Below are 72,089 nucleotides of genomic sequence, written 5' to 3'. Positions count from 1 at the left end.
TCGAATCTCCCTTTTCTGTCCAAGACACTAGAAAAAGTAGTATCCTCACAATTATATTCCTTCTTAGAGAAAAATGGTACCTGTGAGGATTTTCAGTCATGGTTTAGACCGTATCATAGTACTGAGACTGCTCTCCTTAAAGTTACAAATGACCTGCTCTTATCATCTGATCGTGGTTGTATCTCTCTTAGTTCTATTGGATCTTAGTGCTGCATTTGACACTATTGACCACAACATTATTTTCCTTGAACTTGAACACTTTGTTGACATTAATGGAAGTGCTTTAGCACGGTTTAAATCGTAATAATGACTTCTGGAAGCACCTCTTTCAGGAGCTTAGATGGTACATGGTCTACATGGTACAAGGCTGAATGGTTACAATTGTATATCTAATAGTATCGATTTTAGAAGTAAAGTAGTTCATAAAGTCATTACTGCTGTGGAAAATGTCAACACTTGTTGAGGCTTTATTTTCCTTAATTTAGCAAATGTATTGAATACATACCTGGGGTTATGTTTGTTTTCTTCTAAATTCTAGCAGTTTTCAATGCTTTTCTGTAGGATAGGTTACTTTCCCTCCAAGCAATAGGAAATACCTCTAGTTTTGTTTTCCTCCAGCTGCACTCCATTTTTCGGGCTGCTCTCTTTAGGTAGATAATGCTCATTATACCATGGTGTCAGACTGGTTTCCTTAACCTTCCTTAAGCGTAAAGGAGCAACTGTATTTAAAATGCTAGAAAAGAGAGAGTCCATTGTTTTTGTTACATCATCAAGTTGTTCTGAGGTTTTGGATATGCTAAGGAATTTGGATACATCAGGAAGATAACTTACAAAGTATTTTGTGGTAGAAGTGATGGTTCTACCATACTTGTAACAAGAAGTAGAATTTACAATTTTGGCTATATGAAGTTTGCACAAAACTAAATAATGATCTGAGATATCATCACTTGGCTGCATAATTTCAACACCATCAACATCAATTCCATGTGAAAGTATTAAATCTAGAGTATGATTTTGACAATGAGTAGGTCCTGAAAAGTGTTGTCTAACCCCAATAGAGTTCAGAAAGTCTATAAATGCTGATCCCAATGCATCTTTTTCATTATCAACATGGAAATTAAAATCACCAACTATTAAAACTTTATCTGCAGCCAGAACTAACTCAGATGTAAAATCAGCAAACTCTTTAATAAAGTCTGTATGGTGCCCTGTTGGCCTGTATACAGTAGCCAGTACAAACATCACAGGGGATTTATCATTAACATTTGTTTCTCTGGATAATGTTATATGAAGCACCATTACTTCAATCGAGTTATACTTGAAGCCTACCCTCTGAGAAATCCTGAAAACGTTGTTATAAATTGAAGCAACACCTCCCCCTTCGTCTTTTGGATACGGCTCATGTTTATAACAGTAATCTTGGGGGGTGGACTCATTTAAAATAATGTAATTATCAGGTTTTAGCCAGGTTTCTGTCAAACAGAGCACATCTAGATTATGATCAGTGATCATATTATTTACAAAAAGTGTTTTCGTAGAAAGGGATCTGATATTCAATAAGCCAAGCTTTATCATGTGTTTATCCGTATTGCATCTGTTTTTTGTTTGTTGAACCTCAATTAAATTGTCAATCTTAAATTCGTTTGGACGTTTTTTTTTTTGTTTTGTTTTTTTTCTAGTTCGGGGAACAGACACAGTCTCTATAGTGTGATATCTAGGTGGAAGAGTCTCTATGTGCTGAGAATTAACTGACCTCTGTGGCGTGAGGCAGCTAGCAGATATAAATATAGGACAACTTTGAAGAAAGGTTTTGATCCACTTCAAATGTTGACTACTGTATATCGCAATATAGTTTATTAGTTATTATAACTTAATTTCAAAGGAAGTTGTCTTAACTCAAAAAAAAAATAAAAATAAAAAAATAAATAAATAATAAAATAATGCAAACTGTTGCATCAGTTTTATTTTGTTTCGTCTAAACAATATTTTTTAGACTATTAAATATAAATTCTCACATAATGTAGCCTATTAATTACCAATATACTGAACAACCTCTTTATGCTTTTCTAATTCCCAAACAGAGTTCAGACATCAGTAAACTATCCGTCTATGAACATGTTTTATAGGCTGTTTTAGATTTGGGAAATACACAATGCGCTACAGAAATGATAAAAAACACCACAGTTTTTGGAGACATTATAACAATTTTTTTTTGTTTTGCCTATTTACAATGCACACACCAGAAGCAACAAACAGACAGAAATTACTTGTAACATTATAGCATTAAGTGTACAATAAATGTATTTGTTCATCCGCAGGACAGATCACCTATTGACCCTAAGAAAAATTATTTAAAAATAATCTTACTACTAATAAATTGCTCCCATTACATAACTGGAACGTTAACATGACCTCGTCCTGTCAGCAGCAGAGTTGAGGCGGCTGGTTAGAGAGGTTGGACCCGAAGGTCGCAGGTTCGAATCTTGGTGCTAGCAAGAGTCGTAGGTGGGGGAGGGAGTTAATGAACATCACCCTCTTCCACTCTCAATACCCATGGCTGAAGTGCTCTTGAGCAAGTCCCTGAACCCCCAGTTGCTCCCTGGGCGCTGGATATATAGCTGCCCACTGCTCCAGGTGTGTGTTCACTTCTCCCATTGGATGGGATAAATGCAGAGCATCAATTCTGAGTATGGGTTACCATACTTAGCAAATGTCCCTACTTTCACTTTCACAGCAAACACAGACAACCAACCCAGCCGGCATTTCAACGTTGAAACAACGTCAGGTACCATGGTTGAATCAACGTTGAAAAACCTTTCGATTTTGCAAATTGGATCAACGTTGAAATCACGACGTTGATTCACCGTTGAAATCGTGACGTTGATGTACGGTTGAAATCCCGACGTTGAATCAACGTTGAATAACCTTTCGATTTTGCAAATTGGATCAACGTTGAAATCACGACGTGGATTCACCGTTGAAATCGCGACGCTGTTTCACCGTCTTACCTGCATTATGGGTGAATTAGGGTCGTGCTGCAGCCCTGGGATGAAAGCTGAATGAGGTGTTGATTTTGAAAAGTTAATCAGCGTTGATAACACGACGTTGTTTCCCCGTCGTACCTCGTATATAAATACACCTAGATCCTAGTTGGCATTTAGATCAACATGGTACAGGCAAGGCTAAAAATCTAATGACTGGCAGCAATGGCTTTACAAACAACTTCAATAAACTACCACATGCTCAAAATTGTCAAACAGCAGTTAAATTTTGGAAACATACTGTATAAAACAGATGAAAATAATCCCACACTTTATTATGCAGAGTATGCATGGAGGTAATGCTAAAAACATGTAGTAGAACAATCCAAATACAATAATATTTAAAGGTTTTTGTAAAATAATTCGGCACAAAAATGCATATTTTTTTCAGCACTTACAAGACAAACCCTTGTACCTTTATGACTGAAACCAGTGGATCTTTTATTTTGGTGGAAACCTACAGTTTCTGTCAAAAACATGTTTTAGTAATGTGTCTCATTACAAGAGTTGTGTACATTTGTGCAGTGAAAATGTGTTGAACAGTTCGAGAAGGGAACCTTCCACCAGTTGATTTCTAATGGGAACCCCCCCGGACTGTGTCTTCTTTACCGTGGGGAATGCAGAATGAGATTTCTACCGCAGGGCACTCTAAAATGTTAGAACCAGCAGCCTTAGTGTATACAGTGTGGTTGTGCTTCGGGTGATCCTTGAAAGTGTCCCAGCGCTAGGTCCTTTCTGACGCCGTCCCCTCCACTCTCTCCCACTTGTGCACTTTCTGTACCGTCCTGTATAAACATTTACATTTAATCATTTAACAGACGCTTTTATCCAAAGCGACTTACAAATGAGAAGAACAGAAGCAGTCAGGTGTACAAGCGAACAACAACAGTATACAAGTGCCATGACAAGTCTCAGTTAGTCTAGTACAGAACGCATAGCCAGGTTTTTTTTTTTTTTTTTTTTTAATATGAAAGACAAGAAAAGAAGGAAAAGTGCTAGCATTAGTTGGTTAAGTTCCGGAGAAAAAGATGAGTCTTAAGATGTTTCTTGAAAATGAGTAAAGACTCAGCAGTTCGGATTGAGATTGGGAGGTGATTCCACCAGCTGGACACAGTCCAGGAAAAGGTTCTTGAGAGTGATTTTGAACCTCTTTGGGATGGCACCACAAGGCGTCGTTCACTTGCAGAGGGCAAACTTCTGGAGGGAACATAAGATTTAACCAGTTTGTTTAGGTATGTCCACAATGTTTCACAATAACTTTGATATTGTGAAATATATTTAACTGAAAACTGAATGCAAAATAAATCACACAATATTTTCACTTTACAGTTCAGTAACAGTGAGGTTGGAAACAAAGTGGACAACACTATTCATTAAACACTTATTTAATGTATTCAGATGAAAATTTACAATATTAACAAATTATTCACAAGCAGTGTTTTCAGAGCCCCCAGTTACACTGTTTTAATCAAAACACTAGTAATACAGTGTAGTAAAACAAATAAAATCTAATTCAGTAAATTTTTAATAAACTAAGTACAATCAAAACCTATCACAAAAGCTCAAAGCATCTCTAGCAGAAGTGACAGTGCAATGTAGCAGATGAAAAATTTCTTACCAATGTTTCAAGAACAAGCTGGATCCTGGATGACTCTACAAGGGGAAAGAAGAAATGGTTTACTGAAAAGTTCTTAAAAAGCAGGATTTCATATTATACCATTTCTTTAAACCACTGGTTCTCAAACTTTTTACACCAAGTACCACTTCAGAAAATATTTGTTATTAAATATTAAGTTGCACCATAATGACCAACATTACATTTCAGCAGCGTAGTAGACCAAACTATTCAGCTACAGGTCTACAGTTAAAAAATGAGGCAGTTTTATTCTAATAAGAATATTTATTGTTGTCAGACACTTTACCATGTTTGAACATTAACACTACAACTGTGCTTACATACACAGGTAAATAAAAAAAAAAGTTTAAATTAAAATGTAATTTTAAATGTAATTATGTAACAAAAGTTACAAAACTGTACTGTACTTTAACTGTAACATACTTAAATGTGCAAAAAAAAAAAACTTACTCAAAGATTAAGTTAAAATGTATTAACATTAATTAGTTTAATTTAGTGATTCACCTGCATAACAACTAGAGGGGGCCTGACACTTTGAGAACCATGGCTTTAAACAATCCTTTTATTTATTTATTCATTTTCATTATATTATATTATTTAAATACCGACATTTGCACTTATATGTTTCAGAAAACACTTTGAAACTATTATAAGAATACAAACATATATAACACACCTAATGCATGGGATTCATATCAGGAAAATATGGGAAAATCTCTAAACCAGTGGTTTTCAACCTGTGGTCCGCGGCCCCCTAGTGGGCCTCGGTGGTATTGCAGGTGGGCCGCCAATTATTTTCTGTTCATTTCCAGTCCATTCTAGGGCTGTGCGATTAAAAGAAAAACGTCCTAAAATCACGATTTGAGCGTGCGCATATGCCTAACTCCAGGTTCACACACTGTCTGTGATGCGCCTTTTTTCTGAGCCAATGTTGACGGATCAGAGCGTTCTCACTGCGGTAAAAGGCTAGAAATAAAAACGTGCGAAAATAATTCATGTCTAACACATGAGCATAGAGTGAATTTGTTAGTGAACAGGATGCAGTTTAAGTGAGAGGAGACACGTTTTAAGTGTGCACACTCTCTCCTCGCAAAGCAGCGTGTATCTGAGCAAGCACCGGTTTTGTGACAGAGCAAAGGAAATCTGCTGCGAACAGAGAGATTCGCACTCGTGCATTATTTTAATGTGCTTTCGCGTTATATTTATGCTCTCACTGCTGACCGCATACACATACTGTATACACACTGCAAACACCTGAGGCACCGCTACAATTAATGAGCTCTATGAACAATGCATGGCAAAAGAGAAAAAAAAGTCCCTATATACAGGATTTTTTTTTTTTTTTTTTTTTTTGCCAAAAGTCTATAAATTTTTTTACATCTTCACTATAGTGATAATTTTGACTTATGTCTGTTCTAGAGATGTTACAACTTTTTGATAAAGCTCTGATTGGTTTTCTTTTGGAAATATGTTTCAAGTTTATCCTGAATGCATTTATGACTGTAAAAGCACAATTGCAAAATTGATCAAAAAAATCGCGATAGTTTTTTTTTTTTTTGTCCATATCGCACAGCCCTAGTTTATTCAATAAATATAGTTTCAAATCTAGCTTCTGAGTACTAAGTTATTAACCCAACAATAGCGGGGTCAGTTAATTTTTTTGAAGTGGGCCGCGCAAACATATGTGTTTGGTTGTGTGGGCCGCGAGTTGAAAAAGGTTGGGAACCACTGCTCTAAACCATCTCTAAATCTCTCTTACCAGCAACACATTAGGTGAGCACCTAACTTGATCAGCTGTGATAAAGCAATGCAAAAATAGACACACGGGTATTTATTTATCTGCAGGTTACATGTCTTTTAAACTACCCATTTGTAAACTCTGGTAATACTTTACTATTTTCAAAAGATAATAAAGATAACGTTAGCGATTTTCTTACCTCATTTTGCCAGGATGTTTTCAGGACCTCGCAGAACACCTGACCCTTCTTGTGTTCACAGTTTTTGTTCTCCATTGACATGTCACGACTCAAATTCGCTCAAAATAAATAAAAAATGTACAGGCAAATATGAAAAAATTCGGGACCGATAGAGCAGTCAGTTATAACAGCAGCAGCTCACAGTTAGCCGCCTCACTCACAGAAAGACGACAATAACGGTCATATTTTTAAATGTAGAAAGGCGCGAACCGATTCATTGTCCAGTTTCCTGAATGACAGCCAGATTAACCAATCATGATAGAAGTAATAAAATACAACTACCAATGGGAGTTGTTTCAGTGTGATAAAGCAGCGAAATGTATATCGTTTTATTGTTGTTAATGATGATAATATTTAACATATACCTTTAGATTTTAGAATAGGTATCATGACTAAAATATTTTAAAATGCTATTAAAATAATTAATTAATTTAAATAATTTAATATAAATAATTTAAAAGCTTGTTAACCTTTAACTACCATTTAGCATTAAACATTTTTAACGTTGTTTCATTAAAACAACTGACCTTATTTCAGCCATATTTCAATGTTGAAAGTTGGTCATGTGCTGGAAGTTTTTCAACAGTTCATCTTTAAACGTTGAATCAACGTTGTTTCAATGTTGAAACCACAACTGACCTTATTTCAACCATATTTCAACATTGAAAGTTGGTCATGTGCTGGATGTTTTTCAACCATTCAGCTTTAAACGTTGAATCAACGTTGTTTCAACGTTGAAACCACAACTGACCTTATTTCAACCATATTTCAACATTGAAAGTTGGTCATGTGCTGGATGTTTTTTAACCATTCAGCTTTAAACGTTGAATCAACGTTGTTTCAACGTTGAAACCACAACTGACCTTATTTCAACCATATTTCAACGTTGAAGGTCGGTCATGTGCCGGCTGGGAAGTGTGAATACATATGGATATTTATAAAACTACACTACAGGGGAGCATACAACATCTTACTATACACAAACATACACACATTAAACATAGATGCCAATGTAAGGAAGGCATGGAGAGAGAGGTAGCGCTTGCACGCACAACCTGTTAAGAAACATCAAAGAATCACATCACCTTAATTAAAGGGGGCAAAGCGTAGAAGCACATATAAATAGTTAACAAGCGGTTACTTGCATTTGTTTTGTAGGTGCTGAGTGAAGTGTCCTGACGTAATTTCCTGTTGAATCCTGTTAGGATTAAAAGGTTCGTCATCTCAACCATGGGTTGACTGCTACGAAGTGAATAAAAAAAGTTGCTGAAAACTGCCAGAAGATTTGGAAGGGGAGTCGCGAGGTTTCCAAGGTGATGGGTGTCTTTAGGTAATCTCAAGTTAAGAGCAGCCTCACTTTTTGGATGAGGGGAAGATTTTATCTAGTTTCCCTGTAACACCTATTTGGTTAGATTGACCAGTAACAAAGTGTATAGTTTCAGCGGGAAAGTGCTTCTTTGTCCCAGTGACACCTCATTTGCATGTTTTATGATGGTCCTGGAGTAGTTTTACCCAAAATATGGTACAAATAATATGATGGATTTCACGATCACATAGAGAACATCATGGTTTTAGGAATAAAGAGCAGATCATTTTGATACCAAGAATAAGACATCTAGAAAATATTAAACCAGATATACATTCATACTCCTGAATATTAGCATTTAGAGATTAACTAATACAAACCCGATTCCAAAAAAAGTTGAGACACTGTACACATTGTGAGTAAAAAAGGAATGGAATAATTTACAAATCTCATAAACTTTTATTTTATTCACAATAGAATATAGAACAGCTTGGGGACCAATTTGCAACTTATTAGTTCAATTGGCAACATGACTGGGTATAAAAAGAGCCTCTCAAAGTGGCAGTGTCTCTCAGAAGTCAAGATGAGCAGAGGATCACCAATTCCCCCATAGCTGGGGCGAAAATAGTGGAGCAAAATCAGAAAGGAGTTTCTCAGAGAAAAATTGCAAAGAGTTTGAAGTTATCATCATCTACAGTGCATAATATCATCCAAAGATTAAGAGATTATGGAACAATCTCTCTGTGTAAGGGTCAAGGCCGGAAAACCATACTGGTCTTCGGGCCCTTAAACGGCACTGCATCACATACAGGAATGCTACTGTAATGGAAATCACAACATGGGCTCAGGAATATTTCCAGAAAACATTGTCAATGAACACAATCCACCATGCCATCCACCGTTTCCGGCTAAAACTCTATAGGTCAAAAAAGAAGCCATATCTAAACATGTTCCAAAAGTGCAGGCATTTTCTCTGGGCCAAGGCTCATTTAAAATGGACTGTGGCAAAGTGGAAAACTGTTCTGTGGTCAGATAAATCAAAATTTGAAGTTCTTTTTGGAAAACTGGGTCATGTCATTGCATGTCATCCAGCCTAAAGAGGAAAGAACAACCCAAGGTGTTATCAGCGCTCAGTTCGGAAGCATGCATCTCTGATTGTATGGGGTTGCATGAGTGCGTGTGGCATGGGAGGCTTACACATCTGGAAAGGCACCATCAATGGTGAAAGGTATATCCAAGTTCTAGAACAACATTTGCTCCCATCCAGACATCGTTCTTTTAGGGAAGACCTTGCATTTTCCAACAGGACATTGCCATACCACATACTGCATTAATTACAACATCATGGCTGCGTAGAAGAAGGATCCGGGTACTGAAATGGCCAGCCTCCGGTCCAGATCTTTCACCCATAGAAAACGTTTGGCGCATCAAAAAGAGGAAGATGCGACAAAGACCTAAGACAGTTGAACAGCTAGAAGCCTGTATTAGACAAGAATGGGACAACATTCCTATTCCTAAACTTAAACACCTTGTCTCCTCAGTCCCCAGATGTTTGCAGACTGTTATAAAAAGAAGAGGGGATGCCACACAGTGGTAAACATGGCCTAGTCCCAACTTTTTTGAGAAGTGTTGATGCTATGAAATTTAAAATCAACTTATTTTCCCTTAAAATGCTACATTTTCTCAGTTTAAACATTTGATATGTTATCTATGTTGTATTCTGAATAGTATATTGACCTTTGAAACTTCCACATCATTGCATTCTGTTTTTATTAACAATTTGAACTTTTTGGAATCGGGTTTGTACAAATAAACAGTGGTAACTAGACTAATGTTATAGGGAAACATACAGACAACATGCATATATCAGATACATTTGTAATTGATTAATTATAAGCTAAACAAACTAAAGTTTTAATGTGTGTGTGTGTGTGGTGTATTGTGAAAATGTGAGTTTGCTGGTCAGCCAGGCCCTTGGTCAATAATCAAGGCCTATCTAATTATCTTGGAATTTATATGTTCAGCATCTTCCAGATAATGGGGTAAACATTGGCCATTTAACACCCATATAACTTTAGACTATGGGGCCAGATTCTGTAATTTATATGCAAATGTAAAAAGGCTCAAATAAATTTCTTAGACATAAAGCCCAAACGTTCGTACATGATCCTAAGCACGTTCTACATTTAATGCTGTACCATGTGCGTGAGTTTGTGCTTTCAGTTTTAAGTTCTCTCACTAAAAAACATAAATTTCATCACGTTTGTGGGTCAGTGTGATTACTCGAATTGTGCTACATTTTAATTCCTACAAAAACGGCTGGTAAGAGACTTCTACAAGCTTCTTTCCAGGTCTTTTACATCAAAAACCCTATGTAACCCTAGTTCCTCAAGGGAACGAGACGCTGCGTCGAAAAAAGGCTTCAGCTTCGAGTACCAGCAAACGCCGGCAGGGGTGCCGGGGGTATGGCCTCGAGACACAGTGTCGAAACTCTTTGGGGAACGAGTACCAACGCTGCCAGACTACCAAACCCCTGCCTAGTGTGTATCCAAAGAGCACAGCTTAGGACAAGGGGAATGAAGTGCCTGGAGTGACTGGCATGTCTAAGCCATAAAATATTGCAAAAGTAGAAGACTTGGACCACCCCACAGCATTGCAGATGTCCAGCATGGACGCACCTGCTAGAAAGGCCTTGGAGGCCGCCATACCCCATGTAGAGTGAGCCTTGGCTCCCGACAGCGGGGGACAACCAGAGGACTCAAAGTGGCGTAGATAGTCTCAACTATCCAATGACTATTAGTCTGCTTAGAAGCAGGAAAACCCCTCTTGGGGGGGACCGCAGCAGGGCAGCTCTGTGGGCGTATGCATCCAGCGCTCGAGCTGGACACACACAATTTAGCTTCTCTTGGTCGGGCTCCTGAAAGGGAGGAGGACAGAAGGCCTGCAGCACTACAGGTTGTGGTGTGATAGAGGGCACCTTAAGAACATATCCCGCTCAAGGGTATATGCACACTTTGGTCATGACAGGTGCAAAATCAAGATAGGTAGGGGCCACTGTGAGGGCCTGTAAATCTCCTACTCTCCTCAGAGAGGTAATGGCCAACAGAAAGGCGGTTTTAAGAGTCAGATGTCTGTCTGAGATATCTTGAATCGGTTGAATGGAGATTTGCAAAGAGCCTCTAACACCACACCCAAGTCCCAGGGGGGAACACAGGACCGTACTGGAGGTCTCAGCCTCAGCACACCGCGGAGGAAACATGTAACTAAGGGGTGTCTTCCCAAAGACCGGCCATCGAGAAGGGCGTGGTAGGCCGCAATGGCCGCCACGTAAACCTTCAGCGTGGAGTGGGTCAACACTGCAGAGAGCCTGGCCTGTAGAAACTCCAGAACTGTACCAAATGGGCAGTTTGATGGGTCTAGCTGGCAGTCTCTGCACCATGAGGTGAAGAGTTTCCACCTCAGGGCGTACAGTTTCCTCGTTGAGGGAGCTCTGGATTGGAGGAGGGTCTCAACAACCTCAGTTGAGAGACCAGCTGCTAACAGTTGTGCCCCCTCAGGGGCCAACATCCACAGCTTCCACAACTCCGGGCGAGGGTGAATTATCGTACCCTGCGCCTGTGAGAGTAGGTCTGTCCTGATCGGTATCTCCCATGGAGAGCCGTCGAGGAGCGAGACCAGATCTGGCAACCATACTCGGCCCGGCCAGAACGGGGCTACTAATAACAGACGGAACCCGTCCCGGCGTACTCTCGCCAAACTCCCGGGAGCAATAGGGGAAAGGCGTACAGACGAAGCCTCGGCCAGGTCTGTACCATAGCGTCCAGTCCAGTCCAGTCGGAAGAGCTGGATGAACTAGAGAGAACCAAAGGGGACATTGTGATGTCTCTTGAGTTGCAAATAGTTCTACTTGAGCCCTGCCAAATACTCTCCATATCTGCTTCCCCACCTCTGGGTGAAGTCTCCATTCCCCGGGCCTCGGCCCCTGCCTCGACAGTATGTCTGCTCCCATATTTAGTTTCCCAGGAATATATACTGCTCTTAATGAGAGGAGTTTGCTCTGGGACCACACCAGGATCTGGTGCGCCAGCTTGTACAAAGGGCGCAAACGCAGACCGCCCTGGTGGTTGATGTAAGAGACCACCAATGTGTTGTCGGTGCGCACCAACACATGGTGACCCCTTAGGTCTGGGAGGAAGTGCTTCAGTGCACGATAAATTGCTAGCATTTCTAGACAATTGATATGCCATGTTAGAGGGCGACCACTCCACAGACCACGGGCAGGGTAGCCACACATGACTGCATCCCAGCCAGTGAGAGATGCGTCCGTCGCTAGTATTACACGGTGACAAGGAGCTCCCAGCACCGAGCCCTGATTCAAGAACCAAGGTTTCTTCCACATGTCTAAGGGACGGACGCAGCTCCGCGTGACCTTGATAGTGCAAAGTAGATTGCCCCTTGGGGAAAATCCCTTGGTCTTGAGCCACCACTCTAGGGGTCTCATATACAGCAGGCCAAGAGGTATCAGGTTGGACGCAGATGCCATCAGACCAAACAATCTCTGAAATTGTTTGACAGTAAGTGACTGGCCTTCTTTGACTCTCTCGACTGAGATGAGGATTGACTCGATACGAGCAGGGGACAATCGTGCCTGCATCGTGGTCGAATCCCATACTATGCCTAGATAGGTGGTTCTCTGAACCGGAGAAAGTACACTCTTCTTGGCGTTCAGTCTCAAACCCAGCTCCCCCATATGTGCGAGAACGACATCTAGATGCCGAGCCGCAAACCTGCTCTTGACTGAGCTAAAATCAACCAATCGTCGATGTGGTTGAAAATGCGGATGCCTTGCATGTGCAGAGGAACCAGAGCCGCGTCTACACATTTTGTGAACGTGCAGGATGAGAGTGCAAGGCCGAAGGGAAGTACTCGATATTGGTAGGCTTTGCCCCGAAAGTGAACCTCAAAAGGAAGGATAGAAATGTGGAAGTATGCATCTTTGAGATATATTGTGACAGACCAGTCCTCGGACCTGATCTGACCTACAACATGCTTGATCGTGAGCATTTTGAACTTCAATCTCATAATTGAACGATTTAAGACCCTCAAGTCTATAATCGGACGCAACCCCCCATCCTTTTTTGGAACTGTGGAATACCGGCTGTAGAACCTGGACTCCCTGTCTTGAGGAGGGACCACCTCAATGGCCTCCTTCTCTAATAGGGTTTCACTTCCTGTTCCATAACCAGACCCTGCCCGGGGCCGCCCATCGTCGGAATGACCCCGTTGAATATCGGCGGTACAGAGCCGAACTGAATACGGTAGCTTTTTCTACTGTGTGCAGGACCCATTGTGATACATTTGGCAGTAGTTTTCACGCTGCTAAATAATATACTAAGGGAATCAGTCTCTCGAGACTGACCTCTGGTGTAAGATGCCCCAGCACAGGCAGCGAGCGTCTCAGCCCCGCTAAGCACACAGGCGGAAAATACTGGGAATGATGCTCGCTGGGGACCGCTGCGCCCTGGAACACTGGCAGGGTTGGCAGACCGGCCCCCAGAGGGCGCTAAGGCGAGACGGGCACCATGTAATGCGGTGTACGCCGCTCCACCCCAGTAGGGGCAGCCCTCTGCAGTCGTGACCGAAACGTGTCAGGACTTCTTAACCGAGGGGCTCACAGCCTGAAGTACGGCCCTCAGATCCACCTTAGGCTGGGAAAACCCTGGTTCAGAGCGTTGCTTCAGCCTCCGGTCCCGACGCAGGGGGAGCGCGGGCGGCAACGCTCTGACTATAGACTGAGAGGGCTGCTCCCGCCAAGCAGCCCCTCCAGTATATATCATTTCTCAGAGTGAGATAACTGTCATTATATTCCTCAGAATTTAATGCAAACAAACAATCAGACGAGTAAACACGGTCTGCCTTGTTAGTATAATTCATATCTAACTTCTCATAGTCAGATAGATACTGAATTTAATTCTTCAGAATTAATGCAGTTAACCAATCAGACAAGTAAGGACGGTCTGGTTTTGGTAAGATTTACATCAAAACTGAAAATGATGTAGTACAACACGCGATTTAGTCTCAGCAACACGCGAGCAGCTTAGTCACACAAACAATATTAATCTCCTCGGAGATAAGTAGCTGCAGCTGTGAGTTCACAGAGGGGGAAGGAACCGCTTTGTGTGCTTCCGAACCTCGAGAATGAACTTTAAATCTAGGGAATACGGGTGGAGATAGGCAGGGCCATCTTCTCCCCGTCCTTAGATATGCGAGAAGCACAGTCAGCCCACTTATTTTCATTTTTTTTCTGAGAGCTGACTGTGTGAGCTGCGCTCCTCATTAATGCTGCTCATTATACAGTTAGGCATAATATGTTTGTGAAACTGATGCTTGTGTAACTGTTTGTCTGTGCAACTGATGTTTATGCGGCTTATGTTTGTGCAACTGCGAGCTCATCGACGCCCTCCGTTTCAATCTCCTCGGAGAAAAAAAGGCGGTGCGTCATGGCACATTTGTAAGAATTAATGTCACTCAAACATTGGTAATCTTATTTCTCGAGTGTGATCCAGGTCAGCCTTTTTAAGACATGGATATTTTTATATTTTATACTTTTATATCTCCTCCTTTTCTGCTTTATAATTCTTAACTGCTACCTCCCAGTTCGGTTCTTCGATTACTTGGAAAATAGCTGCCCCAATTGACAGATAGAAAATGATAGCCGAAGTCAGAAGGCAATATTGATATAATTAATCTATTAATATGTTAAAATGAAAACAAAAAAGAGGCAATAGTGATATAATATTTTGTTTAATTGTAATTTAGGCTATATACACATCCCTGAACTACATTTTTGTGGCTATTAAAATGTTTAAATGAAATCGAAAGGAAGCAGTGGTGTTGTGATATCATATTTCGTCTTATTGTTACTATACAGTGAGGAAAATGACAGTAGCCAAGGTGAGCTGACTGACAATTATCAAGTACACTGCTCTATGGAGAATTACCTAACTTGCGTCATCCCATCTGCGGAAGATCACACTTCAGAGTCGACCTCCTAAAGTCTGAACTACTGTGGATGAAAGTCCAAAATTTTCGAACTTTGTATTGAGAGACGAGCGCAGACCTACGTCACCAGACTATTTGCCTAATCGTCATGGTACTTTAGACCATGGTGGAAACGCAGAAAGCAAGTGGGATTGTTCCTGGGGGAAAAAATTCCTGGTACAATCTCAGCCCATCTTCGTATTAAGAGGAAATAATTGAGGCGTTTGTTAGAGAAGGGACAGATCATTGTGGATTAATAATAAAGGTAATTGTGTGAAAAATAGTGTTTTTTTTTGTTTTTTGTTTTTTTTACGAAGCATGACTGCGCTCCATAAACACAAGCAAGCCTAGAAAAAAAAAAAAACAGTCAACTACCCACAGTTTCATGTATCTTGTATAAAATGTTCTCTCCTCACATAAAATTATTAAAACTCAAAATAAATGTTTCATGTCCATTTATTTATGTATTTGGTATGTACACAGAACCAGTTTTCAAAACTGTCGATATGAAAGGTATGAAATGACTTTGAAAGGTAACGCAATACATAATCAGTATGCATGACATTCTTAAAACGTAATTTACAGGATGTCAAATTGTCATTGCTGGAATGTTAGCAAACACTGGTGAGCAACTATATGTTTCGGGTATTTGCTATTTTTTTACTAATGTATTACTACTAATGTAGGCCTACCCAAATTAGATTTGAGAATTCCATAAGTGGTGACCAGGTCACATACAAATAAGACAAAATAAAAAATGTAAACATATCATACAGCTGTCTGATTCTGTCTTCATCAGCAGTTTTAAATTGAGTAAAAAAAAAAAGTGATTAAATAATGTGACTACTAAATCCTGTATCAGTTTAATTTAATTTAATTTAATTTTTATTAATTAACTTATTAATTATTTAATTAACTCTCATACTTAAAAGACACTCCACAAAAAAGGAGAACATTAGGGGTGAGCCAAGGAGAACTTGGTTTCTGATATTTGATGATGGAGAGAAACATGTTAGAAAGAAATATTCTTTCATTCCAAATTAGTTTTAGTCCACAAAAGAACTTATGCAAAGGCATGCATATATGTTTGTGGTTTTAAACATTATACAGTACGGTAGTCTCAGTTAGTTAGTAAGTTAACTAGTTAGTTTAGTTCATTGAAAAAATGTAAATAGTTTAGTTCATTGAAATAAACATTGGGGGGAAAATGTGGAAAGAAAATGTGAAATTGAAACAAAACAATTGTTACGAAAGACTGTGAGAGAGGGTTGACCATAGTGGGTGGATCTTGGCCAACTTCCTTCTCTTGTGGCATGTTGAACTACCAGATTAGTCAAGAGTTTCTTCAGAGCGCTAGACTAGCAAATTCGAGTGGTGTACATGGACAAACTCTCTCGGCGACTAAAAAAATAAAAATAATAATTTAAATACCTTTGATGGATATACAGTTTCACAAAGTTTAAAGTTATGTTTAGTTAGTCTTGTGTCTATTCCAAAGAAGAAACTCCATCATATATTCAATAATATATCTGTAATTTTGAACTGAAAAAAAAAAAAAAAAAAAAACACTTTGCTAAATTTATTTATAGTGAGAATGTGGGCACTTTCAGAGTAATGTTTTTTAAGTGACTCCACATTATTTGAGCTCATTATGGTGGACAAAGGTCCCCTTCTGACTTCGGCTATCATTTTTTATTTATCAATTGGGGCAGCAATTTTCCAAGTCATCGAGGAACCGAACTGGGAGGTTGCAGTAAATAATTATAAAGCAGAAAAGGAGGAGATATTAAAAAAATATCCATGTCTTAAAAAGGCTGACCTGGACCACATTCTAGAGGTAGGATTACCAATGTTTGAGTGACATTAGTTCTAATAAATGTGCAAAATTACTTGTTGCAACTGGTCTTCATGCTGGTGTGTAAACAGAAAGTATTATTGTTGTTTTAATACATTTAAGTTGTAACCATCTGTCAGAAGTTTGTGCATTCAATTAGGTTGAAGTATAGTAGCTAATTGTTTATAGAGAGGATATACAAAATGTGCACACATATTCTACTTGCAGTGGATGGTGTTAGGTTTTTGCTCTCCTGTTTTATACACCTGCTCTTGTAATAATAATAATAGTAATAATAATAATAACCACCTCTTTTAACCAATTAGATTTATTTAATATTTGAATTTGTAGACATACTATCCATATCTCCTACAAATGTAGAGTTTATCAAGAGTGTTTTTATATGCCTAACCCCTTTTTTAAACTCTTTGAGGAAGCACTTATGGCCTCTGGTAAGTTTTTGGAACATTGATGTGCATGTTGTACTGTGTAGGGAACAAAGCCCTGCTAATGTTAGATGATGATGGCAATTGCTTACATGATGGCAATATTAAATATGTCAGCTTAAATTTTAGTATTTTAGAACTGGACAAAATATGTAGGAATGTAAGGAGATGGCACACATCATTTATTTGTCTTAAACCAGAATAAAATGCATGTAAAAACAAGTATAGTCTCCTGTCCCCTCCCCCTAGTGTAAATGATATTTTAATGGATTAGGTATGTGTGGGTCCCAGTGCTCTTTGTTATCTTTTGTTAAGAAGCGTGTGGGACAGAGTGGGAAACTTTGTCAGCTGGGGAAGCTGTCTGCCAAATGATTCTTAAACACGACCAGTGCAGCATTTGCAACCTCAGGGCAAGATTGTTACATCAGTAGCACCTTCTGAATGTATAACTTAGAACAATGAATATTAAATAAGCAACATAATTATAATGAAGTACCCAAAATGATTATAGGTTGTGCAGTGGCTTACTGATTTCTTACATCAGTACAGCTCCAGCTTTTCACATTTCTTTAATTTTGTATTCCATTTTTTTTTTTTTTCATGATTGTGGTTTTATTATTTATGAAGCAACTAGCTTAATGTTTAAACCTGAAGATGATGTGTTTGAGTTGAATACAATCGCTTCTTGGTATATGCACGTTGCACTCTATTTGAAACGCTTCCGTTCACAGCAAAGAACCATTATGGAAACATTCTGTGGTCAAATGAAGGTCAAAGGCAAGCAACTGGGGGATTATAATGGGTACTAATATCAAATCTGTGGAGTTTCAGTCAAATGTCAACCTTGACAACGCTTGTTGTAGTAAAAGCTAAGGTTGTGTTGTAAGATTGTGCTTTTGTTGTTTATAGGTTTTGTTGTTACTGAGTATGGCTTTTAAATTCATGGTTTCTATGAACTGCATTGTCTTATCCATAAAGATAGGACTGTATAACCCTAAAATTGTTCATTTGTGAAATACCTGTTTGCTAAATAATTAACTTTCATCTGCCCTTTGGGTTAACAACATTCTTGTCTGGATTGTCATCCTTTTATGATTCTATGTCATGCAATGAACTTAGATTCATTTAAAGCAATAACTGACAAGTATGCAATAAACAGGCAGCACTACAGAAATGAGAAATGTTATGTGATAAAGTCACCTTACCAAAATGTTTTTGGTAACACTTTCTATGAAGCCTGTATTTATAATACATTATAAGGGTATTTCTAAGGCATTATAATGAATGCATTATGCATTATAAAAAACTTTCATAAGATTTATAAGATTCATACTATTGATAAGAACAGCTTTAATATATTATTGACTTTATTTGTGGTTTAGCTTTTAAGAGTACGATTATTTATAACACAATGAACACGTTGCATCCACTTTAACAATGGATTATACTTCTCATAGTTATAATAAGTCTCATATCTTGCCATTTGTCTGATGCTACTTTACTTAAAGCGGTAAAAGACCACTTATAAGTAGTAATAATAATATTAATATTAGCATTTTTTCTCTCAAACAGCCATAAGATTGAATATCAGATACGTTGAATGTGTAATACACATTTGCTTTGAACTATTTTTATTGTAATATCAGTTTGATTATTGTGATGGTACCATGGTAGACAGCTGATGATAAGTAACTCTGCAACTACATATCAACCAGTGGTCATCTGAGTATTAGTATGTCTGATACTGTAATGTGTATGCTAACACTTTATTTTGATGGTGAACCAACAGATAAACTGAAGTGTCTTTGCATGTACATTAGCTTATTCTACCATACTATATTTTACCATTCTTGAGCACACTGATACTCTAATGAGAGTTAGTTGGCATGTAGTTGAAAAGTTGCTTATAGTCAATTGAATAAGGGGACAATCAAAATAAAATGTAACCATATAAAACATTGAATTTTTTCAGTTGGAGTATTAATTTCACATCAAATAATTAACATTAGCTCCACAGAAACACTAAAATAACACTCAACATCTAACCACTCACAAGCAGTAGTAAGATACTTTATAGATCTTAAATAAACAAAGTCCAGATATGATACAGTCCATTATACTGTAAATGAAGTAGATTTAATATAGTTCATTGTGTGTTATAAATAATCATACTCTTAAACGTACAACCACAAATACGTAGGTATTATGATGCATTATAATTGTTGTCATGATTATTCATGAGTTGATATAACATATTATAAGGTTTTTTATAATGCATTATGCATTCATTAAAATGCCTTAAAGGGTTAGTTTACCCAAATATTAAAATTCCTTCGCATCCAGGCCTGTTGTGAGTGCAACTGCTATGACTGTTGATGTACGATGCTGCTGACGTGTTTTCTGGTGCGCCCAATAACAAAGATAACATGTCAGCAGCATCATACTTCAGCAGCGCCACTACAGTGTAATGAATGCATTCACAACAGACTACTTTGATGATGTTTTTATTACCTTTCTGGACATGGACAGTATACCGTACATACATTTTCAATGGAAGGTCAGAAAGCTCCCAGACTAAATCTAAAATCTAAAACTTTGTTCCAAAGATTAAGGGAGGACTTACGGGTTTGGAACCACATGAAGGTGAGTCATTAATGACATAATTTTAATATTTGTGTGAAATAACCCTTTAAGAATAAACTCATAATATATTATAAATACGGGCTTCATAGAAAGTGTTACCAAAGTTTTTCATAAATGTGGAAAGATCCATCCATTTGAAACTGAGGTCAATCCTTCCTCAAGCCTTACAAGACTTTTGGGTTTATAAAGGTGTTGGCATTATGGGTGCATTTACATGTCATTTTATAGATGTAATTGACATAGCTGTGCAGTTTAGGTTAAGCCTGTTGTCTTTTATTTTGTATTTTTATTTATTTATTTGTTGCATATGACGTAGTATTTCATCAGAAAGAGAAGAAAGAAACTGGGCATGATAACTTGATTAAAGTTATTTAGAGCAGCAAAACTGTGCTGCTTTTGCTTATTTTATTTTTTTATTATTTTTTTTTTTTACATAAAATATGGTCCTACCTATGGTTAAATTAATATTTATTTTTTACATTAATTAGTTAATTACCTTATATATTTATGATCACTGAGATTGTTTTTGGTGGCAATTATTTAACACTGTTGACTTTGTTTATTTTATTTGAAATTGTAACATGTCATTCAATTCTGGTTGACTTGACTTTAGATGTGAATGCAATTTCTGTTGTAAGGGAAACAGGTCAATTTAGCTCAAAGGGAATCATTTAAGATTTTAAAGGGAATTTGAACAGAATCACTGTTTCACGGCTGTTCACGGAGACGCGCCTGCGGTTCAGTGAACGAGCCGTTTAACATCAAATCTGCGCTGGATACTAATATCCAAACTATAGTGAAAACACTATCAATTAGCACAGTAACAAGATCGACAGTTTAAGACATTAACTTGTAAGCACAAAACACAAGATACTTCTCTTTTCAATATGAATAAGGCTTTATTAGATAAATCTAAGACATATAAACTAATCTAACATATAAACGCACGCACGCACACATTCACACAAGTTGCAGGAAGGTCGAAAGTTAGGGAAAGATGAGTTTAAGAGAATGGAAATATGGAATCCCAAGTTAACAGCAATACGTTAAATTGCATAGACATGAACAACCATCAATCACGTAATTAGCGCTCGCATTGAGTTCCTCAATGGGGTTAAAATTATATTAGATACACCAGCACAACAAATATCTGGGAGTACGTTGCCTTTGTTTGCTGTGAAAGGGACTCCAGTTGGAAGGGGTATCCCGGTGTCGCTGATTGGCTGGAAGTTCAGTAGTGAAGTGACGTCTTGGGAAGCCCGTGGTTGTTCGAGTCGTGTTCGCTGGTTGAAGTTGAATGGACGTTACAAAACTTAACTCAGAACACGAAACTCTCAAACGGAAAAGAAAAGAAATAAAGTTTGACGAGACTAGGTTGTGTTCCTTTTCATCGTGGTATCGTAGCAGCAGGCAGGCACGCTGGAACCGCGCTCAAAGAACCATGATGACTAACCGCATGGCTAGATGCTACAAGCTAAAGCTAGGTAGCAAAGCTAAAAGCTAAGAGCAGGCATGACTGATAGCACGAGCAAGGCTGGAACTAAAAGCCGACATGGCTAATAGCAGCAGCTAGACTAGAACTAAAAGCAGACATTTAATCGTGTCCAAAGTATTTAAACTTTCTTGTTGGCCACCCCTCAAATGTTGCCTTGACCAATCAGATATGTTCTTGGGGTGGGTATCATAAATCATTTGTTTATCTTACCAAGCATGTGGTTCTTGCCTCACAGGGTCTAATTTTGGACATGATTCCTATAACATGATTATGATATATTTTACAAATAAATGATTGTCAGGACAATATCAAGCAAGAAAATGCGATTATTTCAATACTAGACATGACTAGGTATCCTATAGTTATCAAAAGACATACACAATAAGTGATTATACATGATAGTCAAATGTGTGGGTTACACGTAAATGAATATGGAGTTAAGCAATGGAATGATTCATTCATAAGTCTTTTTTGAGTTCATTCTGGTCCATATATAATGTATAAAAAGGGTTTCTTTGCCATTCTCTGGCAAAGGACTTTTCTGTGAAGACAAAGGTTTAAAGCCCTTCCCCCTTAGGAATTTCAGTCTGGTTTCACTGGCTGGGGGGGGAAGTCAATGCAAGTATTTAACTTGATCTCCTGGGTTTACATGTGATGTCCAGCGTTGCATTCCAATCACGAACAATAAATTTGACAATCTCTTCTTCGAATTAAAATTGTCAATAATTGTTCTATTGGTGTTAATGTTGAAAGCTGTTGTGTGAACAAGTTGGTTGGTTGGTTATCTTGCTTGGTTCTTGTGGCACTAGAACTGATTTATGACTTCCTGAGGAATTCAGCTCATGTTTCAATGCACACAGCTCTGATAGACTCTTTGATTTGTCTGATTTGACTCATTTCTGCTACACTGTAATTGATGCCATTCTTCATAATCCATATGACTGCACAGTGAAGAACAGAATCACAGACTTTTTAAAATACAAAAAGTTATTTATTTATTTATTTATTGAGAGAAGCCAAGTACAAGGAGACTATTCATGAAAATAAGGGAAGGGAAGGGAAGGGAAGGGAAGGGAAGGGAAGGGAAGGGAAGGGAAGGGAAAGGAAAGGAAAGGAAAGGAAAGGAAAGGAAAGGAAAGGAAAGGAAAGGAAAGGAAAGGAAAGGAAAGGAAAGGAAAGGAAAGGAAAGGAAAGGAAAGGAAAGGAAAGGACATGTAGCCAAGAATGATGATCCATACTCAGAATGTGTGCTCAGAATGTGTGCTCAGAATGTGTGCCCCAAAGCAGTGGGCAGCCATTTTTGCTGTGATGCTCGGGGAGCAGTTGGAGATTTGGTGCCTTGCTCAAGGTTCTCACCTCACTTGTGGTATTCAATTCAGTTAAATTCTAGTTTATTTGAATAGCGCTTTTTACAATACAAATCATTGCAAAGCAAGTTTTCAGAAAAATAAGTCTCTACAATATTTAGTAATAGCTTATTAGTGTTTATTGTCAGTTTCTGTGCATATGAAAGGAATTTTCAGAATACAAAATTAATACAAGACATAGTCAACCAGACGATGAACACTATTAACAGCAATTATTATATGATGCAATCACACTTGTTGCAATATTTGTTAGTTCTGTATGTTGTTTCAAGGTTATGATCATCTGAGGTCCTCTGAGGGGTTTACATCATCTCTTCTCAGGTGTTCTGGATCTTGACCTTGTGTAGATTCATGTAAATCCTGTGGCAAAACAAAGAAACAAATTGAGACATAATTAGCATAGCTGCTGTTCCAACCAAGTAAAATTCATTAATGTAACCCAAGCTAAAGAACAATAATGTGCATTTGATCAGATACAACTGCAGTCACAAATTATGAGTTGCATTGTTCAAATGAGAAAAGAGATCTAGATTTAAACAGAGAGAGTGTGTCTGAACACTGAACACTATCAGGAAGGCTATTCCAGAGTTTGGAAGCCAAATGCAAAAAAGCTCTACCTCCTTTAGTGGACTTTGCTATCCTAGGAACTACCAAAAGTCCAGTACTTTGTGACGTTAGGGAGCAAGATGTGTTGTAGCGTGGTATAAGGCTAGTTAGGTATGCAAGAGTTAACCATTTAGGGCCTTATAGGTAAGTAATAATAATTTTTTACTGATATAGAACTTAATAGGTAGCCAGTGCAGAGACTGTAAAATTGGGGTAATATGATCATATTTTCTTGACATGGTAAGGACTCTAGCCACTGCATTTTGGACTACCTGTAGCTTGTTTATTGAAGATGCAGGACAACCACCTAGCAGTGCATTACAATGGTCCAGTCTAGAGGTCATGAATGCATGAACTAGCTTTTCTGCATCAGAAACAGGTAACATGTTTCATAGCTTGGCAATGTTTTAAGATGGAAGAAGTTGCTGTCTAATATAACACCCAGATTTTTTACTGTAGAGGAAGTAACAGTACATCCGTCTAGTTGCAAACTGTAGACTACTAGATGCTGTGTACTGTTTTTTGGTCCAATAAGTAATATCTCGGTCTTGTCCGAATTTAATAGGAGAAAATTATTGGTCATCCAGTTTTTATTTTTATTTTTAACACACTCTGTTAGCTTATATAATCTAAAAGTTTCATCTGGTCTTGTTGAGATATATAGGAGTATCATCTGCAAAACAGTGGAAACTAATCACATATTTTCTAATAATATTACCAAGGGGCAATATGTATATTGAAAATAGCAGAGGACCTAGGACAGATCATTGTGCCACTCCATATTTTACTGGGGATAAATGAGATGACTACCCATTTAAATAACCAAATGTTAGAGATCGGACATGTAGGATCTAAACCATCTTAGAGTCTGCCCTTGAATACCTGTATAGTTTTGTCAATAGTTAATCGATCTATGAGTATGTCATTATCTATGGTGTCGAACGCAGCACTAAGATCAAGTCAAACTAGCAATGAGGGTGTATTGAGGGTAGTGAGAGTGGAAGTGAGCACTTTTCATTCAACATTTCAATATTTACTCTCCTTGCAAAGTCTGAAGGAAAGCTTGATGGGACTAAATAAATCTGCTGAAACTGATTTAGTTCTGCTTAGTACAATCATCTGTTAAGTGCAATGAACTTTTAGTATAAAGATTTATTTTTTTTATCTGCCATTAGTCATGTCTTATTTCTAAGTAACACAACTGGAAAGTGTCACCACCACCTATATTTATGGATTTTACATCAGGTCAAGTGATTTTATGCTATGACAATATTTCTGCACTGTCAGCTCTGTGATCTGTCACATGTCAAGCCTAACAGGATGGCTGATAGCTACAAAATGGTGCAGGTAGAAAACTACCTGCAGTGAAGATCACAGGGCCACATAAACTGCTGTCTGATAACAGTTGGAGTTTGTCATTGTGGTTAGGCCAGTAATGTTATCAAAGCCTAGCAGTGGTCTGGAGTTGAATGCATTATTGAACTTTCATACCTGAACGATTATTTTTTTAATTATTATTATTTTTTTATTCAAATTCTTCTTTTTTTGTGATAATATTGATTGATTTGATTGATTTGATTGAGAGGCAAATATTTGTATGACAATGAATGATTAAGTAATCAACCATTTTACCATAGACAGCCTTGAAGAAAATGCATGTGAGCATTGGGATAGGACACTTGGACCCACTTTATATTAAGTGGCCTTAACTACTATGTACTTACATTTTAATTAATAATTTAGTACAATGTACTTATTGTGTAAATACATGTTTTTACATTGTACTTATATATAAAAAAACTACATGTAATTACATCTGTATTTAATTTCTGTAATTACATTTATAATTACACTGTTGACCCATACTTTATACCTTAACCCACCCTTAAACTTACCCATACCTCCAACCCTCTCCCTAACCTTACCCCTATCCCACCTCAATAGCAGCAAAAGTGTTTTAAAATACAATATGAACACAAAAGTACATTGTACTTATTTTTTTATATAAAGTAGTTAAGGCCACCTAATATAAAGTGGGACCGGACATTTCATATATCAAATATTGATAATGTTTCAAAGTAGAAGTCCTACTAACACATATATTAAGATTCAATTTCCTGTGATTTTGATGTTGAAATATACAAGATCATAATCTTACTGGAGCTGGGTGAAGCTGAAAGAGGCATCGTGGTTGTACTGCACTGAAAAAAAGGCTCTAATAGCTATAATTTTTGCTCAGAAATTGCCTGTAAATTTCACAATAACTATAAAAAGTTAATTTTACAATAACTACAAAATAACTATAAACCACAAATGATGTGTCTCGTGTGAGTGAATATTTCCTAAATAATTCCCTAAATAATTTTTTTCGGAAGCATTCATGTGAGCGCTGCTGCAATCTTAGGAATAAACTGTCAAGGCAAGACTATGAATAAACTGGGAAAGGGAAAATCAAACTGCCCTGTTTTGAGGAGAAGAAATGCTGCCTATGACCCTAAGAACACCACTGTCAAACATGGCGGTGGAAACATTATGCTTTGGGGGTGTTTTTCTGTTAAGGGTACAGGACAACTGAACCACATCAAAGGGACGACGAATAGGGTCTAGCCAGTCTTCAGAGGGATAGTTTACCCCAAAATGAAAATTCTGTCATCATTTACTGACCCTCATGTCATTCCAAATATATATTAGTTCCCTGCCCCCTTTTCCAGAATAGAGTTGCGCCATTACAGCTTGGACCTGCTAAAAAAAAAACATCTGTTTTGGTTCTGATTATGACATTTATCATTTGTTTATATTTAATTTGTATCTCTGTATTTTTATCCTCTACTGTTAGTGTAATCTGTATGCACCAGAGTATGTGAGCAGAGCGGAGCGGAGCGCAGAGTGGAGCGGTGTGATTTTGACAGGAGCGAGGAGCGGTTTATTAAAAGTCAGAGCATCCACCACGAGTACAATTCATGACAACGACCCATTATATAACTGCATATTTAACAAGAATTCACATTTAACATATTTAGCTAGCTTGATAGAGAAGGATCACTCAAATCAGAAAGAATGTGAAGGCTATGATGAAGGAAATGTACATAAGCAGGAAGTTCTAGTTCTCAAGGAATTAGTATGTTTCTTCTAGATTCAACAAGAATTACAACACTTAATCACATACAATAGCTCTCTCAATAATGCATTCAAACAAATGTAGCCTATGACAGTGCTCATTCATCTGTATCCGATTTCGAATGAGCAGAAACCTTTAAGAAAAGCATCAATCCATAGGTAAAATAACTGACGGAACCGAAACAAAATTTGCACCGCAAAAGGGCCAATTATACCTTTTTAATGCTGACAACATAATGAGGTAGGGAAAAACGTTTGCATACTATTGTTCCAATAAGCCACTTTAAAACTTACATTTACATTTTTAAATATACATTATAAACAGAATTGTGCTATTTTAATCACTGAAATACTTCAGACACGGAGTGAAGGTGGATCGGTGTTTCTGATCAGTATAGCATGGAGTGGGAAATGGTGAACCTGGAGCGGAGCTGGAGCGGAGTGATTATGAAATATTCAGGGCACAGAGGGGAAATTGTTGACGCTCAACAGATTTGGAATGCACGAAGGGTCTGAGAGTAACCCAATTTAAATTCTCTGTATGTATGTGCTGTACATGTGGAATAATTGACAATAAATCAGACTTTTTTTATTTTTTTCTTTAACTTAGAAAAAAGTTTGGAGCACTCAGATCACTCAAATCACAGTGCACACACACACTAGCTCTCACACCGACTAATGTCAGTGAAAAGCACGACACACAGTGAAGGTTGACACCACCCAAAGAAGGTCACTCATCTGTCCCCGGGTACCCAGATCCTGCCAACAACAAGAGAGCAATGGACATTTAGATAAGATGGATATATGCAAAAGTAAAACAATAATTTGACAATACAAAATATAAATGAACTGTATTTCCATGCAGGAACTAACTTTTCAGTCCCGCCCGGAGTCCCACATTTGACAAGAAAACACAAAGCATAAACTCCAACTTCATAAACCACTACAATCAAATAATTAAATTTGGCAGTATAGCTCAACCATAATAATGTTAGATTAAGTCAATGTATTCAATCACAATAATGAATTGAAACAAAAATACAAAATTCAGAGATACTAAGCCATTTGAAACCAATTAAAGAAAAAAAAAAAAAAAAAAGAAACTTAAAACATATCAGTGAGACACACTTTCACACAGAGCTTAGGGAGCCCATAAAGTTCACTTAAAAACATGAAGCTTGTTGGAAGCATATCAGTTCCATGCTAAACACGGAATAACCCAATGGAAACTGAACAACAACTTTGAGGAGACACAGAGCCATCGCACTTGATCAGAATGCCGTCATTGCCTTTAATCACGCGCCTAAAAACAAAAAGAAAATATAACACTGCAATTTATTATCTCACAACTTCTCGCTGAAGGAAGTGTAGCAGAAATGAGTCGAACCAGACAAATCAAAGAGTCTATCAGAGCTGTGTGCATTGAAACGAGAGCCGAACTCATAAATCAGTTCTAGTGCCACAAGAACCAAGCAAGATAACCAACTTGTTCACACAACAGCTTTCAACATTAACACCAATAGAACAATTATTGACAATTTTAATTCGAAGAAGAGATTGTCAAATTTATTGTTCGTGATTGAAATGCAACGCTGGACATCACATGTAAACCCAGGAGATCAAGTTAAATACTTGCATTGACTTCCCCCCAGCCAGCAGAACCAGACTGAAATTCCTAAGGGGGAAGGGCTTTAAACCTTTGTCTTCACAGAAAAGTCCCTTTGCCAGAGAATGGCAAAGAAACTGCTTTTTGTACATTATATATGGACCAGAATGAACTCAAAAAGACTTATAAATGAATCGTTCCATTGCTTAACTCCATATTCATTTATGTGTAACCCACACATTTGACTATCATGTATAATCACTTATTGTGTATGTCTTTTGATAACTATTGGATACATAGTCATGTCTAGTATTGATATAATCGAATTTTCTTGCTTGATGTTGTCCTGACAATCATTTATTTGTAAAATATATCATAATCATGTTATAGGAATCATGTCCAAAATTAGACCCTGTGAGGCAAGAACCACATGCTTGGTAAGATAAACAAATGATTTATGATACCCCAGACCCAAGACCATATCTGATTGGTCAAGGCAACATTTGAGGGGTGGCCAACAAGGAAGTTTAAATACTTTGGACACCATGAAATTTTGCTTTTAGTTCGAGCATTGCTTGTGCTATCAGTCATGCCTTGCTTTTAGTCTGCTTTTAGTCCCTTGCTGCTGCTATTAGCCATGTCTGTTTCTAGTCTCTAGCTATGCTTCTGCTAGCTTGTAGCTTCTAGCCATGCGGTTTAGTCATCACTGTTTAAGCGCGGTTCCTGCGTGCTTCGGCCTGCCTGCTGCTACTATGCCACGATGAGAAGGAACACAACCTAGTCCCGTCAAACTTTATTTCTTTTTTTTTTCCGTTTGAGAGTTTCGTGTTCTGAGTTAAGTTTTGTAACGTCGAGTCTCCGACGCCTGACTTCGGATGCCCGTTCAACTTCGACCAGCGCACACGACTCCACTTTCAGCCAACGCCCAACAACCACGGGCTTCCCAAGACGTCACTTCACTACTGAACTTCCAGCCAATCAGCGACCCCGGGATACCCCTTTCAACGGGAGTCCCTTTCACAGGAAACAAAGGCAACGTATCCCCAGATATTTGTTGTGCTGGTGTATCTAATATAATTTTAGTCACATTGAGGAACTCAATGCAAGGGCTAATTACGTGATTGATGGTTGTTCATGTCTATGTAATTTAACGTATTGCTGTAAACTCGGAATTCCATATTTCCATTCTCTTAAACTCATCTTTTCCTAACTTTCGATCTTCCTGCAACTTGTGTGAATGTGTGAGTGCGTGCGTTTATGTGTTAGATTAGTTTATATGTCTTAGATTTATCTAATAAAGCCTTATTCATATTGAAAAGAGAAGTATCTTGTGTTTTGTGCTTACAAGTTAATGTCTTAAACTGCCGATCTTGTTACTGTGCTAATTGATAGTGTTTTCACTATAGTTTGGATATTAGTATCCAGCGCAGATTTGATGTTAAACGGCTCGTTCACTGAACCGCAGGCGTGTCTCCGTGAACAGCCGTGAAACAGTGATTCTGTTCAAATTCCCTTTAAAATCTTAAATGATTCCCTTTGAGCTAAATTGACCTGTTTCCCTTACAGAAGTATACTCACGATAGAACATGTTCCACCGGGATTAATATCCCAAATTATCGCGACACATGCAGCCAGATATCCCCGATAAACGTGTCGCCGGAGAGTGCGAATAAACTTTAAACTATTGTAAAACATACAAATTAGTAGCCGCTTAGTTAACCCTCTGGAGTCTAAGGGTATTTTTGGGACCTGGGGAAGTTTTGTCATGCCCTGACATTGGAGCATTTTCAGTTTCTTATAAATAGGTAAATAAAGCTAAATGGGTAAAGTCTAATCTCACTGTAATCAGCACAAACTGGGCTATAATAATATGTGAGCAGCATGTATGTACATGATTTTGTTTTTGATAAAAAAATGTTATGCGTGGTTCATGAAAAACTAAAAATGTTAAATCCCTTGAATAAGGCCATAAGACACATAGAAAAAATTGGTTCCCGGGACTTGGAGAATTGTAGGTACTGGAGCTTGTAGCCTAGAATTTTCTTTCTAAATTATTTGAAAATCATCTTGTTTATTCAATTACAGAAAACAATATATTAATTTAAATTTTCTAAGACACTTTTTGTTGGTAAAAGTCATATGCGAGTAGGCATCAACTATCATGAATATCATTGTGATTTACACCTGAGAAGACAAAGGCCCGCATAATGAGCTGCATAATGAGCCTTTCGGTCAGCTGTGTCACTGAGATGGAAGAGTTACAATAAAGAATGTGAGGACAAAATAAATGTATATCATTTTATGTTTGTAGTTTATTTAAAATATATTGAATTATCCAACAGCATAATTTAATATCCACTTGGGAGTGCAGTTAAACAGTTTATTAGGAACAATCAAAGTAATAATTTTGTATTATTACTCCAGTCACACAATCTTTCAGAAATCCTTTTAACAATCTTATTTCTACAAAAAAAAAAAAAAAAAAATGCTTATTATTATTATTATTATTGTAGAAAAGAGCTGAGAATATTTTTTGCAGGTTTTTTAATGGGGATAAATTGAAAGAACAGCATTGCTTGTAATATTTGTTACAGTTACATTTATTTGTGACATTTATATTATTTACATCAAGCTTTTGAATGGTATAGTATTGTATATTGTATATTGTTATTGAATCTTCATTCAATATTTCACTTGATTATACATTTAGTCAGAATTATAATTTGGAAAAAGTCTAACTAGTAAAATGTTTACACGTTATGTGAAAACTAGTACAAGTATATAAATAAATAAAAAGAGGGGTCTTATTCCTCATCGCGAAGCAAACAGTAAAATAAAATAAATACTTGAAGAACAGTCTCGCTCCATTGTGTTCTGTTGTGTGGGTGTATTCAAGCCGCGATTCAGTGAAATATTTCAATCTGAATAGAGCATTCAGGGTCGCATTAGACGATAATGAAGGGAAACGTGAAAAACAGACATTGCGTTGTTTTCATATGGATTACTTTACTTTAAAAGTAGATATGTCAGGCTTTCTATAAATACATCTCTCGAGTCTCTTCGTTGAATATTCAGAGTTACAGTCCATTTTAATGACAGAGGCTGCAGGCAGCACACCTTGTATGTTATCTTTATTTTATAAGTGCACAAAGTTTTCTTGTTATTATATCTGTATGCAAAAAAAGTAGACCCTTTACAGATTAGATTGATGTATTGCTCCTATCTGTAAGATCAAAACTGAAAGTGTAATTTAAGTTCTTTTTGGGGGTTATTAGGAGAAAATGCTTCATAACGTGTATATGCGTTAATCGACTTCAGAGAATTAAAGCAACCTCATTACACAAACGGAGCCACCAACATCCTCATGACCAAGGACTAAACAAGACTGCCATACCAGCAGCGGTTACCTCAGAGCCAACAGTGACCCTGTTTCCCAACTCTCCTACTGTTGCAAGTTCGAACAGTTCGTACCAGAATTGTCTCGTGCCGGATGACCGGTCGCTCGAGCAATGCAAGGGGTCTCAGGCACCAGCACAACCAAGTCCATATCATCTCCCTCATCTACCTGGGGTTCTTCCCGATCTTCTTTCCGGTCACAAGCCTTAAACAACGAGCGGTGGACACATCAGACTTTGCTCAGATCCCTTCAGAGGAGGACGAATCACTTGGAACAACACCGGGCTCCACAAGTCTTTAAATCTTATGATGCCCCCTAAACGAATGATCTCATAAATAAACAAGCTGACCTTCTGACAAAGGTAAGTCACAAACATGTAAATCATGTCGTTCCTTCTGATTATCCGCAGCTGCATTTAAGCGCTCCCTTGCCCCCTCAAAGGCAACATGTAACCACCTTCGATGTTCTACAACCCAACTTTGCACACTACCTGTCATTGGCTCTGACACATTACCAAGCAGAAAGTCTACTGGTAGCCTGGGCTCTTGACCAAACATCAAGTAGTGCGGAGATTCTCCCATCATCTGGTGGAGTGGTGTTATAAAAAAAGAGTACCTGTGTTAAACATGCAGCCCAATCCCTGTTCCTAAGGCCCCGTAGAGTTTGCAACAAGGTGTGATTGAATCGATCACACTGGCCGTTTCCAGCGGGATGGTAAGGTGTAGTATGGGACTTCTTAATTTGGTAAAGCTCACAGAGCTGCCGAATCAGAGCAGACTCAAAATTGCGACCCTGGTCTGGCCCGGGACCCCAAACTTGAAAAACCATTCCTCAACCAGGACCTGAGCCACCGTCTCAGTGTAATGTCATCCAGATTGACGGGGTTCTGCCGGGACAGAGCATCCTCATTGCCATTACTCCTCCCAGGCCTATACCTCACCTTGAAATCAAAGGCAGCCAGCTCAACAACCCAGCGCTGTTGAGTGGCCCCAAGCTTTGCCGTGTTTAAGTGACTCAGGGGGTTATTATCAGTAAACACCAGGCACTTATGTCCCAACAGATACCCCTGAATTTCTCCATCATATCCCACTTGAGCGTCAGAAACTCCAATTTCATGGAACTGTAATTATTCATGTTACGCTCTGTGGGCCTCAAGCTTCCGCTGGCATAAGCACATTTTTGGGAAAGTACATCACCCAAGCTGCCATGACTATCATCGACCTCCAAAATGAGGGTTCGGGAAAAATCTGCATAAGCTAATACAGGTGCAGAGATTAATTTACTCTTCAATGCCTCAAATGACACTTGACACTGTTTGTGTCCACTCCTGAGCTAAACTCTCACCCTTCCTTTTCGCTGACTTACCTCCAGCAACTTCAGCTACCAGTCTATGTAGAGAAACCCTATGAAAACCCTTATCTGATCCTGCTCTGCAGCAGACAGGACAGATAAATCAAGAGACTCGATTTGTTTAAGCAAAGAAGACCCCCCCCCCCACCCCCTGCACTATGGGAATGTACTGTGGCAACCGTTGCCTTAACTTCAACAACCCCTCGTGGCAGGCTAACTAGATAGGCTTCTTTCAAACTTCCCACCATGGTAGTAGGGCGGAGCACCACATCAGCTGTGCCAACGTTTACCATGTGCACATAAACGGTACCTCGATTGACCTGTACCAAAGCCGGTGAGGCCAAGAGCCCAGCGGGAAGGCCCGAGTCAGGGGGCTCAAACAACACAGATCTGTACTCAAATTGGGCTGAACAGGATGCAGCAACCCACTTAATTTTGCCTCCAGGGATGCATTGCACTCTATGCCCATGCATCCACACCCCACCTACCTGTTTGGAGTGGTCCTTTACGCTCACGTGTTGACAATATTGAAAAGCCCTTAATACACCTGGAAGTTGCGTAACAATAGGGAGATCAAAGAGTGCAGTGCCATGCTGGCCAAAGTGCTCCTGGTAGCACCAGCAAAGTATATTCATCCCCAGCACTCTTCATATACACTCAGACCACCAGGAGGATCCCTAACCACCAGGACACCATAACCAGTAACCGACCGGCCGCACAGTTCTACATCCAACTCCAAATAACCAATATAAGGAATTTCTAGACCATTAGCTGCTCAAAGCTGTAACCACTGACAGTCCTGCAAACGGTCCCACCCCCAAGACTGAAAATCTTGGTGAAAACAACTTTCTTCAATAGTCGACACCATTGACCCGGTGTCCAATAAACAGGGTACTAACACTCTTCCCATGGAGACAATGAAATGTGGACAAGAAGAGATTAAACGAGCGAACAGAGCATGTGTGTCTGCTCGATGGGAGTAAACTACCTCCCCACCAAGGTTGTGACTCTGTTGTAGTTTTCCGCCGGTCGAGGAGAGCGTGATTATCCATTTGTAATAGTAGAGGGACCGGCTACAGGCTGAGGAGGGCGTGGGGGAGCGGATACATGCTCCACAAATTGATCCCGCAATACAATTTCAGTATTCATGATAGCATTGGGTGCTTGGATCTTAAATCTCTCTAAAAGAGCCATAAGTGTAAGGGAGAATTCTAACAGAGTCTCACCTTCCTGTTGTTTCCTTGAAAAGAAAGCTTCTTGCAACGAAAGAAAAATCAAACCCCCACAAACAATACAAACACACAGAAAACCCTATCGTCTCTGACCCAATCTGGCAAAGAACCTGCCAACTGTGCCACCTTGTGATAGTGCGGGAACAATAGGGTGAGGCGGAGCATTAATTACACACATGCTCAGCAAACTCAAGTTGATATCACTTTCCGACTAAGCCACCATGCTCACAATAACCCTCAATGCTGAGGTAAGTGATGCTTGAAAATGTGTTAATAGACACACTGGTTGAGTGGAACCCAAGGTATCGGGGTCTAACCAACTCAGAGAAAGGCAACGAAGCTAATATGCATAACCCTTACATTACAGGATTTCAGAAAGTGTGCATAGTCTTGCGTGCACAATTACCACGTATGTGGATTTTAGAAAGTGTGTAAAGTGTTCACCGTGCACACTTATGTGGATTTCAAAAAGTACACAGAGCTCAGCGTGTTTACATAAAGCCTCCCAAGCATCTGTTCACAGATACCCAGGGGTACTGAACCGAACGAGAGAGGCAAGCTCAAATACAACCCTCACCCTCTAAGGTGAGAAATGGACACAGCGACCCCATTGGATTCAACGGAGACAAGTGAAGTAGATGTGACGTGAGCAATGTGTCTGACAATTGTAAGTCTTCTAATAGCTGTGCCTAGAAAATCTGAATCACCCACCGAATCTTGCAGAGGCAGCGAATGTGAACAGGATAAAATTTTGGTAAGTATTCTATGGGCTTCTCCCTTGACTTTATGCCTCCATGTACCCCCAATTGCCTCATAGACAGTAAAAGATTGCCTGCGAGCTTCTCCTCCTGTCCATATGGCAATTTCTCTGCTGTGCGACAGAGAGTCGCACATTATGATGCAATTAGCCTATTTTTACAAAAACTACTTCTAAGTGAAGTGACATTCAGCCAAGTATGGTGACCCATACTCTACGGGGCCAAAACGTAAGATAAAAGGTAATGGAGACTTTTATACATTTTTTGTGTTTCTTTAGAAATAATTTATGGAGAAATGGAGTCTTTAAATGCCTCAGAAGTAAATTTATGAAATGAATAAAATGAATGGGTGTCAATGGACACTAACAGCAGGTTTGGGTCCGCTAATCAATGGTGGCACCCGGGGATGCTTCAATAAAGTATGAAATCCTGACCCCTGGGATATACTGGTGACCAGGAAGCCCCTCGGGGCAACCTAGCTGGACATCCAGGAAATTTTGGAAAATTTTGCTCCCGCAGATGCCTATGACCTGGCCGTATGATCAAGGAAGCATCAAGCCAGAACCAGGGCTACCATACCGGCTGGACAAAATATCGACGAGTGAAGTAACATTGCAAGATAAGAACCCGGTACAGACAGGTGGAGGGCGGTTGGGTTCTCACAAAGGACAGAAACCCACAGGTCCCGAATAACACTGCAAATAAATCTCACTGAAGTTTTATACACACATAACCATCCAGCACATTAATATATATAGAATGGATTATATTCACCCACTATTGTTCCGCGCTGGAACCATGCTCAAGAGGCTACCCAAAGAAGCCTCCAGTCCAGACCATCAGTAAGGTGGTTACTATGAAGCCATAGAACCAACCAAACATAAAAGGTCCAGCATAGGAAACTAATGCAGGAAGTTCCTACCCAACTTCGGTAAGGTGGAGAGATGGTGGTTACAGTGGAATTAGGAAGAGGAAGACAAGGCAGAAGTTAAACCTCTTATGTCTTAAGTCTCTTATGCTCACCAAGGCTACATTATTTATAAAAACACAGTAAACACTGTCAATTTAAATTATCTATTTGAATGTTTTAACATACATGCTACTGTATTCCTTTGATCATAGTTACATTTTCAGCATCATTACTCCAGTCTTCAGTAGGGTTGTGGTGGTTAGGTAATTTTAATTGAGTTAGGTAATTGTTAATCGATATTGGACAACACTGGTAAGACCGGTATCACCGTTGGGGTGGGGGCTGTTAGTTTGTTTGTGTTTCCCTCTTTTCTTTGCTTTCATGTGCACATGAACACATTTTACTTTCACTTTCAAATTAAAGGCAATTCGATGTTGATTCAAGCAAAAACAATGTCCTAGACATTCTAGATAACCTAGAAATAATTTAACAGGGTCTCTTGCAAGTCGCAGCAGCACGAATTATGTGCCCAGCCATATCTGTTCCAAATATTATTCTAATTAACAGTGAGCGGTGGTTTCAGACATTACAGTGTCGCACTCACACTGACTCTTATTCTGCCTGAGAAAAGACCAAGCTGAAGGTGGAGCGATTCGACCAGTCAGATGAAAGAAGTGTTTCAGCACCACCCACAAGTGCGAATGAAATATTGAAGCCATAGACCGAAATTATCAAAACGTCACTGTCTTGTCCATGTTCTCTCACTTGAATCCTCTTGAGTCTTGAGTCTCTTGACCTTCTGCAAGCCCCGCCTTATTCACGCAGTGATTGACATGACGCAAGGGGGCGGAGACGTGATCAGCTCGGAATGCATTTTCAGTGTGCACATTGAATTTTGCTACATTCATTGCGGGACATTGAATGAAAATGCAACCAATGCAAAGTGTCTTGACTGTGAGTGTTAATGCAATTAAGAAAAATAGTATTTGAATGATAATTTTGCCACAGTTTTTGCTTGAACATGTTATACATATCTAATAGATTCTGTAATACATTTTCATTTTAATTTTGCAACTCATAAAGCATTAAAATTTGTATTTATTTTGCATATTAAAACTAGAGTCAAATGGCAAATTAAAATTATGTAATTTAATTTTCATTTTCATTTTGCACCAAACGTTGCACAAATGTATTGGAAAATGTAAATGTAAATACAGAAATGAATTGCCATTTTACATATTGCATTGTCATTTTGCATATTACATTCCAAATTGAATATTGCTACCCATATGCTTCCATAGGAGACACAGCATATACACCTTTTTGTACAATAAACTAAATATGCTTAAATACACAAAGTTTAAATAAAGTAATTGCAAACACTGTAGGACCAAATAAATAAGAAACAAATGTTTAAAAAAACTTCCAGTCAATAGGCTTTTCAAAATCTAAAATATTGCCAAACAGGCACCTTTGCATTTCATTTCTAAACAATCTTCTGCCGTTGTCTTGTCTTTCTCAACTCACTCTTGTTAGTTAGCTTGACTCACTTTCCTCACCTGATAAATAAAAGTCTGACTCCTGCTCCGTGCTACACTGTCGTTCGCACGTGGTTCCACACTAGTTAAAAAACTACAATATTGGTATCGGCCGATACTCAGAATTTTTGGTTTCGGATCGAAATCGTTTCTGAAAAAGTGGTTTCGAGCCACCCCTATCAGTACCATCATTGTTTAATTTGATGTTGCATTTACATTTACACATTTAGCAGACTCTTTTATCCCAAGTGTCTTACAAATAAGGACAATGGAAGCAACCAAAATTAATTCTCAGTTAGCTCAATGCAGTACACGTAGCAAGTTTTAAAAAAAATATGTAATAAATAAAAACAAAACAGGAAATAGAACAGGAAAAAGGGAGCAAGCTAGTGTTAGAGGCCTTTTTTTTTTTTTTTGCTTTTGTTAATTGTATAATAGAGAAAAATAAAACAAATAGGCCACCATCTTGCATCTGTGCTAGATCAATAAAATTGATGTATTGCAACTGATACAAAACTGAAAGTGTAATTTAAGTTGTTTTCTGTGTTATTAGGAGAAGATGCCACAAAACGCGTATCCATGTTTATTGACCCCAGAGGGTTAATGCCTTGGATTTTATCTGGGCAGCTTTTGGGAGCCAGTGCAAATTGATAAACAGATTCACCTCATTAAAGATTAAACTTGCAGTGGAATTTTGGATTAATTGTAGAAGTTTGATATAAGTGGTTGGAAGACCTGCCAAGAGTGCATTGCAATAATTCAGCCTGAATGTAACAAGAGCTTGAACAATTTGTGTTGCATGTTCTGAAAGAAAGGGCCTGAATGTCCTAAAGTTGTATAAAGCAAATCTGCCGGACTGGGCAGTTTCAGCAAAGTAATTTGAGAAATTCAGCTTATCCTCATTAACACCTCCAATGTGTTTTTGAAGGAGTTATGGTTGATGAGCCTAACTGGATGCTGAAATTTTGATAAAATGATGGGTTTGTTGAAACCACAAGCAGTTCTGTCTTGGCCAGGTTGAATTGAAGGTGATGTTTCGTCATCCATCAAGAAAGTTCTGTTAGACATCCTGAGATGCGAGCAGTTATCATCGGATCATCAGGATGGAATGAGAGGTAGAGTTGAGTGTCGTCACCATAGCAGTGATATGAAAAGCCGTGTTTCTGAATGATAGAAACTAGTAATGCCATGTAGACAGAGAAGTGGTCCAAGAACTGAGGCACCCCAGTAGCTAGATGTTGTGACTTAGACACCTCATTTCTACAAGATATATTGAAGGACCAATCTGAGAGGTTAGACTCAAACCACTGGTGTGATATTGAGATGCATTTTTCCAATAGGGTTGACAGGAGAATCTGGTGGTGGTTCACCATATCAAAAGCATATCAAAAGCAGCAGACAGATCCAGCAAGATAAATATTTAAGATTTGGAAGCTGCTGTTGCCAATCTTAGGGCTTCCACAGCTTAGATAAAGGCAGTCTCTGTCAAATCTCCACTTCTGAGGCCAGATTGGTTGCTTACAGGAGATTGTTATGAGTGAGAAAAGCAGAGACTTGGTTTAACGAAACTTGTTTTTTCACATGTGTTTTCACAATGAAATGTAGAAGGGAAACCAACCAGTCTGTAGTTCTCTAAATTGTGGAATTGGGAAATTGACGAATTGGGATGTCACTTCGATAGACCTATCTACTTTAGGTGTAAACTAAACAAGCCAATGCACATTGGCATGCAATTATTGTATCCAGCTGCAACTGATCACAGTGTGAGCATAAAAAGGCAGCAGGTGCAATGCATACCAGGTGACCCGGCTGCTCAGCAGTGGTACAACAGGTGTGGTGACGTGCCAGGACATTACCATTCCCTCCTTAAGGGGATGAGGGTTACCAAACGTAACTGAGACGTTCCCTTTCAGTCGGTCACTCTCGACGTCACGTCGGATAACTGATGAACTGAGATTCCTCCCATTGATGTTGCCCATTTGTCGTTTGTCATTTGCCGAAGCACTACCCACTCGGTGAGATTGGATAACACTGGAAAAACATACCAGGGATGCTTCAGAAGCTCCACCCTTCCTGAAAGAGGTATCAGCAGCAAATACACATATGAACATCCATTTAGGTGCCTATGGAAAATTAGAGGCGATTGTAACCTTGTTGGAAATGGCAGAAGTCTGCTGGGGAAACAGGCTCTGAGGCTATACCATGGACTTTACACATATGGGATCCACCTAGGTCTCACATATGGAACCCTACCTTCTACTGGTTCTCAAGGATTTAGTGAATGAAGGCCTGGCACCGGACGCGTCCCCGCGTCTGGCTGCCAAGGGGACAGAGGAGCTCAACAGGGTCTACGATATGGATTCTCTGGAGAGGTTTTAGCAAGCTAACACTTACCAGGGCCTCTCGGTGCCACTTCCCGTTTGAGGTGAGAACATAGGAGGATACCAGATATAGAAGGCTATAGAATCTAGCGGAAGTGTTGGGGGTTTCCCAGTCCACAGCTCTATAAATATCTGTCAGAAAGGCACCACAAGCCAGCACCCAGGAGGATGCAATACTCCTAGTGGATTGAGATCACAACCTGAACAGGCAGGGCACACCCTGTGCCTGATAAGCCAGGGTGATGGCATCCACAATCCAGTGGGCCATCCTCTGCTTAGAGATGGCATTCCCCTTCTGCCGGACTCTGTAACAGACAAAGAGCTGGTCTGAGGTCCCAAAGCTTTGTGTCCGGTCTACGTAGCATCTCAAGGCTCAGGCGGGACAGAGCAAAGCTAGGGCTGGGTCTGCCTTCTCCAAGGGGTGTGCTTGCAGGTTCACCAACTGATTCCTGAAGAGCGTAGTAGGAACCTTGGGCACATAGCCAGGCCGGGGCCTCGAACAGGTTCCATTTCAAGGGGTAAGTGTGTCTCATAGATCATAGTGTCTCATAGTGCTCTTGCTGAAGTGATGGTGTCCACTACCTCTTGGGCTAGGTCAACAAGAACCTCCACGTCCAGTCCAGGGACCAGACAGTTTCCAGAGGTCTGGACACGGGTGCCATAGGGTCCCCGATCTCTAAGTCAAAAGATCCTTCCTTAGAGGAAGCTCTAAACTGACATGCCTGTGCATTGAATGTCTAACATAAGTGTCTGTGCATAGAACTTCTAACACATTAAAAACTGTCTTTCTGCATTGCAAAAAACATTTTAATTCATAAGTCAGAAACATCTTTCATGTTGGAAAGTTTTGCACTTAAGATTGAAAAAAGCACCTTTCTCTCACTGAGAGAAAAGCTTTTCAGCATATTTGGGCTTGTTTTCACTTAAAGAGCACTAGTTCAGGGACCAGGTCAGAGTGGGCCATTACAGCACCACAAGCAAAACCTGACCAGAAATGGCTCTTAAAGTGTGCGGTGCAATGCATACCTGTATACCTGTTACTTGCGGCCAGAAGATGGGTGGAGGCAGCAACTGCCCATCAGGCAGAAGGTCAGACTGCCTCAGCCTGCTCCCATGTTTCCCTGTGCAGCAGAGAACTGCTTGGACAGGTATAAGCATCGCTCGACATAGGAGAGGCTAGATTCACCCTGCCGGGTGGAGGTCGGTATTAGGCCACAACTGCATTGCAACCGACCACTCCACCAGAGGGACCCTTGTATATCCCCTCTGTCGAGGGTGGTGAGGGAGGAGGAACCATCAGGCTGGTTTCTGGCAGTAAATGGTGCCATCCACAACCGGGTCAGGTCCGCATGCACTTCTGAGAACCTGCGCTAGCCACGGGCGAGAACTTTTTCCAGCAGTAGAATGGGTGGTTTTGAGGATCACAGCGGTGATAAACCCCTGAGGGAACCAACCCTCAGGGAAAGCAAGATTGAAACCAAAACTTTCTTTACTGTAAGCATTTGTGCTCATGAATACAGTAATACACAGTATGAAAGAAAATAAATACATCAAGAATGCGACCAAGAAGACCTAAACCAGTTGAGCAACTAGAAAAGGAATGGGACAACACATGGCCTTTTCTCAAGGTCTACATTTTGTCAGTATAAACGTGATATGTCTGTTGTATTCTGAATAAACTATTGAAATTTGAAATTTCCACACCATTGCATTCTGTTTTTATTCACAAATTGTACAGTGTCACAACTTTTTTGGAATCGGGTTTGTATGACAAAAATACTATTATTAACTAGGTTAGTGAATAATTCAGCAGCAAATAAAAAAAGATACTCTAGGAAAAATCACGGTTGCACAATAATTTAATAAAATCCAGTGAAACATTTTTATTTACAAATAAATTTTATTTAAAAATAAAAAGTCTTAAATCTGGTAAAATTTTACACATTGCTATTTGTATTGTTGAAAAATAAATTCATTGAAAAACAAGTGAATACATTTATACATATAGAAATATAAAAGACATTTATTTTAAATGTATAGCACAGTGATGAAGGCAGCAACATATGATAGATAGGACAGAACAAGAAAGTCTATTAATAATCTTTGATTGCGCAGAAAAGTATTATAATGCTAAAGGCTCCAATACAGAGTGGCACAACCCGTGCTCGGAATGATGCGCTTGAAACAACACAGTGCACAGGCTGTATAGCCCTCAGAGTCTGCAAAGAAAAGTTAGTACAAAGGGAAGAGAAATGTATTGGTAGTGTATTAAATATGTGCTTTCATTTATTGAGCCTTTTCTTTTAACAGTTTTAAACCTCAGTTATTGTAAGCTCTGAGGACAGTTTCAACATTTTAACGGAACACAACTCATAGTTTGATTGCCGAATGAAGGATGACAGACAGCCACAGTGGAAATAAGGGTTCATGTGAACTTGAATTCAGTGACTTACATTTTGGAACAGCTTCAGAACACTTGAAATATAGTGCACAGAATCTTTTTGGTGCTTTATAATGTTTTTGTGTCTTTCGTGGGGCTCAAAAATAACACAGAATAGTAGACGCACAATATCAGATTTGTATCAGTCTCTACTGACCGATACCCAATCTGGCATAAAATGCCAGTATCATAGCCGATACCCATCCTGATTATCGGATCAATGCATCCCTAAAAAAACTGTAATAGAGAGACATAATACCAGAGTAATATGATTTCTGTTAACTTAAAAGAGAAGGACTTGTAACACTGGAAACCACTCATATATATTTTATTGCATGGAAAATATAAATGACAGGTTTTGTTGTCCATGCTGGCAAGTGACCATGATATAAGAAAAATGCATTTTATATATATATATATATATATATATATATATATATATATATATGAATGATGAGATCAATCTGTTCTTTGCCTTCCCAGTGTTCATTAAAATGTTAGTGAGGCTCTCTAGCCATGAATTATCATTAACATAACATATCTTGCCTTATTTCACAACATCATTTTGAAATGGACAACATAACCGTGATAGGCCCACATGGAATCTATGCATTGTTTTTTGCTGACTGTGGGGGAAAAATCTGCTGAATTAATTTTAAATATATGCAGCTGGTACAGCTTTGTGAATAAAGGGTGGTAAAAATGTCAAATCTGCTGACCTTTATGTGTAATTAAGTGGGCATTTATTCTGTGTAGGCCGACCATCCTGCACTTAAATTCCTTCTTACTGTAATGTTGTTGTTGTTGTTGTTTTTATTTTTTCAAAATCTCAACCTGAGTCATAGATGGAAATATGGGATGGACATTTATTTGTAAAGAAGATAAAAGTATTTATTGAAGATAAGCATAGTTCTGAAAATTATAAACCAAACTGGCAACTGGGCTTTATAGCAAAGGACAACTGTGCCACAGACACAACAGGTTCTACAATACACAGCAGATTCACAGAAACAAACAAATGACTCCTTTCAGTCATTTTGTACTTCTCGTTGTTTAAGCCTTGTGATTGAAACCTTTATAAACACAGATGCATTTGATTTTTGTCTGAGGTTCAGGCACAATACATACGTAAATGCATCTTTTAGTCAAACCTCGCATTTTGAATGACTAAACCCTTTTTTTTTCACCCGATTGGTTGAGACCATCAATAATTTTTTTTTTTTTTTTTTTTTTTTTTACTGACTTTATTTTCTTTGGTGAATGTGTAAGATGGATGTAAAAGTCGTATGTTTGTGGTGTTTAACATTTTCATGTTTCCACATGTGAAAATGAGTTCCCTTTCCAGGGAACGTGACACTGCATCCTCTAAGGGTCGCTATGGTGACCCGTGTCTGAAGCATACATTGAAAAAACACCAACAACATCTTGGCTGGCGACAGCCAATGACTTCACTACCAGTGTGACTCTAGTATAAATAGGCACCGGGAGAACACATCATTCTCTTCATCTTCATTGACTGTTTTGTTTGAAGTGTACAGCTTTAAGGAATGCATGTTTCTCGCCAGAGGCTTTGCTCTGATACCTGCAGTTCACACGGCTCACTTACTGTCACTGTCACCAGTGCCGGCCCGAGCCTCTTGAGGGCCCTAAGCAGAATTTGATTTGGGGGTCCCCCTCCCACCACAAGGAGTCACCTGTGCTTCAAGATTATTGACACAAATGTCACGCTATAATGTTACATTATAAATGAAAACAGTGAAGTTATGTATTAATACAAAATAAATAAATAAAAATCAATACTTGACATACTTCACTCTTAAACTTCTGAATACAAACTGTCACAAAACATGAAATAAATAATTTGCAAACGTCCAAATGCCAATGTGCATTAAATGTGCAATCTTTTAAATGAAAGCAAAATAGACAAACATTAATATAATAAAAAAATGCTACAAACTTTGGCAACTTAAATAATAAAAACAAAAGAACAGCTATGATTCAACAATGACAATTGTACAACAATTACCTCAAAATTGTTCCTTCCTAGCTTTTCAGGAGGCAAAGTCACTGATGACATCAAGACAGCAGGATTGTATTGTTGTGCCCCCCTTTCTGAAATATGATGATGGAAAATAAACACCTGGGGTGAAAACAGAACTTTAATTTAAATAAAAAAGTTAAAGAATAAATATTATTATTTACTAATTACAATAGTACCATTCAACATTTACCTATGGCTATAACTTTATTATGACTAATTTATTTCATAGTCTTAAGCATTCAGAAATCATGCAAAAGGAATTTTAGCAGTTTTACTATGATAAAACCATGGTTTATTTTTGTAAGGGTTGTAATATGCACGTTTTTTTTGTTGAAGGAATAATACAGGCTGTGTCATCTATAGCAAAAATGTAACAGCAGCAATTACATGACATTTGGCTCCCTGTGCAGGCATTGGTAATAACATGTACATAAATTGTTTATTTTGTATGTGCCTACATCATGTATTTTAACATTGTTATTATTAACCAATCATTATTGCCTCGTAGTTTTTTATATAAAGCAATAATTTATATAAAATAATTTTAAAGGCTATTGATGGCTTAGGTCTGTTTTTATAGCAACAACAACAAAAAAGATTACAGTATATTAATAGTTCTTTGTAAATTATTATTTGAAGTAACAAAACCATGGTTAATTTGCAGTTGCCATGGCTACAAGAACGATGTTTTGTGGTGTTATTGATAAAACCATGGGTAATTTTCGTAAGGGAACCTGAAAAAAAGAGGCAACAAAGTAGCATAATTTACATATGATTTACAGTTTATTTTAATAAATATTCAACATTATATTCAATTGTGCATTATAGCTGACACCTAGATGAACAATTACAGTTGTTTTTATGACTGTAGGTCATTCTCCTCAAATGCTACTGACGTTAGAAAAGTATATACCAATATCGCATGTAACTTTAGAGACGGTCCCTAAATTTGAGACTCTCGAACGTCCAACGACAAGCCAACTTTATGTCCTTTTGTTCTTTCTCTGCTCGGCACCAGAGGGATACATCCTTTTTGTGACATGGCTTATCATTTATTACAGTAACGCGCACTTGCTCGCCGGCGCGAATTGTCAATGCACGCGAGGTGTCTATGCGCAATTGCGCATGACTCTAACGCTAGCAGACACAGCAGCAGTTGTCGGTAAATAAGAATTTTCTTGTCTTGAATTATTCATTTATTCGTTCATTATTCATTCATTTATATCACTTGTTTAAGTTATTTAATTGTAAAAAAAAAAAAAAAAAAAAAGATTGGGAGGCTCCCTGGTGGCCAGGGGGCCCCAAGCAGCCACTTAGTTCGCTTATGCCTCGGGCCGGCCCTGACTGTCACGTACAACCCAGGAGTCCAGGCCTGGACTCCCCTGCGGGTAGAAGGAATCGTGGGTCAAAAGGATGTACGGAAGATAAGAGATGTGATCCAGATGAGGTGTCAGTACTTTCTTCTGGATTAGAGTGATACTTGAGTATCCACTCATCTAATTCATATATATATTACGACTTGCAGTGTTACTTCACTCATTGATACTTCACCAGCCAGTATGATAGCCTTGGTTCCGGCTTCATGCTTCCTGGATCATGCGGCCAGGTCATAGGTCATACATTTCCTGGATGTCCAGCAAGGTTGTCCTGAATGGCTTCCTGGTCACCTGGATATCCCCTCTCGCTGACACATCGAGCGGGAAGTATAGGTAGCATTTGCAAGAACCTTCTACTATGATACTTAGGTATTCAAGTCAATTCAAGTCACCTTTATTTATAAAGCACTTTAAACAAAACAGACTGTGTCAAAGCAACTGAACAAAATCCATTAGGAAAATAATGTGTCAATAATGCAAAATGACAGTTAAAGGCAGTTCATCATTGAATTCAGTGATGTCATCATCTCATAATTTACCCAGGTTGTTCTAAACCTGCTAAAAGTTCTTTATTCTGCTGAACACAAAAGAAGATTACTAAGATCAAAAAGAATGTGGGTAACTAAACAGCTGCTGGTTTTCAGTAACTTCCATAGTAGAGAAAATAAGTCATTGGGGACCAGAAACTGTTTGGTTACCCACATTCTTCAAAGTATCTTCTATTATGTTCAACAGAAGGAACAAATTATTACAGGTTTGGAACAACTTGTGGGTGTGTACACAACAATGACAACATTTTAATTTTTGGGTGAACTATCCCTTTAAGTAAGACAAAGTCAAAGTCAAAGTCAATTTTATTTATATAGTGCTTTAAACAAAATACATTGCGTCAAAGCAACTGAACAACTGAACGGAAACTCCATCGGTGACAGAATGGAGAAAAAAACCTTGGGAGAAACCAGGCTCAGTTGGGGGGCTAGTTCTCCTCTGACCAGACGAAACCAGTCGTTCAATTCCAGGCTGCAGCAAAGTCAGATTGCACAGATGAATCATCTGTTTCCTGTGGTCTTGTCCTGGTGGTCCTCTGAGACAAGGTCTTTACAGGGGATCTGTATCTGGGGCTCTAGTTATCCTGTTCTCCGCTGTCTCTCTCTTTTACAAGCAAGTATAGCCGGCATCAGTCACAGCACAACCACTGACTTTATCGTATGTGTATTTGATTTCATTAGTGCAGATTAATGTTTGTTATGTAGTCTTAAAGAACCGTGTTTCAGTCATTATAATATTCATTCTGTTGTCTGTCAACAGAAAGATTAAAATATAGTAATAAAAACAGTTTTATTGAGAATTTAATTAAATGGCAAAATTAAATTGCAGTATGTGAGCATAGGGAGGCAATACAATACGATGCACTTACGTCATAAATATGCTAATAAGCGCAAGACGTCATCTAGTTAATGTTCTCATTATATATTTTTATGAATTAAATGTTTCAAAACATCCCCCCTCTGTTTTTTTTTTTTTCTTTCACAAATCGCAGCCTGAATATAATCACCATGTTAAGAATGAAACCATCATATTTAAAAACATGATAATAATCATATCATATAATGCAATATAATGTGTGTTGTTACTACAGTAAATATATATGCAATTATTATTCGATCTCCTTCAATAAATAACAAAATACTTTTTGTCCATATTGGAGTGCTTTGAATTAAACCAATTCGTGGACTGTCCCTACACATGACAAAGGCCACACTTTAGACCTTGTGATTTCCAATGGTTCATTTGTGTCTCAGATGTCAACCTCTGATTTAGGTCTGTCTGATCACTGGGCTGTCTTTTGTTAACATTGAATTACCTGTCATGAACACTACCGCTTCTCACATCATTAATTATCGCAAGTGGAGATCTATTGAGCCCACAGATTTTTCTGATTTTATTGACTCTTTCTTTAAGTTGTTATTCTCTATCTGATGATCTGGATGATAACATTTCTGTGCTGAATTCTGTTCTCTTGTCTGGCCTGGACATGCGATCTGTTTTTTTTTTTGCACTCTCCGATCCTAGGTACAATGATGATCTGTATGCTATGAAGGCTTTGTGTCGCAAAATGGAGCGTAGATGGCACATATCAGGTTTAACTGTTCATCACCAGGCCTGGAAAGACAGCTTACTTGAATATAAGGCTGACATTCTGTCAGCTAGATCTGTTTATTTTTCTCAGATAATTGTCAGCAATCATAGAAACCCTAAATAACTATTTCACTCAATCAACAAGCTGCACATTTTTCAGCACAAAAATTTATAATATAAACAGTACGTAACCAAATTGTTACCACTCATACTTTTGCTGTCTCCTCCTTAAAGGGATAGTTCACCCAAAAATGAAAATGATGTCATTAATGACTCACACCCTCATGTCGTTCCAAACCCTTAAGACATCTGTTCATTTTCGGAACACAGTTTAAGCTATTTTAGATTTAGTCCGAGAGCTTTCTGTCCCTCCATTGAAAATGTGTGTACGGTATACTGTCCATGTCCAGAAAGGTAATAAAAATATCATCAAAGTAGTCCATGTGACATCAGAGGGTCAGTTCGAATTTGTTGAAGAGTTGAAAATACATTTTGGTCCAAAAATAACAAAAACTACGACTTTATTCAGCATTGTGAGCGTGTTCAAGTGTAGTGATATCCGGTTCAGGAACTAATCATTTGATTTAAGCGGTTCTTTTTGAACCAGTTCACCAAATCAAACTGAATCGTTTGAAATGTTTCACGTCTCCAATAAGCATTAATCCACAAATTACTATCGTTCATTCGTTATCTGGCTCGGCTCAGTGTTCATCTTCAGTTCTCTCTTCACAGCAGTTCAGTAAGTGTACTGTTTGAGTAAATGAATTGAATTGGTTTATTTTAACTCAGAGGGAGTGTAAGCCACGTTAAAAACATTCACAGCTTAAGTCATTTGTGGATTAATGCTTATTGGGGACGTGAACCTTTTCAAACAATTTAGTTCGATTCGGTGAACTGGTTCAAGAAGAATGATTCGTTCGTGAACCGGATATCACTACACTTGAACGCGCTCATAACAGCCCTGGAAGAGAAGACAATGCTGAATAAAGTCGTAGTTTTTGTTATTTTTCAACAAAATCTAACTGACCCTCTGATGTCAAATGGACTACTTTGATGATGTTTTTATTACCTTTCTGGACATGGACAGTATACCGTACACACATTTTCAATGGCCTAAATCTAAAATATCTTAAACTGTCTTCCGAAGATGAATGTAGGTCTGGAATGACGTGAGTTAGTCATTAATGACATAATTTTCCTTTTTGTGTGAACTATCCATTTAAATATTCCTGCATTTTCTGGTATCTCTCTCTCTAACTTTGCTATTTATGACTCCCAGTCTCTATGTAATATGGTTTCAAAAATGAAAGAGTTGATCGAAGACCATCTTGTCTTTTTAAATCATGTTTTGATTCCCTTTCTCCTGTTGTTTCAATAACTCTCTGTGCAACAGTGTTGTGCCAGCAGCACTTAAAACTGCTGCTGTCACCCCTGTTCCAAAAACAAAATGGACTTTGATAATCTGAATAATTTTCGTCCCATTTCTAAGCTTCCATTCCTCGCCAACATGTTTGAACAAACAGTGGCTTCTTAACTGCTTTCTCATCTTTTCTCTAATTATCTTTTTGAGTCACTTCAGTCTGGATTCTGTAAACTCCACAGTGCTGAAACATTATTAGTTAAGGTCACTAATGACTTGTTAATGGCTTCTGACGCTGGCCATCTGTCTATACTGATTCTTCTTGATCTTAGTTCCACTTTTGACACTTTAGATCACTCCATTTTAATTACCCTTTTAGAGACTATCTTTGGAGTTTCTGATTCTGCATTAAAGTGGTCCCTTCTCAGGGAACTATGGTTACATACGTAACAATACGTAACCTGAGACAGTTCCCTTTCGAGGGAACTTCGAACTGCGTCCTCTAGAGGGCGCTTTGCGGAACAGTATACCCATGCCGCCATACTGAGGGGAATGCAAGCCAGAATCATGGTGAGCACTAAGTACCAACTCTACCATTTCCATGAGAGTTGCCCCTGGGACGTTTAGACGGCTGTGTGTGGCAGTACCCCTTACGGCCAAAAGGCCTAAGCTACATACCCAACTTAATTGTTAGGGCCTCGGCCCAGGGTAGAGCTGAAGGCTTGGAATCAGGAAAGATTCCTTTAAAGGGATACGGCTAAGAACCTAGCATTTGTACCAAGTCTTGCCTGTCACTAAGGGGCTACCACTAGCTTACGCATAAGCTTGCTGAAAGAGCTGTCTCTCTAGTAGCAACACCCTGTTTAGACAGGTATCCGAGGATACATAGGTGGAGTGGCGCCCAAGATGAACGGGGCTTTTACCAACTCAAAAAAGGGCACGAAGCAACTTCGCGAAGCCCTCACCATATAGGATTTTAGAAAGAACACAGAATACTAGCGTGCAAACTTACCACAGTGTGGATTTCAGAAAGTGTGCAAAGACTACACGTGCACACTTACCATAGCATGGATTTTCAAATACTGTTCTCAGGAGGGGCTCTCGTGGCACTCCGATAGAGCAGCTCATAGATGGAATGTTGCATCTCAAAACAGTATGATTGAGAGTCATCAACTCGATCTATGGAAACAATACTGGAGCACTCTGGGGAAAAAACAGAGAAATCCATCTCATACGAGAGCTCAGAGTAGCGCTGTCACGGAGACGAACCCCGTGATTCCCGCTACTGGCCAGCAGAGGGCTCCATCTCCTGAATATTGAATCTCACACTCACTTATACTGATTCGCACTACACTACCCATCATCCCCGTGCCTCGGACTCTGATCATCACACAGGTGCAGCTCATTGGTACGGGTATATAAGCTGCACAACTCCATCAGTCTAACGCGAAGTCTTGTTTTGCTCCGGCTGACATTTCCAAGCGTTATTTCCCGTGTTTGATTTCCTGTTTACCAGTTCTGTTTGTCTACCGTCTCTTGAACCATTGCTGCCTGCCTCTTGACCTTGGATTGTTTATTGGACTCTGAATATTGCTTGCTACCCCGATCTTTTGCCTGTGTTTGACGACGATTCTGGTTATCTCTACTATTGTGTTTGCTGGTACTGATCCCTGCCTGTACGACCACAAGTTATTCAATAAAGCCTGCAAAATGGATTCCCCGTCTAGTGATGATTCGTTACAAGCTCATAGGCGACCCTTTTTTGGAAAAAGGGGAGTGCTGCAAAATTACCACGAGAATCACCCAAATAGCTCCTCATAAACAAATACACACTGGCTGAATGGAGCCCAAGGAACCAAGGTCTAATCATGTCAAAAAAGGGAACGAAGCGGAGTGCACAACCCTTATCGTACAAAATTTACATAGACATGTAACCACCAGCAATTAAATACACATAAGCATATACAGAGAGGGTTACATTTACTCACCCAACCTCCCCAGACAGCAAGCAGTTTCGGCCCAGATCCGGCCCATATCTGGCCCGCATGGATTTCACACGGGCCAGATGTGGGCCGGATCTGGGCCAACACTATATTGCTGTCTGGGTCCTACGCCAGAGCCCCACTCAAGGGGTGCCTCCTTTTAGTCTGGACTATCAGTCAGGTGGTGGCTATGGACATAGAACCATAAAAACATTATAGGTCCAGCATAGGAGACTGTTATGCGAGAGGTTTCCACCTTGCCTCGATCAGTTGGAGAGCTGGTGGTTACAGGGGAATTAGGGGAGCATAAAAGCAGAAGTTAACCCTTTGAAGTTGATTAACGCATATACGTGTTATGAGGCTATTTTCTCCTGATAACCTCTTAGACTCCAGAGGGTTAAAAATCCCCAAAGGGAACGAGTAGATACCTCGGTATCACTCCGATTCGGAGGAGAACGCTGCCTTAGGTTCTGCTTACCTCCTCGTGACCCACGATTCCTCTAACCCTTGCCCGTAGGTGGGGAGGAGCGCGAGTTGTGACACTAGCCTTCTGTGCCCATCTTTGATCCTCAGATCGAGACAGACCAGGACCCCTATGTTGTATGGGCTCAGACCTGGACCTTCGTGGAATGAAGGATCTGAAAGAAGCAGAGCGCGCCTTCGTCTCCCTGAACTTCTCAAATTGCCGTCTCAACGGAAATACCGAAAAGTTCAGAAGGCGAAACCTGAGCATCGAGCAGAAAGCATTTTCTTACCTCCCGATGTCTGTTCATCCACAGATGTCTCTCCGCTGCCACCACAGATAAAAATTATTTATAAATTATTTATACAATTTCTAGCTCTTTCTACGGGGACATTCCCTCATCGCATCACCTTGATGTCGGCAGATTACTTTCATCCCGAAACCGATGGATGCGAGAAGAAAACGGCATCTTTCATTTATTTTTAATCTCTGTATGGAGATCATGCACAAATGAAAGGCTCATCTGAGCTGGAGGGCTATGGTCAGAATGTAATTTTCGCTCAATAACCTCCAACAGCTCTACATACGCAGGGCAGGATTGAGAGGCTCAGCCTCAGCTTCTTCACCATCCTCAAATATCTCCTGCTTTTCCTGGGTAAAAACCCAGCAGAGCACTAACCTCAGTATGAGAAAGTGTTAAAGATATAACATCATCCTCCCAAGGCTCTCTCTCATCCTCCGCCCTTTTTTCTTTTTTTTCGAAGAGAGACGAACTAGAGCATTGAAATTAAATTTTCCATTGAAAAAAATGCTCACAATGCACGCAGATTGCCTCCTCAAAGACATCGCGTGATTGCTCTTCACCCAAAACAAATGACGCAAAGATAGCGTGTGTCATCGGGTGTCAAATAATGCCGACACGGATGCACACAACGTCTAAACGCTTGCTAGTTGTTGCCATGATAAACAGAGAAAGACCGCCCTTGGTTCTTTCAGATGCACGCTTCAAACAAAACAGTAAGTGAAGATGAAGAAGATAATGACGTGCTCTCCCGGTGCTGATTTATAGGCTGTCGCCGGCCAACGAGTTGGTGTTTTTTTCAAGGTATGCTTCAGACACGGGTCACGACGAGGAGTTCCCCAAAGAACCCCCTAGAGGAAGCAGTGTCGCGTTCCCTCAAAAGGGAACTGTTAATAATAATCAGCAAATTAGAACGGTTTCTGAAGGATCATGTGTCACTGAAGACTGGATTAATATAAATGAATTATATTTTAAACTATATTAAATTAGGAAACCAATATTTTATATTTCACAGTATTACATTTTTTTTCTTCTGTATTTTTGATCAAATAAATACACCTTTGATGAGAATAAGAGACTCCAGTAAAAATCGTGTAAAATCTAAATGATTTTGGCAGTGCATAAAAAGCTATATTAATGTCGCACTTGACTCATGCACACACCACTCACACACAATTCAGAGCACAGAAACTTGTTGTTTACAGCCCGGGGACCATTGCCTTGCAACTATTATTAATAAAATAGCTTTGATACTGGAACACTACATTATATTATTCAACAACGAGGAGGTAAAACTGCTGTTTTTAAGTAACAAAACTCGCAGCTTATTTTTTGTAGAAAGAGATCCAAAGATGTAGGTAAAAACACAACCTTCATCTCTCTCTCTCTCTCTCAAAATGTAAATTTTTACATAACAAAACAGTTGCCTAATGTTAAATGATCCAGCCTGTGTACACTTAAGGAAACACTGTCTTTGTTTTTATGTCAAACGACATATGGGGTCTCACTTGGGAGGCCAACCATCTCTGAGTTTTAAGAAAAAACGCCAATGAAAATTGGCAAGTGGATTTTGCATGCTGAGCCACTCCCCATGCCTAGGGGCATAAATAGGTGACAGGTGCATCCAGTTATTCAGATTTTGGCTTCGGAGCCGAATAGTCAATGATATTTTCAGTACAAAGCCATTTCATCTCGTGTTGGAACTGTTCCTGGTCAGTGTGACAGCGCAGTACAGTGGTGTCCCTGTAGTGGTGATTCCCCAGGGTACTTCGGCTAAAAGAGCAGTTTCTTTCCTAAAAGAGCAAATCACGGACGATTCGCATCTTTGTCAAGATTCAGTTTCATCCGTGTCCTTCTGGATGCGGTTGTTTCCTGTCCTTGGTTGATAGTCACGAGCGTTGTCTTCTGTGTCTGGGCATCCAACATGCTGAGGCAGCACTCGTAGATGACTCATGCATCTGTTGTGGGTGTATGAGCAAGGGGAGTGCAGCAGAGCCCTGTGTCGCCACCCATCCCGGTTTCTCTGGCCCGAGCAGGGGAGCGCCAGCTGGAGCTCTGGGAGATCTGAGGGAGACTGTGAGAGCTTCTCTGCCAGGCCACACCCTATTGCACCTCTCACTCCTCCCGCAGCGCATGTCCCGTGCAGCAGGTACATCAAGCCAAAGTGCTAAAAGCAATGAACGAGGGTGGTACAGACCCGAGGTTGATGCAGGAGCTGCACACGGTGAATGATTTTGGTGCAGAAGCAGACTGAGGCCATTCAACACATCTTGCCCCAACGTGATCCTCCAGTTGCCACCATTCTTTCATGGGCAGCGCCTCTTGTTCGTTAGGTTCCTGAAGGGTGCCAGAAGGTAAAATCCTCCAAGGACACCCCCGATACCCTCCTGGGACCTCACTATTGTTCTGACTGGACTTCAGAGGGGTCCCTTTGAGCCACTAGACTCAGTAGAGCTGAGTCTTCTGACTATTATTAATTCCTCAATGTCATTAGGATATGTCCCCAAAACCTTCAAACCGGCTGTTATTAAGCCTCTCATCAAAAAACCACAACTTGATCCTAAAGAACTAGTTAATTATAGACCAGTCTCGAATCTCCCTTTTCTGTCCAAGATTCTAGAAAAGGTGGCTTTCTCACAATTATATTCCTTCTTAGAGAAAAATGGTATATGTGAGGATTTCCAGTCAGGATTTAGGCCGTATCATAGTACTGAGACTGCTCTGCTTAGAGTTACAAATGACCTGCTCTTATCATCTGATCGTGTATCGTTGTATCTCTCAATTGGTTTTATTGGATCTTAGTGCTGCGTTTGACACAATTGTCCACAACATTCTTTTGCATAGACTTGACCCCTTTGTTGGCATTAATGGAAGTGCATTGGCATGGTTTAAATCATACTTATATGACCGCCATCAATTCGTAGCAGTGAATGAAGATGTATCATATCGATCACAAGTGCAGAATGGAGTACCTCAACGCTCAGTACTAGGGCCGCTACTCTCCACGCTTTATATGTTACCCTTGGGAGATATCATCAGGAAACCTGGTGTTAACTTTCACTGTTATGCTGATGATGCTCTATATTTCTTTGCGGCCTGGTGAAACACACCAATTTGAAAAATTAATGGAATGTATAGTCGATATAAAAAAACTGGATGATGAGTAATTTCTTACTGCTAAGTTCTGAAAAAAACAGAGGTGTTAATTATAGGACCTAAAAACTCTGCATGTAATAACCTAGAACACTGTCTAAGACTTGATGGCTGCAATTCTTCGTCAATTCTTCGTCATCAGTTAAGAACCTTGGTGTGCTATTTGATCGCAATTCTTCCTTAGAAAGACACATTTCTAGCATTTGTAAGACTGCATTTTTCCATCTCAAAGATATATCTAAATTACAGCCTATGCTCTCAATGTCAAATGCAGGAATGTTAATCCATGCATTTATGACCTCAAGGTTAGATTATTGTAATGCTTTATTGGGTGGTTGTTCTGCACGCTTAGGAAACAAATTACAGCTAGTCCAAAAGTTCTTACTAGAACCAGGAAGTATGACCATATTAGCCCGGTCCTGTCAACACTGCACTAGCTCCTTATCAAACATCATATAGATTTTAAAATATTGCTTACTACTTATAAAACCCTGAATGGTTTAGCACCTCAGTATTTGAAAGAGCTCTTTTTACATTATAGTCCTCTAAGTCCGCTACATTCTCAAAACTCAGGTAATTTGATAATACCTAGAGCAGTGATCCTCAAATCTGGCTCGCGAGATCCAATTTCCTGCGAAGTTTAGCTCTAACCCTAATCAAACACGCATGAGTTTGCTAATCAGTGTCTTCAGGATCATTAGAAAATCACAGGCAGGTGTATTTAAATAGAGTCGGAGCTAAACTCTGCAGGAAACTGGATCTCACGAGCCAGATTTGAGGATCACTGACCTAGAGTATCAAAATCAACTGCGGGCGGCAGATCATTTTCCTATTTGGCGCCTAAACTCTGGAATAACCTACCTGAAATTGTTCGGGAGGCAGACACACTCTTGCAGTATAAATCTAGATTAAAAACCCATCTCTTTAACCTGGCTTACACATAACTTACTATGCTTTTAATATCCAAATCCGTTAAAGGATTTTAGGCTGCATTAACTAGGTAAAACGGAACCGGGAACACTTCCCATAGTACTTGCTACATCATTAGAAGAATGTCATCTACGCTAATATTAGTCTATTTCTCTCTTATTCCGAGGTCACCGTAGCCACCAGATCCAGTCTGTATCCAGATCAGAGAGTCACAGCAGTCACCCGGATCCAGTATGTATCCAGACCAGATGGTGGATCAGCACCTAGAAAGGACCTCTACATCCCTGATAGAAAGCGGAGACCAGGACAACTAGAGCCCCAGATACAGATCCCCTGTAAAGACCTTGTCTCAGATGACCACCAGGACAAGACCACAGGAAACAGATGATTCTGCACAATATGACTTTGCATCAGCCTGGAATTGAACTACTGGTTTCGTCTGGTCACAGGAGAACTGGCCCCCCAACTGAGCCTGGTTTCTTCCAAGGTTTTTTTCTCCATTCTGTCACCGATGGAGTTTTGGTTCCTTGCCGCTGTCGCCTCTGGCTTGCTTAGTTGGGTTCACTTCATCTATAGCGATATCGTTGACTTGATTGCAAATAAATGCACAGACACTATTTCAACTGAACAGAGATGACATCACTGAATTCAATGATGAACTGCCTTTAACTGTCATTTTGCATTATTGACACACTGTTTTCCTAATAAATGTTGTTCAGTTGCTTTGACGCAATGTATTTTGTTTAAAGCACTATATAAATAAATGTGACTTGACTTGACTAGAGCTGAAGTTCCTGTCTCTCAAGACAGTGCTCCTGGTCGCGTTCACTTCCATCAAGAGGGTCAGGGATTTCCAAGCATTTTCGGTAAGTGAAGAGTGCCTTGTGTTCAGGCCGACCCACTCTCACGTTGTCCTTAGACCCTGGCCTGCATGCATGCCCAAGGTTCCCGCCACTCCCTTCCAAGACCAGGTGGTGAACTTGGCAGATCCAGCCTTGATGTTGCTGTTTCCCGTAAGAGTGCATCGCATATATGTGGACTGCAGCCAAAACATCAGAAGCTCTGAGCAGGTCGTGGTCTGCTTTGGAGGTCAGCAGAAAGGGAAGGCTGTCTCCAAGCAGAGGTTGGCCCACTGAATATTGAATGCCATCGCCTTGGCGTACCATTTCCAAGGCGAGCCGTGCCCCCTGGAGGTGAGGGCTCACTCTAAACAGATTGTGGCCTCCTCCTATGCGCTGGTGGACAGCGCCTCTCTGGCAGGCATCTGTTGAGCTCTGGCTGGATGACACCTAACACTTTTGAGAGGTTTTACAACCTTTGTGTAGAGCCGGTTTCTTCCCGTGTGTTGGGTAACAGGTAATTGGCAGGAAGGACTAGCTCGGTGTCATGCTTGCTGCGCAATTCCCCCTCACATGGGTATACGAGCGCCTTTCTTCTCCCATTAGAGTTCCCTGGTTAACATACCCTGGTCGATCATCCTCCAGCACCCTCGGCGGTCAGACTTGGCAGAGCAGTCTGGCGATGGGCCCAGTACTGGTGTTAGAATGCAAGGTCAGCCCCTGTACTGGGCTAGGTGTCCATGTGGATTGATTCCCTTTGGGTAATCATATATGGGTATTCTTCCATGGTAAGGTTTCTGTCTTGGTAAACCCATGTCTTCCCTTGACAGACCCACTCTGTCAGTATCTTCTGACAGCTCTTACATCCCTACTCTAAGGTAGGACCTGACTCAGAGACCCATTCCATATGTAGCACTGAAATACTAGCCAAAAATACTTATCTAATTTTGGAAGGTTACGACCTTAAACGTAGCTTTTGTGACATGCCTTGTCGCCAATTGCAGTGCTACAGGGTTCCCAGACAGCAATATAGTGTTGGCCCAGATCCGGCCCACATCTGGCCCGTGTGAAATCCATGCGGGCCAGATATGGGCCGGATCTGGGCCGAAACTGCTTGCTGTCTGGGTTGTGATGGTGTTCAGGTTCTGGTGTTTTCCATAGGACCCCAGATGTCATTCGACATAACTCGTAGTGACTGACAGATAGGGAACATCTCAGTTATGTACGTAACCCTCATTCCCTGATGGAGGGAACAGAAACGTTGCCACAACCTTAAACCATTCGCTGTTGCCAGGACACGTCCTTGGCTCCTCAGCATTAAACCTGAATGAGCGGATGCACCTGTCACCTATTTATACCCGTAGGCACAGGGAGTGGCTCAGCATGCAAAATCCACTAGCCAATTTTCATTGGCATTTTTTTCTTAAAACTCAGAGATGATTGGACTCCCAAGTGAGACCCCATATGTCGTTCGACATAACGTCTCCATTCCCTCCATCAGGGAATGACAGTTACGTACATGACCGAGACGGTTTCACTGGATTGCACTGCATAAGTATTGTTGGTTTCACTGTAGTTTTGCAGAATTCCATTCACAATGAATCTGGTTATCATGTAAAGTGTGTCACATGTTAGGCACTTGCTCCTGCTTCAGCCATTTCACAGCATGTCAAAAATCTTTTCAACAAGCTGAAAAAATGGAATCCATTGCTCTTTTATCCATTTCTTTCAAAACACTTGAAAGTGTATTACCTTCTATAATGCCCCCATCTATTAGAGGACACATCCCCTGTGCACTTAAAACAGTTAGCCGTTTGTCTCAACCTACATGAAATAACAGATGTCAAGATCTGTAACTAAAATGTTGTTTAGGAAATGTGTCCTGTCCAGAAGTGGCAGGACCTCTTTACACCCTCTGCCTGAAACTGCTTTGGGTGTGTCGGAAATGTAACAGAACTTAGCATCATCAGTTACAGTTCCACAGGCCTGATGAGCAGCTATTTCATCAGGAAGAGTCAGTCTTCAGTTATTTGAGTTTATCTGTTTAGTAACTCACCAGATCCTTTTATCTGTTATTGTGCAAGTGTTTAGGGACCTTTTAAGCTTTTTTCACTATATTTCTAGGATAGCTTTGCATGATCTAAGCTCAGAACCATTTCCACAATCCTGTTAAGTGAGGGATGGCCCACTCATGTCCCAGAAATTACTGATTATGACAGGCTAAGCATACTCAGGGAGCAGTTGATAACATCACTGGCATGATAGGATAGAAGCAGGCAGACAACAAATGCGGAATGCTTCTAAAGAGAACTCTCGATTCTATTATTGACTTTTCTGACAAATTACATATTACACATGTATGTATATATATATATATATATATATATATATTGTTTTTTTCTTTTTTTTTTCTTTTTTTTATATATATATATATAGGTGGTGTCTGATGCTGCAGGACAAGGCATCACCATCACAGGAGACAAAACCTTCAACAGCTGGAATTGGCCAAATGCTGTCATCTTTGCAGCAACAGTTATTACAACTATAGGTAAGGATCTAGTCTATATACCCAGCATGAAAATCTAGTGAATCTGTTTCACTTTGAGAAAAAAAATTCTAAGTAATAATCATTGATTTGCTTAATTAAAAAATAATCAGAAAATGTTGATTAAGGGACTTCATGATTAATTGAATGCGAATTACATGCATATCTTTCAGTGAAGTAACTTATAACTTAATTAATCAAAAGCCTATCAGCGAATCTTCTACATGTTTTACACTAAACAATACTTTTGATATACATTTTTTTTTTTTTTGAGTTTACACTGAAAAAATGTGCCATGTATGTGGACATAAGCTATATGCATAGTTGTGAAAGCTGACAGTGAACAATAAATAAAGTTATTGTATATCCAAAAAAAAAAAAGTTTGCTCGCAATCTGCCCATGTTCTACTAACTAGCCCGCCCACAAAAGTAAAATGTCTGTATGGTTAACATCATGTTGAGAAGACACTGTATCCTATGCTGTGAGATTAATTTTTTTTTTTATCACATCTTATAACTACCACAAACTTGTTAACACTTGATTTACCACTGAGACATACTGTTCGAGTCCTTGCGAATCAGTCTCTTGTCGACCAGCAACTTCAGCAATTTCGTCATCAGACACCAGCTGTAATTGGTGAGGTACAATCAATACCATTTTTTCTATGTATTGACAAGTCTTCAAGCTTGTTATTCCGTCATGGCGATGTTTGCTTCGACACTCTGTGATGATTTTCATGTGGGGTGCCAGCCTAGTGTATATATATATATATATATATATATATATATATATACATATATATATATATATATATATATATATATACATATATATATATATATATATATATATATATATATATATATATATATATATATATATATATATATATACATTTAAATGATTCCTTTCATATCCTGTGTATTATCAAACAATACTCTAAATTCAAACATATCATAAGTACAACCATTCCAATCATATATATATATTTCACATTTAGCAATGTAATTTGCATTCATGTATTGTCTATACCTTGAATCCACAAATAGGTTTATAAATGTCCGCTGACCAATGGCAGCATGGTAGAGCCATAAGAGCCTATGTTGAGCTAGCCTGCCAAAAGGGGCGGGCATCCCCAGACCACTAAGAAGAGCTTGTAACGAATACATAAAGTATCCCAGACCAGTCGGGGATGTTGCTACATCAGTCATCTTGTTAACCTCCCACAGTTCAGGTGCCAAGGGGTGAGAGCATATAGGGGATGAAGCTAACACCAGGGACCAGACGCAGTCAGGATCCTAGGCTAAACAACAAGCAAACGTCAACCATGACGGTGGGCTTATGCTGACAGGACCTGCATTATTAGCGCAGAAACAGTCAGGTTTTAGAACCTGACAAATGTGGACCGTGAGGCCCATCTATCCGCTGCACAGATTTCTGTGATAGATACTCCACTAGACCATGCCCACGAGGAGGCCAATCAAATGTATGGTCCTGACAGTGCAGAGTAAGTTTAACTCCTGATCATCCTGAGAAGGAGGAAGTGCGGAGAGAACAACAATCTAGTCTCTGTACGGAGTGGAGAGAACCCTTGGGACATACCAATGCCTTGGCTTCAGGATGGCCATGGAGTCGCCAGGCCCGAACTCAAGACAAGAGGGGCTCATTGAGAGCACCTGTAAGTCTCCTACTCGCTTAACTGATGCTAACGCCACTAGCAGAGTAGTTTTCAGTGACAGAGAACGCAAGTCGGCAATCTGAAGTGGTTCAAACACATAAAACAGATGAGGCCCCTAAGAACGAGGAGGGTTCAGCCTTCTGGACCCCTTCAGAAATAAACTGAACGGACTGCCCAGTTATGGGAGCACAAAAATCTGTGATAGCCGCAACATAGACTTTAAGGGTAGAGGGAGCATGGCCCCTATCCATTAAGTCTTGGAGGAAGGAAAATATCTGAGATTTGTCAAAAGTGAACGGGTCTTCATCCTGGGCTGTGCACCAGGTGGTGAAAACTGACCATTTAAGGCTATAGAGGTGCTTGTGGATGGAGCTCTATCCTGTAATATATGGTATTCATGATGCTCTCTAAGATGTCTACCGACTTCCGTCGAGAGGCCATACATGGAGGAGGAGACTGGGTCAGTTGTGGGCCAAAGCATCCTTGACTTTTAAAAAATAGATTGGGTAATGAGAATTGTCTTCGGAGGTGAAGAGGTCAATCTCTGCCCTCCCAAAGACGTCCCAAATTCCTTGAACAGTCTGGGGGTGGAGCCTCCATTCCTCTGAGACGAGGTTGCTCGTTGCCCTCAACGAAAACAGGTGATGCTAGACCCAGCCTGTCTTGGAAGCATCTTTGAAGATGACTTTTCATCTGCCAACTATCCCCACCACCATCCCCTGCTCGTACCAGCCAAGGTTCGTCCAAAAGACCAGGGTTGAACTGCACGGCAGGCTCACCTTGATCACGTGGCACCCATGCTGCCAGACATGTATGTAGAGCAGGCCCAGCTGGAGAGCTGGCGATGTTGAGCTCATGAGATCAAGCATCTTTTGAAACCTCTTGAGCAGCATAGCCATTCTGGGTGTAAAGGTTTGCTGAATAGCCAGAGTGTACTCTGGCAAGACTGCAGCCCTCATACAGGTTGAGTCGATAATTGTCACCAGAAATGTGATACGCTGGCTTAGGAAAACAAGCTCTTGGGAAAATTCATTGAATATATGAATTTTAACGGGTATAAATTCATCCGACAGAGCAAAAACGAGATATTCTTCTAGGTAATTCAGTATGCAAACTCCCATCTGTCTCATAGGATCTATGCACTTCGTAAAAGTATGGGGAGCCAGAGAAAGCCCGAACAGAGGGACTGTGTATTGAAATGCCACTCCCTCAAATCTTTCAAATCCAGGGAAGAGAACCAGTCCCTTGGGCGTATTTGCATGAGGATCTGCTTCAATGTGATCATTCTGAATGAGATTCTGAATTTTTTTAGACTGTAATGAGAGAAATAGATTTACTAAAAATGGTTTATATCTGCAGGTTATGGAAATATTGCTCCCAAAACACCTTCAGGGAGGGTTTTCTGTATCTTTTATGGTCTTTTTGGAGTGCCGCTGTGTTTCACATGGATCAGTGAACTTGGAAAGTTTTTTGGTGGAAGAGCTAAACACCTTGGGCATTATCTTACTAAGAAAGGGGTAACATTGGTGAGGAATAAACACAATTAACCATTATATCTGAAATCTGAATATCACTATAATAACATCTATGAAACTGCATTTTTCTGTTTTTCTTTTATAAGGTTGTTAATTGTGTGTGTGTGTGTGTGTGTGTGTGTGTGTGTGTGTGTGTGTGTGTGTGTGTGTGTGTGTGTGTGTGTGTGTGTGTGTTTTCTTCTTAAAGCGAAAAACACAGTTCACCTGCACAGCTGTCTTCCTGTCATGGGGTGTGTTGGTGCATTTAGTGATTCCTCCATTTGTATTCATGTCTCAAGAGGGCTGGACCTATATTGAGGGCTTGTATTTCTCATTTGTCACTTTGACAACTATTGGATTTGGTGATCTTGTAGCAGGTGGGTGTCTGTGATGTTAAAACTGCTTATTATGATAAATCCCCTGAGAAAATGTTTCTACACTTATGTTGACTTGACAAAGCCAAAATACTTATCTAATTTGGAAGCTTATTGTGGCAGGCAAGGGGCATTACTGCTGTTTTCTCATGCGGTTATGTATTTTCTTGTGAAGCATAATCTATTATTTTCTAATACAATAATAATAACATAAATTCTACTTAAAACAATTTATTATTAGTAGTATTATTTTAAAAACATGCAACTGTTCAGACAATCAGACAAAGGACCAGTGGAAAAACACCAAACTTAAGTAATAAGCCGCGTTTCCACCGCAGGAACTTTACCCAGGAACTAGGGACTTTGGCCTGGTACTTGGTGTGTTTCCACCGCAGTAACCAGGAACTAAATAAAGTTCCGGGTAAAAAAATGCCCCTCAGAAAGTCCCTATAGAAACGTAATTGGGACAATTGAAACAGGTGTGGAGCTAATTAATTAAAAACCATGGAAACAAACAAGACAGGAGAAAGGAAACACAGAAAACTAAACCAAAACAGATCATACATGTGATAGTTTCCCCCTCCCAGAACTGTGCATCCTCTCACCTAGAAAAATAGTCCAACAGAGAAGGGTGGGGGTTCAGGAGGCGGGCATGGAGCAGGCAATAGGAAATGGGCATAGTTCATAGAGCGGAGTAGATGTAGGGAGGTGCCAAGGAGGAGCCTAGAGCAGGAGGATCCAGATGTAGGTCCAGAGGCCAGCCAGGACAAAAAGGTGGCAGTGCTCCAGAAGACTGCGGTGGAGCTGGAGGGACTGAGAATGGAGGTGGAGCCCTGAGGTGGTGTATGGTGGAGGGTGGACAACTGACCGAGGTGGAGCTGGAGGGATGAGCTAGCCCAGTGGAGCTGGTAGGATGATGGGCCATGATGGAGATAAGGGAGCTATGAGTCAAGGCGGAGCCAATGGATTGAAGGACTGAGGTGGAGTCCAGGACTTGAAGGCTGGAAGCAGAGACAGGGTATCCTCATGCCAAGGCAGAGCTGAAGACTGGAAGTCCCAAGGCAGATCAGAGCGCCCAGATGACGCTGACTGTGGGTGAGCTGAGGGGCTGACAGGTATCAGCGGAGATGGAGCTAAGGAACTCCAATCTCCAGCAATATTCCCACAACCCACAGTGTTGCCGGCTCACATTCCTGTTCAGTCACACTCTTGATTCTTAGCTTCCGGGACGATGATTGGCTCTGTCACTTTAAATGGCACTTGCTAATTAATTACAGCAGGCATGAGCTCTGCGGCTGCAGTTGTAGCTGTGGCTGCAGTGGGCTCTGGCATTTGCTCCATGCAGTGTGATGACGGCTGGCTGGACTCTGAATCGGGAGTGAGGCTGGAGATATCCTCCTGTGCAGGGAAGATGGTTAATGGAGATCCACAGCACCCACTCCATGAAAGCGGCAAAATCTTCCTCTTTGGGACTGTTCACTGGCAGGCGTGCCTTACACCGCTCGCCCAGGCTGGTGCTGTAGAAAACAGAGAGTGAGCGGTCCAGGAAGTGGGTAAGGCACGACAGATCGAGAAGAAGTCCCTAGTATGTTCCTCCATTGAATGGTCCAAATTCTCCAGGCACAAGAGTTGTACGCCTGTTAAATCTATTGCGGAAGGATAGAAAAAAATATAATTAAAGATAAACACAGCCAAAAATACTCAGTTTGAGGCTCTGCTATTCTGTCATGGATACTGTGCTCTAAGGAGACACACGACGCAGGATTAGTCAAATAACAGTAATTTAATTATAATCCACAAAGCAAACAAGGTATCGAGGTGGGTTACCACAACATGAAGATCAAAATAATAGCACACAAAAGACCAGTGGAAAAACACAGAACTTTAATACTAGAAACTTAATTGGGAGAACTGAAATAGGTGTGGAGCTAATTCATTAAAAACCATTTAAACAAACAAGGCAGGTGAAAGGAAACACAGAAACCTAAACCAAAACAGATCATACACGTGACAGCAAAATATTATGTATTAATAGTACATAATTTGTAATTGTGTGAATTAAAGTAGCAACATGTTAAAACATGCTATCAATGGGTAGAACATGTTAAAGTCACCATAAAATCAAAATTGACTTTCAAATCAAATTATTTTTCAAATAAAATCTAAGCAGAAACGTTTACCTGACCACAACAGAGAAAACAGCGGATGGTTCAGATGGCAGGGGTCCTTCATTATCTTCCTGCCCTTGGTTTTATTTGTAAAAAAAAAAAAAAAAAAAATTATATATATATATATATATATATATATATGGAAGTGGAAGTGGAAAAAGTGGAACAGGTTTGTGTGCTGAGGGGCACCTGGGGACTGAGGCAGTGCCAGATAAGGACCCAGTGCAGAACCAGTGGCCACCACAGCAGCATATGTGGAGGGGCCATCTTAGAAAAGGCGGACTGCACTGCCTCGGGAGACTGGAGAGCGATCTATGCCACAGTGCCACCTCAGGGGAACTGTGAGTGGACACCGCTGCCTCGGGAGAACTGCGATAGGACACCGCCGCCTCAGGAGAACTCTGAGCAAACACTGCTGTCTCGGGGGAGCTCTGAGCAGACATTCCCACCTCGGAGGAGCTCTGAGCGGACACCGTCGCCTCGAGGGAACTGTGAGTGGACATCTCCACCTCGGGGGAAATGCAAGCAGACACTGCTGCCTCAGGGGAACTGTGAGTGGACAGGGGGATCCTGAATGGGCACCGCTGCCTCAGCTCACAAAAATAAACAAAAAACACAACTGAAACCACCCCGAATGGGAAAAATACAAAGTTACATAAACTGAGCACAGAGCAGACAGATATCAAAGGCACGAACCAATACACATGTGAGACAAACAAGCCCAGAACAGAAAACACAGGGAGCTTTAAAAGGAAGAGGCAATCAGGTAATAGCTGGGACAAATGAATCAATGTATAATGTAATGTTATAACAGGTGAGTAGAGTTTGGGGAATGGAGTCCGGAAGTAAGGGAGATTGGTGACCTCTGTTGGTGAAAGGGAGAAACACAGCGCCCGGACCCCTGACATAAGATTCAAGATTCAAGATTCAAGATGTTTATTCGTCACATACAAAATTATATATAGAATATATAACCAGCAGTGAAATGTGAGTCAGGTTCGCTCCATGGACAGTGCAATTATTAAAGAAAACAACACGGATGAAAATATACATAAATATAGCTATGTAAGAATTAAATAAAAGTAAACAATAAAAATATAAGAATAAAATATAAAAAAGATATATATTGTAGAATTAAATATAGAACGCAAAATAATGTGCATGAATGTAAACTGTAGTCTTAAATATTAAGATGTACAGGGATGTACAATGTGCATATATGCATTTTACTGTATTCTTAAATATTAAGATACACAGGAATGTACAAGAAAAATGTTTTAAACATGTTAGCAACAATGTTAAATTATTATCTATGCCTACCTTGCTAGCTGCCTGATTTTCTTACTGCATTTATATAACCATCAAACTTTACATTTTTTTTTCAAAAAGATTTAAAGCTTTACTTATCTATGATACACACAGACAGCCGTATTAAACTCAACAATGCTCTAGTCACTTTTGGGAAATCCAGTGTTCTGTAAAGAATAGAGGCATATTAGAGTTAATCATAAATGTATAAATTGTAAATTTTTGACAGATTGATATACATTAGCTAACTATTTTCTTTTTGTCTGTTTTGTTTAGGTGTTGACCCCTATGCTGACTACCCTACTCTGTATCGGTACTTTGTAGAGGTGTGGATTTATCTTGGTCTGGCATGGCTGTCTTTGTTTTTCAATTGGAAGGTGCGTATGGTTGTGGAGGCTCACAAAGCTCTAAAGAAACGCCGTAAAAGGCGTAAACTTTCAATGGATGAGTTACAGCGCCTCAAGGCAAGTCACAAGACCCTAAATCTGCCACCAACTCCCAATGATGTCAACATTTTTAGCTTCCTTTCCAAGAAAAAAGAAGATTACAATGACTTAATCAGGCAGATAGGTGTTGAGAAGGAAGAAGATCAATGTGTCGGCTTCATCAATAAAGCACCAAACCGCTCAAAGAGCTGCAATCATAGTCTTTTCGTTAATAGAAATTCCATTCTCAGTTTAGACCACTCACCTCGACAGAAACGCCACTGTAGTTTCAGTGATAGAGTTAATGTAGCTCTCTCTAAATCCAAGAGTTATCTTCTTAGCCAAGAGGAATGTCTTCTCATGAATGAAATGTATGGGGAAGGAGAGACAGACACTGACCTAGACTGTATAAGAAAGTACGAGAATAAGTTGGACAAGGAGCCAGGAGAGAAACACAAAGGTTTAGAACATGAAGGATGCAGCGATGGCCGAATCGCATGGGACTCCAAATGTTACCAAACCCTCATGTTTCCCAATGCCAACATTACCTCTATTGATGAAGAGAATTTGATAAACAGCAACCTGGAGAATGATGATAATGACTTTAAGACTAAGTTTTCAACTGCTGATGAGATTGATTTCAAAGAGGAACAGGGCTCGGAATCTGAGACCTCTATATTTACCACAGATGGGTCGGACCATGGCCAATCCTATGAACAGCTGGTGGAGGAGTATTCCAACAAGGAAAACACGGACATTTGATTCTGTCTCCTTTCTTAATCCTCAGTCAAATTTGAGCTTTAGCAGTGTGACATCTCACATGGTCTTCTTGCATCATGCTACTGAATGCCTTTTGTGTGTAATGAATTGCACCCTGAGTCAGTTTCCTGTTGCAAATGTAATTGTATTTTATAAAAGTGCCCTCTTTTATTAGTCTTTTGGGTGTATTTCTTTTTAAATGAAAGTTGATTTAACTTACAAATGCATTCTAATTTGCTTCTGAATGTATTTTAATTTTTATTGGTTTGTACATCACATGAATACATTTTCTTCTAATTTAACCTTTCTTCTAATGAGCTTTAGTGTTGTCTTTTGTTCAATCATCCTCCAGTGTACTCTTGACCAAGTATTAGGCTCCTTGTTGTGACCCTGTGTTGTTGATCTGTGCTACAGATAGTTGCATGTTACATTTCTGTTAAACTTTTGGTGTGTCAGTTTCAGTCGTGTACAAGAGGGTTATTATGAGCTCAGACATTGAGAAAAATAGAGGCCCACACCCATTTACCTGATTACACTTTTTCAGTTTATTTTTTATTTTATTTTATTTTTTTATCTCTTAACTCTTATGAGAATGATGTGTTTTTAGGTAAACATTGGAAAATGGCCTGTTAACAGCTGCCACTGTTAATCTTCCTTGTATTCTTATGTAGCCTCTATTTAATTAACAATGAGCTAAATTTCATAAATGATTAAGACCAGAATTTGCATTACTGGGCAAGGTTAACTAACCTCATAGGTTAACCTGTCAAGTCATGGTTTTGTGCTTTGTTCACATTTCAAACTTTCATCCCATCCTTTCATAAAGAAAGCAAAAACATTTGACCTAAATGATGTGAAGGAAAGAGTGGTTTTGATAGTTTTCACATTGTGTTTGGATTTTGAATTTCCTGTACTTTGTCATGCTGTATTTCCATATGTATTTTAATTATTTTCTATTAGTGCTGTTTTACTCTATTCCAATTAATATTTTCAATTTGAAATAAAGAGTTACGTTTCCGGTCTTTTAATTTCTCATCCTTGACCAGTGGTTTCAGAAAGATATTTGGCCTTGTTCAAAGCAAAATTTCTTCTGAAGTAAATGTGAAATTATAGACATAGCTTATTTTGTCAAAATGTTAGTTTTGTATTTGAGATTAAATTTTACTATGTAAATGATTTAAATCTGTTTGTTTTGTGAAACTGCAGTATATTAACCTTAAAGTAGTAAAGTCTCATAAAGTCACATTTTGTTAGAAATGTCACATTTCAGTATACCATTTAAGCAGTAAGGACACTTAAAACATGTCTTTCTTGCATGATCAGCCACAGTCTCTTAGTTTTTATGGCATTGTGAAGTTACAAACATTTATTCGTTCCACGTCATTACATGCTCACAATTGTTCTGTGTAAATTCATTAAGACTTGATTTTGGTCATAAGGGCAGGATGTGAAAATAGTGACGTGTTTGTTTGAGTGATATAAGGATTCAATCACTGCCTTTTAATGCTGGAAATGTGCTAGGCTGACAGAATTTTTATCTTTTTTTATGATGAAAAAACTCAGATTTGAGCTCAGATTATTAGATTTTGCATACCAGTCTATTGCTACTAGAATTTTGTTCACATGTGCCCAGCTGAATAACATGAACTCCTTGTGACCTTACTATAATAAAAACTGAGTTCGCTATTTTGTTAACTAACAGGTTATAACTTTAAAGGCTGGAGATAATTGCATTGCATCATGTCAGTTCCATCAGAAACATGCCAGCATTGTAAAACTTTTCTGGTGAATTGCTGATAAAGACACTCCTCAGAAGTGATAAAGGTTCACAAGCAGGGTTGTAAAAATGGCTATTATTTTACATGGAATGATAAATTGTATCTCAAGAAAACATAAAAGTACAACAAAAAGTATAAAATTGTACTGTCAGACAAGATATTTTATAAAGGTGTTTTTTTTTTTCTTCTGCAAAATACAAAAAAGTAAACTATGCTTTGAGGTTCCTAGTCAAATGAATATGCAACATACATAGCCTAGTCAAAGTATTATTAAGGTATTATTACATCTTAATATCTTAATATAATACAGGAAGTGCTCTCTCATTTATTAAAATATATATTTTTAAATAATATTTTGAGCCACAAATTCAGAGATTACGAATAATTATACATTTACTGTTATGTCATTAATTCCAAACATTTATCAATAAATCAGAATTTAGAATAAAACCAATTCAATTAAACCAATAACAAAAATTTTCTTTGCACTGCAGAGTTGGTACTCCTTGGAACAAATGTCACACAGCCCTATCATTTCACCATCAAGCAAAAAGCTTGTCACTGCTTCAAAGTACTAGGACACATTTCTTATTACTTACAGTTAGTCACAAACCAGGGTAGAGAAGGATGGTTAGTGATAAGCAGATTGGTTTATTTACAGAATGCAATAATAGTCAAGTCAAGTCTGCTTTATTGTCAATTCTTCCACATGTACAGTACATACATACAGAGAATTGAAATTGCATTACTGTCAGACCCCCGGTGCATACAGATAGCATTAACAGTAGAGCCTAAAAATATAGATCAAATATAAAATATAAGAAACAACTATAAAATAAGGGAATGTATAAAAGACATAATAAAATTAAAAATAAAGTTAAATAAAGAAGTGCAAGGCACATGGCTGTAACAACAATGAGTTTTACATAGTAATTAACTCAAATGATATATAGGGAATTTGAATAATTAATCAGGAATATGATTAATTTAAATCTCAGATGACAGTTACATTAAATTTGATTATGAAAAATATCTCAATTGCCTATAACAATAAATAATCACAGGGCACTGTAACTTACTCATTAATATGTCAATATTACATTCTTCATATCAATTATTGTGATATCTCTTACTGTAAATCACTGCAGATCAAACCGTGGTATGTCCAGCACACCACTGTAGACCTATCAATTTTCAATAAAGTTATCACGCCTTATAATTCAAGGAAAAGTATTCTCTGGCCATGAAAATATTATCCTATCCTTATGATAAATTTAGTTTCTAAATTTAGAGCTTGTAGCTATAGATCAGACACATCTCAGTGACTCGTAATGTGAGTGGGGTGGAGTCCAAGCCAATCGTCAGTATATGGGTTTTTTAATAATTAAACTAGTAATACATCAAACTACAAATCACACAGAGTAAATATGCGTACGACAATACAAACAGTAAGCTTTATACAATACATAACGAATCCAAATAAAAGAGAGAGAAAGAGAGAGAGAGAGAGAGAGAGAGAGAGAGAGAGAGAGAAAATAGAATGGGATCACATAAGGAGCTCAGGTATGAAAATCATAGTCAGTAACTTTTAGAAGCCAACAACAAATCAGATCATAACAACACTTTAAAGCAGCATTTAAATCTCCATAGAGAAAGTGATACTTGCAAAAGGTGTCCCATGTGAGTGGCGTGAGATCGGCGTCGAGCTTGTGAGCTTTACGCGCTGTTCCCGTTGAAACAGCCATGTGCCATGAAACGGAGGCCATGTGACGCGCATGCACGCTGCGCTTGGCGTGAGCGTGGAGCACGTGGTCCTTTGTTCTGTCCTCGCGCGGTATTTGAAAGGTTCAACAAACATTGTTCCAGAATTCGTCTTCCTTGCGTGGAGAGGCGAATAGTTGAATAAACTTAGTAAAGAAAAGAAAAGAACGAAACGAAACGAAAGCTTCTAAAGGAGCCATTAAAATGGCTTTTTCTCTCAGCCCCTGTGCTGAGGGGGTTGGGCCTATGGCCGCGCGGAAACAACGTTGGAGAGCAGCGTATCCGAGAACGGGGAAGAGGAAGAAGAGAAGGAGGACCTTGTTTGGTCAATTCTTATAGCTTGAAATAGGTCACGCCCCTTTTTCGCGTAAACAGCCAATGAAAGTCCGCGATCTGAAGCGGAGGGAAAAGTTCCTTTGTCTCTGTGGAGACAAACCCCCCCTGGAGATCTAGGCTTGTCCAAATTCCAGGGATTATTCTAGCAAGTTTGTAATTCAGATTACATACATATTCTTACTTTGTTCTAGATAAATGGGTCTGTCAGAGCATGACGATTAGAACAAGACTAAACATAATATATATATGATCAAAACATGAAGTTACATTCCAAATGTATTTAAAGATTTGCTTAACACATGATAACACTGCAGATGTTGGGAAACATCTAAATGTACCAAAAGGGAATATGTAAAACATGTATAAAACATAAAAACAGAAAGTTAATGAATACATTCCATAGAATGCATTGTTCAAAAGAAGCCAGTGATTTGGCTTCTCTCCTGTCCTGTGTGGTCGTAAACTTTTACAACCTGCAAAAGTGGGGGTTGCAGAAACATGGCTCTCTTTGAGAAGGTTGAAGTGAGGAGAGACATTTCCTAAAGTATGAGCTTGCAACTTATACTCTTCACATAACAAGGATTAACCATTTTATGCAATCCATAAACATAATTAAAATACATATTAATAATAAAATGAAAGTAAGGAACTTATACGAAAAGTTCCTTTGTCTCCAGTGTTGGAAGAATTTGGGTTGGGGGTTTTCGTTTCTTCTTTGAAGCTCGCATGGGCATCGTA

At 39.4% G+C, this 72,089-nt stretch overlaps 1 protein-coding gene across 1 annotated transcript; it reads left to right on the top strand.

Annotated features, from left to right (window-relative positions):
* Positions 1 to 16,272: 16,272 nt before the first annotated feature.
* Positions 16,273 to 68,498, top strand: LOC113092642 (potassium channel subfamily K member 5). The gene is made up of 5 exons (XM_026258308.1): positions 16,273 to 16,837; positions 59,141 to 59,252; positions 62,288 to 62,454; positions 62,651 to 62,819; positions 66,569 to 68,498. Exons 1-5 carry the CDS (start codon positions 16,652 to 16,654, stop codon positions 67,477 to 67,479), a joined length of 1,545 nt encoding a protein of 514 aa, XP_026114093.1. The 5' UTR covers positions 16,273 to 16,651; the 3' UTR covers positions 67,480 to 68,498.
* The last annotated feature ends 3,591 nt before the right edge of the window (positions 68,499 to 72,089 follow it).

This window comes from Carassius auratus, unplaced genomic scaffold (genome assembly GCF_003368295.1).
Source record: "Carassius auratus strain Wakin unplaced genomic scaffold, ASM336829v1 scaf_tig00214713, whole genome shotgun sequence".
Classification (NCBI taxonomy): Eukaryota; Metazoa; Chordata; class Actinopteri; order Cypriniformes; family Cyprinidae; genus Carassius; species Carassius auratus.
This window is presented reverse-complemented; position numbering and strand designations above follow the sequence as displayed.

Coding starts and splice junctions, on each gene's coding strand:
- LOC113092642 (XM_026258308.1), top strand. CDS start 16,652: ATGGTGGACAAAGGTCCCCTTCTGACTTCGGCTATCATTTTTTATTTA. Junction 16,838..59,140: donor ACCTGGACCACATTCTAGAG/GTAGGATTACCA, acceptor ATATATATATAG/GTGGTGTCTGATGCTGCAGG. Junction 59,253..62,287: donor AACAGTTATTACAACTATAG/GTAAGGATCTAG, acceptor TTATATCTGCAG/GTTATGGAAATATTGCTCCC.